Here is a 71,090-nt window from a genome sequence, read left to right as displayed (position 1 = left end):
GTCGGGCCTCCTCCGCCACCGCGGCCGCTGCAGCAGACGCCCGGCTCGCCCAGCCGCCAGGAGTAAAGGGGCGGAGCGCGCCGGCGGTGGCGGGGGGGGTCGCGGGCGGGCGGGGATGGGGCGGGGCCTCTCCGGGAGGCCTAGGCGGGGAGCCGGGCTGCCGGGCCGGCTGAGGGAGGAGAGGGGGTGGGGAAGCGGCGGGACAGGGCGACTCCCCTCGGCCCCCGCCCCGCGCGCTCCTTCGCCGCGCCCCGGCCCCGCCCCCGCCGGCGCGTCTCCAGCCAACCAGAAGCTGACTGATCTGCATAACGCGGCGCGCCCCGCCCACGCCCCGCCCCGCTCTCGCGGTCAGAATGGTCTCTACGCCGCCACGACGTGGCGGGAAGGAAAAGGCGCCAAAATGGAGGGGGAGGGGCGCGGGGCGTGAGGGGAGGCGGGAGCTGGGTGTCGAGCCGCGAGGGAGGAAGGATGGGGAGGGGCGTATCGATTCAAACCCAAACAATAACAAAGCCATCAAAGGCCGCCGGAGGCCGGCTCTGCGGCTCTCTGTTTCTCGGAGGTTTTTGGGTCAAGGGCTCGAGCTGGAGCATAACAAGTTGCGCGGGGACGACGGGCGTCGGTGTGTCAGGCGGGGAGGCCGGCGCGCCGGGGAGTGAGGGACTGTGTGTGTGTGTGGGGGGGGGGGCGGGGTGCCGACGAGGGTGGTCCTCCTGTGTGACTCAGACCCGAGACCTCCAAGTCGGCTTGGGCGGCTTCACGAGGCGCTGTGGGCTCGGGTTGGGTCCTCGGGGGTTGTGTGTTGGGGGCGCGTGGGGGGCGAAGGAGCTGCAAAGATGTGAGTCACGGCGGTTTCACCGAGGGAGTGGAGGTGTCACAGGCCTGGAATAAAACCGGGGGAGAGCTCGGCTTATTCGGGGGAGGGGTCCAGATCGCGGTTGTTCCAGCTGGTGGAAAAAAAATCAGCCCCCAGATTCTCGAGCCGGCGTTTATTTTAAAAACGCAGACAAGTACCAGTGAATCCTGATTCCTGAGAAGTGATGTGTGTTAGCGTGCCCGGCAAAGAGGAATCACGAAACAAATGTTGGTATTATGATGCCAGATGCTGTCTCAGCCCCTCCTGTGAGGGCGGGAGAAAGAGGAAAATTCCTCGCCGAAAACGAGGGTGGGAGGGCGCGCTTGATTTAATCAGAGTTTTCGCGTTGTGTTCACCTTTTCATCAGCCTGTTATTACCAGTCTGGCAATACTAGCAATTATTGGCTGCACCGAGTCTTGTCTCAAAGGAAATCCCCCCACTCGCTGCCCCACCGTGGAAATAACGCGGAAAACTGGCCAAATCCACTTTCAGCCTTTGTCCTTTTAAACTTCACGTAGAGTTGATAACGACGTGTGAAATGAGTCCATTAAAATTCTGTATAATCCATACATCGAATCGTCGGTGGCCTAAGTCATCGAAAGCTAACTGCATCCCGTTTTAATATTTTTCAAGTGCCTGTCACTTAAAGGAGAAATGGAAGTTCGAGGATCTTAGCTGTAGCGGCAGTCACTGGTGAATTTAGGTGTTTCGTTAAAAGTTTTCGCCGGCGCTTGTTTTAGAAAGATGTGCCCCGATGATAGTTCAGCTTTTACAAATCTATCTTATAAAATATTCCATTCTCCTTTTGTTTGTGTTCTGTGGCCTAACTCTTATGGTTGGTGACTAGGAGAAAACCCAAGAGAACAAGAATTGCTCCCTTTTGTTCAGACAGGAAAATGAAACATAAATAGGATGACACAGGGTCATACAACAATGACCCAAATGCAACTTGGGAGTGTTCAAAGATTGCCTTTCATCAGGGTCTACGACTGTCCTTGGTACTAAGACATCCAGTGTAAATGTAAGTGACCCAGCTCTTCCAATCCCCTTTACCCTGTTCTCCTTTTTCGAGCCCTACAGGACAACCCCGACATGCTCCCACTCACCCAGCACTTGCCAGACTTTCTGCCTTTCCAGAGGCGTCCAACCTATTTCCGAGGGCATCCTAGGGACGCCCTCACCTCTTCACTTTTATTTAAAGCCTTTCCAGCCTCCAGGACACCAGACTGTTAAACAACGCCAAGCATTCTTCACTGTCCACTCCACTCATCTGACAATCATGTGTTTGGCTTTTTATTTTTTTAGATCTCCTTGTTGATTAACTCCTCAATTAGTTAGTTATACCTTGTTTCCCTATTCTTTGAACATTATATATATTTATATATTTTTAAAGTATTTTATTATTTTTTTAATGGTTATTTATTATTTATTTTTGAGAGGGAGACAGAGTGTGAGAGGGGAAGGGGCAGAGAGAGAGAGGGAGACACAGAATCTGAAGCAGACTCTAGGCTCTGAGGTGTCAGCACAGAGCCCGATGCCGGGCTTGAACTCCTGAACTGCGAGATCGTGACCTGAGCCAAAGATGGATGCTCAATGCACTGAGCCACCCAGGCGCCCCAAACGTGTATGTTTTTGTTGTGCAACATCTGTTGGACAACATGTGTCGTTGAGGAGAAGGAGAAGACCAAAATGAGTCTCAACAAAAAGGTCATGAGAAAAGTCAACTGATACTAAATTTAAGGGAATTAAGCGGGCTTGGGTAAAATAAAGGGAAGGTGAGGAGCAAGGGGCTTAAAAATATGGGATTTGGCACCTACTAGTTATGTGACATTCGTCACGTTACTTAACCTTTCTAAGCTTTAGACTCTGGATGGAGATAATAATAGCACCTACCTCATAGGGCTGTTGTAAGGCGCAAATAAAATTCTACATGTAAAGCACGTAACCTAGCACAGAGTAAACTTCTAATAAATGTTAGCCGTGATGACAATAATGACGATTGTGATTATGACAATAATGATCTTGGAATGGTCTTGAACCTTGGAGGTTCCAAAGGTGAAATACTAGATACATCTGATTGTAATCATCCAGGGACAGAATGTGATTCAAAATAATTGTATACATTAAATCAAGTTCAACCTTTTTCACTTTCTCTAGATCTTTGCAGGGCTAAATATTTAATTAGGTAGAGCTAAAGTGATTAACATTTAATATGCTGCTTCGTATGGTGGCTGCTTCACAGCTGGAAGTTACAAAACATGGACCTTGCTTGGCAAAGAGCTTTTATTTACTTAAAACTGCTTTTAAAGATAATTATTAAACATTCAAGTATGTATTGCATTAAAAGTTACTCTTCCAGGGAGGGTAGGGAACTTGATGTGTTTATTCATCAAAATGTAGTTTTAATAATAAAAACAATCGCGGTCTGTGCTGTTTCAAAGAATCTAACAAAGAATCAGAAAAATCGTGCTAATAATTAAATAACAAGAGCTTTTGGAAAGATAAAGGCCATAATTATGCTTACAATTCTCTGTAAAGGGAAGAATTTGTTAATGTTAATTTGAACAATAGCCGCATTAATTCTTTGGTAGTTTCCATATTCCACCTGATACAGAGTTAATCAAGTCATTGTCAAAAGGAATGACTTTAAAAAAAAAAAAAAAAAAAAGGAATTACTTAAGCAATTTCTGTAATACCAGAAGCTTAGAAGTAAGTTTGAAAGGGATGCCTGTACACTTTTTTAAAGTACCTCTGAGTCTAGTTGATGCACTCATATAATAAGTAGGTCTGTATAGCATTTTGTCTATAAGCTATTTGCAATTAATCGGGTGGAAATCATTGGGATCTATTTCTTTCCTAAAAAAAGAATTACTGTATTTTTTTTTAATTGAAGTTTGGTTGGCACACAATGTTACATCAGTTTCAGGTGTACGAATTACTGTATTTTTTAAATGTTTAATGGTGAAACACCACTATCTTTTATTTTACTCTTCCTTGTTTGGGGAAATAAAAAGAAAGGAGAAAATTTGGAGAACGCCAACCACCTCAACAATTTAAAAATAACTCCAATCGCCTCAACAGTTGTAAGATTATTTAGAAAAATCTAAATTTCACATATATTTCCTATGTATGGAATATATGTAAAAATCCACTACAAACTAAGTCATGGAACCGTAAATTTTAAAAGATTGAAGCAAAGCCTCTTTTTTAAGTTGTCATAATCATGATAGTAGTGGACAGCTAAGACATCCACAGTGTCCCAAATTCAGAAAGCTCAGGGAATCTATGTTGTCAAGCTAGAACTGGTTCTTGTCCTTGATAAGATGTGACATTTGTTTCAAGTGTATAAATCACTTGGTTTTCAGTTTCCTCAGCAAAGTTGGAGAAAGAAAGTGTTTTTATTATCTGGCGAAGTAATGTAAGTTCATTACCAATTCATCTTTTTTTTTAAGAAATTAAAAATAACCTATGGGAATGCAAGCTGGTGCAGCCACTCTGGAAAACAGTATGGAGGTTTCTCCAAAAACTAAAAATAGAACTACCCTATGACCCAGCAATTGCATTACTAGGCATTTATCCAAGGGATACAGGTGTGCTGTTTCGAAGAGACACATGCACCCCCATGTTTATAGCAGCACTATCAACAATAGCCAAAGTATGGAAAGAGCCCAAATGTCCATCAATGGATGAATGAATGAATAAAGAAGATGTGGTATATGTATACACATATATATGTGTATATATGTGTATATATATGTGCATATACACACACACACACACACAATGGAGTATTACTCGGCAATCAAAAAGAATGAAATCTTGCCATTTGCAACTACATGGATGGAACTGGAGGGTATTATGCTAACTGAAATTAGTCAGAGAAAGACAAAAATCATGTGACTTCACTCATATGAGGACTTTAAGAGACGAAACAGATGAACATAAGGGAAGGGAAACAAAAATAATATAAAAACAGGGAGGGGGACAAAGCATAAGAGACTCATAAATACGCAGAACAAACTCAGGGTTGCTGGAGGGGTGGTGGGAGGGGGGATGGGCTAAATGGGTAAGGGGCACTAAGGAATCTACTGAAATCATTGTTGCACTAGATGTTAACTAATTTGGAAGTGAATTTTATTTATTTATTTTTTTTTAAATTTTTTTTAACATTTATTTATTTTTGAGACAGAGAGAGACAGAACATGAATGGGGGAGGGTCAGAGAGAGGGGGACACAGAATCTGAAACAGGCTCCAGGCTCCGAGCTGTCAGCACAGAGCCCGACGCGGGGCTCGAACCCACGGACCTCGAGATCATGACCCGAGCCGAAGACGGCCGCTTAACCTACTGAGCCACCCAGGCGCCCTGGAAGTAAATTTTAAAAAATAAAAAATTAAATTAAAAAAGAAAGGAAAAAAAACCCTCTCAATCAGTACCATGCTAATAAAGGAGATATAATTTGTTCACACACACACACACACGCACAAAGAAATAAAAATAACCTAGATTTATTTTTGGAATTTTACACATTCAGCACTGAAAATTTGAGCAAAAATAGTCAATATTTATTGAAGGCACTGTATACAAAGATTTTACAGTTCCTGAGTATTTATTGGATAGGTTAAAAACAAAAAAGAGTAGTTAAGAATATAAAGGCTACAGAGAGCTTGGAGACTGTTATAAGATACCTTATTAGACTATGAAAATATATGCCTCAGATGAAAAAGACCAGGCACATGAATAAAAACCCTGCATGTCTAACTGATAAAGAAAAGGGGCCCAGGCACCTGGGTGGCTTAGTCAGTTAAACATCTGAGTCTCGGTTTCCGCTCAGGACATGATCTCACAGTTTGTGAGTTCAAGCCCCGAGTCGGGCTCCACACCGATAGTGCAGAGACTGCTTAGGGTACTCTCTCTCCCTCTCTCTCCCTGCCCCTCCCTCTCTCACTCTCATTCTCTCTCAAGAATAAATAAATAAATTTTAAAAATAGGGGCACCTGGGTGGCTCAGTCGGTTAAGCTTCCAACTTCAGCTCAGGTCATGATCTCACAGGTGGTGAGTTCGAGCCCCGTGTGGGGCTCTGTGCTGACAGCTCAGACCCTGGAACCTGCTTCTGATTCTGTGTCTCTTTCTCTCTCTGCCTCTTTCGCTCACACTCTTTCGCTCACTCTCTGTCTCTCAAAAATAAATAAAATTTTTAAAAACTATTTTAATAAATAAAATACATTTTAAAAAGAAAAAAGAAAAGGGGCCATCGTGTATGTGTGTGTGTGTGTACAAGGGAGAGAGAGAGAGAGGAAGCAGGCATGAGAGAGAGAGAATGTCATACATTTGGAAGTTGGTGAGGGGATTGTCTGCCATGTTTTAAAAAGTATAGAACTGTTGGGCACCTGGGTGGCTCGGTCCATTAAGCATCCGACTCTTGATTGTGGCTCAGGTCATGATCTCACTGTTCATGGGTTTGAGCCCTGCATAGGGTTCTGCATTGACAGCGCTGAGCAAGCTTGGGATTCTCTCTCACTCTCGCTCTGCCCCTCTCTTGCTCACTTCCTCTTTCTCAAAAACAAATAAATAAACATTAAAAACATAAAATAAAATTGCTGATGTGAAACTTGGAAAAGCCACAGAAAGCATCTAGGTAAGTGAAAAAGAAAATTTCTCAAAAATATTTCATAAGGTATCTTGCTAAGGCACTTAAACAGATGCTACTGAAAAACGTGTTTATTGTATATATCTCATTTGTCATTTAATAGTAAGCAGCTTTACCTTTCTGTACGTGTTTCATCTCTACAACTAGATTATAAACATACTAAGGGCAGAAATCATCCTTTCATTGAACATAAAGGCTAAGTGCTAAAAATGGGTCTGGTGAAAGGGGCAAAAGACATTGTAATAGCAGCCAACATTAGCTGAGCATCAAAAATGTCCTAGGCATATTTCTAAGCACTTTATGTGGATCCTCATATAAATCTTAGGGTTTGGGGGCAGTTTTACTGCCTTCACTGGTTTCCAGATAAACAGAAACTGAGAGAAGTAATTTGCCCAAGCCTATATGGAAGAGCTATCTGCTACCCACCATGACATTCCACTTTTCCAAGGAACACAAGATGAGTTTAAGGGATCTGGCGAGTATTCTATGACTAAGTTCTGAGGATATCATCCACAAGGGCAGGGTTCAGAGGAGGCCGAAGTCAAGAAAGTCTCCATGAGGATGTAGAAACTTAATGTGGATTTTTTTTACGAAGTTTTTTTTTTTTTAATGTTATTTATTTTTGAGAGAGAGAGAGAGGGGGCGGGCAGAGAGAGAGGGAGAGAGAGGATCCAAAGCAGGCTTTCTCTGCTCTACCCTGACAGCAGAGAGCCCAATGCAGGGCTGGAACTCACAAAATGTGAGATCATGACCTGAACCAAAGTCGGACCCTTAACCACCTAAGCCATCCAGGTGTCCCTGAGCTTAATGTGGATCTTAAAGGATACGTAAGATATAAATAGGTAGAAAGGAGAAAGGGAATGGGCTGAGTAACATCAGGAATTGAAGCAAAAGTTGCTTTGTATTATGTTCTTTGCATTCCCTATAACATGAGAAATGAATGAGTAAAAGTTTCTTTAAATAAATCAAAAGCAGAGAGCCAGAGGAAGAAATCAGTAGGACCTCCTGATGTCATGATGCAAAAGGTGAAAGATAAAAAAAGATGGAGACTTTATTTCAGTCTTTATTGAAGAACAAACTAGGAAGATTCTCTATTCAAATAATCTCTTAAAGCTTAAGGTCTAAGAATAATAGTTTACTCTGTGGTTAACACAGAGAGTGTTCAAGATCCAAATGTCAAAGACGATATGCATTAACATGATTGGATAAAATCCACTCGATAATTTGGAGAAACATTTTCTTTTATATATGTGTATACACACACACACACACATATATTTTTACATTTAGTTATTTTTGAGAGACAGAGAAGGACAGAGCACAAGTGGGGGAGGGGCGGAGAGAGAAGGAGACACAGAATCTGAAGCAGGCTCCAGGCTCCGAGCTGTCAACACAGAGACCAACGCGGGACTCGAACTCACAAACCATGAGATCATGACCTGATCCGAAGTCGGACGCTTAACCGACTGAGCCACCCAGGTGCCCCTGGAGAAACATTTTCAACACATACATCCTATTTTCCATCTCTGTTTTAGTGCTCTTTTTCAGTCTGGGTGCTGCTAAAACAAACATAGACAGGTCCCCACAGCCAGAAGTAAAACAACCGTACTACAAACACGGAGTCATTTTTTACAGCCTTCAATGTATCACTTTGTCAAAGATTCTTTTTAACGTACAGTCTTGCTCACTCTAGGGTGAGCTGTGTTGTCCTCTTTATAGAAGTGATGTTACTTTCCCCTGGATAGGTTAAGCTCACTTCTGTGTTCAGTGATGCTACTTTATTAGATACCCACTCACTAAATGAGAATCAAACTTCTCATTGGCAGTCATTAGCGCTGTCTCCCTGTCATTCTTATGAAGGGGAGGTATACTGGCAAATAGCCAGTCCTCTTGGGTAGGGCTATAAAGGCAACACAGATTGCATACTTTGCCCAAATTACACACACATCACCAATTTCAGTCTACCGTGTCTGACCAACTCAGGTCCGTTTGGACTTCTTGTGGTTTTTCCTGATCATTCCAGGAAGTAGTTTGGAAACTCACAGCAATGATTTGTGCCGGTGATCTGACACACTCATATTCTTCTACCTGAGCGTTGGTTGTTTTCACGGCATCATCTTTAAGAGCAGCGAGCATTGAGCGTCTGTGGTGAAAGAACCCATGTTTCCCCAATGGAACCATAAGCTCTTCATGTGCAGAGACTATATTGTAAAAATTTTAAGACCACATAGCTCCCTTTGGGAGATACTAAACAGATAATTTTTTTTAATGTTTATTTATTTCTGAGACAGAGAGAGACAGAGCATGAGTGGGGGAGGGGCAGAGAGAGAGGGGGGACACAGAATCCGAAGCAGGCTTCAGGCTCTGAGCCGTCAGCACAGAGCCCCACGCGGGGCTCGAACTCACAGACTGCGAGATCATGACCTGAGCCGAAGCCGGACGCTCAACCGACTGAGCCACCCAGGCGCCCCCAAACAGATAATTTTTTAAAAAACTAAATTGAGGGGAGCCTGGGTGGCTCAATCGGTTAAGCATCCGACTTAGGCTCAGGTTATGATCTTGCGGTTCAGCACAGGCCCCGCGTCGGGCTCTGTGCTGACAGCTGGAAGCCTGGAGCCTGCTTCAGATTCTGTCTCTCTCCTTCTCTCTCTGGCCCTTCCCCACTCATGCTCTGTCTCTCTCTCTCAAAAATAAACATTAAAAAATTTTTAAAAAAAACAAAACAAAACAAAACCCAAATTGAAAGGTGCCTGGGTGGCTCAGTTAGTTAAGCATCTGATTCTTGATTTTGGCTCAGGTCATGATCTCATGGTTCATGGGATTGAGCCCCATGTTGGGCTCAGTGCTGACAGCAAGGAACCTGTTTGGGATTCTCTCTCCCTTTCTCTGCCCTTCCCCCACTTGCCCTAGTGCTCCCTCCCTCTCTCTCAAAATAAAAAAGCAAACATTAACAAATAATAAAATAAGGGGCACCTGGGTGGCTCAGTTGGTTAAGCGTCCAACATTGGCTCAGGTCATGATCTCTCAGTTTGTGGGTTTGGGCCCCGTGTCGGGCTCTGTGCTGACAGCTCAGAGCCTGGAACCTGTTTCGGATTCTGTGTCTCCCTCTCTCTCTGCCCCTCCCCTGTTCATGCTCTGTCTCCCTCTCTCTCAAAAATAAATAAACACTAAAAAAAAATTTTTTTTAAATAATAAATTGAATGAAACCCTAAAGAGAGCACATAAGACCCTGTGAATTTCCCCTGCCTTAACCTTTGCCCCTGCCACTATTTACTATGTGTTATAATGAAAAGACAGGTGACTGCTCTTTGGAGAATATGGACTTCAGAGAAAATTTTTGCCTTTCTCAGAAAAGCACCTTTATAAATTAAGATTGCCATATTCCCAAACCAAAGTCTTAGAGAAATACTTATAGTCAAATTTATAGAGATAACATCTAATATTAATTGACAATTTACTATGTGCTAAGCACTATTCTAATTAATCACTTCATATACCTAATATATGGTACTCATATAGTATATATATAATAGATATTCATGTGGCACATATATTTATACTTTTCCTTTAATCCTCTATTATTTTTTAAAAAAAAATTTTAATGTTTATTTATTCTTGAGAGAGAAAGAATGAGAGAGAGAGAGAGAGACAGAGACAGAGACAGAGCATGAGCAGGGGAGGGGCAGGGTGAGAGAGGGAGACACAGAATCTGAAGCAGGCTCCAGGCTCTGAGCTGTCAGCACAGAGCCCATTGCAGGGGTCAAACTCACAAACCATGCAATCATGTGACCTGAGTAGAAGTTGGACGCTTAACCAATTGAGCCATGCAGGCGCCCCCTCTTTATTATTATTATACCTAGGAAGTTAAATAACTTGTCCAAAGTCCACAGGTGAGAGAGGCACGAGCCATGATTCATGGAACATAAACTGATTAAGAGAATAAACAATGTTTCAGGTAGCTCTTTTTGTTGTCGTTGTTGTTGTCTTTGTTATTGTTGTTATTGTTTCGGGAGTAGAATTTAGTGATTCATCACTTACATATAACACCCAGTGCTCATCCCAACAAGTCCCCTCCTTAAGGCCCATCATCCATTTAGCCCATCCCCCCACCCAACACCCCACCAGCAGCCCTCAGTTTGTTCTCTGTATCTAAGAGTCTCTTGTGGTTTACCTCCCCCTCTCTCTTTTTATCTTATTTTTCCTTCCCTTCCCCTATGTTCATCTATTTTGTTTCTTAAATTCCACATATGAATAAAATTATAGGATATTTGTCTTTCTCTCACTGACTTATTTCACTTAGCATAATATGGAATTCTAGTTCCATCCACATTGTTGCAACTGGTAAGATTTCATTCTTTTTGATCACCGAGTAATAATATTCCATTGTATATATAAACGACATCTTCTTTATCCTTTTGTCAGTTGATGGACAATTGGGTCTTTCCATACTTTGTCCATTGTCAATAGTGCTGCTATAAATATTGGGTTGCATGTGCCCCTTCAAGTAAGCATTTTTGTATCCTTTGGATAAATACCTAGTAGTGCAATTGCTGGGTCATAGAGTAGTTCTATTTTTAATTTTCTGAGGAACCTCCATACTGTTTTCCAGAGTGACTGCACCAGTTTCCATTCCCATGGGGTAGTTCTTTGTGTGTTAGAGGTGATACCCAGAGCACAGAGTGCCATGAGCCAGATTAAATAAAATCAGGAAGCAAGGTAATGAATGGAAAGACAATGGGATCCATGGGTAATTTCCTTCAATATTGTGCCCAAGAGAAATGAATGGGGATTGAAACAATGTTGAAAGTTAACCGTGTGCGTGAGTGGTGGCCAAGAGGAACGGCTGCTGAAAACCAGAGCTCCTGGCCGCTAAGCTTGTGTGGTAAGGGTTAGCCTGAGGGTAAGGGGAAGCTATAATCTTTACAACAGTGAGGCAAGAACCTCTTGTGTCTTGCATCGGTCTTGAGTGATTCAGTCAATTGGTCAAATATTTCCTGAAGAGCTACTAGGTTCAAGGTACTGTGTTAAGTACTACCGAGATGCATGGAGACAAAGGATATGGTCCTAGTTCTGTTTAAGGATATTTGTTTCCTGTTAAAGCAAGATATAGAATCATGAAGATTGAGCTGTTGGGAAACTTAAAAATCTTCCCAACTAATCCTTCTAGTTCTACAGATGACCAGAACCAAACCTCAGAGACAGGGACTTTGCGAAAGTTCCCATAGCATTTTCGGAGCAAAGATAGAGCCCAGACTGGGTTGCTACCCCAAGCATTTTCTATTTTCTTATATAGATATAATTAGTAATAAAAGGTAGTATTTACCAAGCAGCTAATTACTGGTATAGACAATGCGTTGCTTCTTACCATAATATGTTTCCAAGGTCAAGGTCTAAAAGCTAAAACTTTTTCTGGGTAATTTTCAGGTGCAAAGGGACTTTCCCAGTTGTCTCCTCAGCTGTTTTAGCATGAAAACAGAAAATGGCCCCTCTTCTGTGCTCCCTGAACACCTGTGCCACCTCAATCATACACGTCACATGTGATCTTGATATGTCTAGCTCCGTAGTTCTGAAAGTATGTGGTCTCTCCAAACCAGCAGCACCTGGAAACTTGGTAGAAATGCAAATTCTTGGGCCCACTCCAGACCCACTGAATCAGAAACCCTAGGGGCGGGGTCCAGTGATCTGTTTTTTTAAAGTCTTGAAAAAATTTTGTTTTAATGTTTATTTATTTTTGAGAGAGAGAGAGAAAGCCTGCGTGTGAGCATGCATTAGTGAGGGAGGGGGGGTGGGGAACAGAGGACCCGAAGCGGGTTCTGCACTGACAGCAGTGAGCCTGATGTGGGGCTTGAACTCACAAACCACAAGCTCATGACCTGAATCAAAGTCAGATGGTCAACCGATTGAGCCACCCAGGTGACCCAAGCCTTTTTTTTTTTTAAGTTTATTTATTTATTTTTGAGGGGGGGGGGCACAAGCAGGTGAAGGGCAGAGAGAAGGAGAGATAGAATCCCAAGCAGGTTCTGTGCCATCAGCGCAGAGCCCAATGTAGGCCTTGAACTCACGAACCGTGAGATCACGACCTGAGCAGAGATTAAGAGTCTGACTTTTAACCAACTGAGCTGCCCAGGTACCCCCAGTGATCTGTATTTTAACAAGCCCTCCTAGTGACTCAGTTGGTCAAGCGTCTGACTTTGGCTCAGGTCATGATCTCACAGTTCGTGGATTCCAGCCCTGCATTGGGATCTTTGCTGACAGCTCAGAGTCTGGAGCCCACTTCTGATTCTGTGTCTCCCTCTCTCTGTCCCTCCCCTACTCGCACTCTTTCTCTCAAAAATAAATAAAACATTAAACAAACCAAAACAAAACAAAACCCTCTGGTTTCTCTGAATGGCTCTCCAGAGAGATTGTAAGCTCCTTGAAGGCAGGCACCATGTCCTCCACAGTTTTTGTTTTCTTAGCTTAGTAACAATTTTTGAGCACAGCACATGTGGCTCAGTTGGTTAAGCGTCCAACTTCGGCTCAGGTCATGATCTCGCGGTCTGTGAGTTCCAGCCCCGCATTGGACTCTGTGCTGACAGCTCAGAGCCTGGAGCCTGTTTCAGATGCTGTGTCTCCCTCTCTCTCTGACCCTCCCCCGTTCATGTTCTGTCTCTCTCTGTCTCAAAAATAAATAAACGTTAAAAAATTTTTTTTTTCTGAAACAACTATAAGAGTGAACGTGCTAAGGTAAGATAAAAAGCATGATAAGGATAACTATTATCCAACTCTCTTCATGTAACGATTAGCACCTTTAGTTTCACCTTATGTTATGGGCTAAATTGTGTTTCCTCCACTTCAAAATTCATATGTTGAGCTCCTAACCTCCCAGCACCTCAGAATGTGTATTTGGAGATAGGACCTTCCAAGAGGTAATGAAGGTAAAATGAGGTCATATAGGTGAGCCCTAATCCAACAGGATTCGTGTCCTTATAAGAAGAGGAGATAGGGACATAGGCATAGAAGGAAGACCACACGAAGACAAAGAAGGGAAGAGTGCCATCTACAAGCCAAAAAGTGAGGCTTCAGGGGCACCTGTGTGAGTCAGTTATGTGTCAACTCTTGATTTCAGCTCAGCTCAAGATCTCACGGTCATGGGATTGAGACCCTCAACGCTCTAGGATTCATTCTCTCTCTCTCTCTCTCCCTCTCTCTCTCTCTCCCCCCTACCCCTCACCCCCAAAAGAGAGAGAGAGAGAGAGAGAGAGACTTCAGAAGAAACCAACCCTGTCAACACCTTGATCTCTGACTTCTAGTCTCCAGAATTGTGAGAAAAAGAAATTTTTGTTGCTTAAACCACCAGATTATGGTACTTTGTTATGACGACCTTAGACAACTAATTCACTTTTTTTAAAATTTATTTTTCAATTGAACTCTACCCCCAACATGGGGCTTGAACTCAAAACCCCAAGATCAAGAGTTACATGCTCTATTGATTGGATTGAGCCAGCCAGTTGCCTCTGAACTAATATGCTTTGTAAAAAATTTACAAAATTACTGGCTCTGAAATCCAGGAATTCTCATCCAAGCCTCTGACAAGACAATCTTATTTTTAGATGACTCTATAACCATCTTTGGATGTTAACCATTAAAGTGTTTGTTTAAGAAATTACTCTTTCATGCTCAATATGAGCACAGATTTTGGAGTCAGGCAGAGATAGGTTTCAATCCTGACTCAGCCACTTAGAAGTTATGTAATCTTATCCTCTAAAGACTCAGTTTCCTTGTCTGTAATTTGGGGCTAATAATAGCTCCGACCTAGACATAACTCAATAATTGGCAAGTATATCGTAGGCACTCAGTTTATGGTGACTTAGAAATGATAATTAACCAAATTATTCACATTGGCCCCTGAGAGATAGAATTGCAACAAAAATTTTACCGTAATGCTTGAATCAGTTTAACAAACATAGTACGGTGGTGCCTTTTGAAAAGACTGTATAAAATGACAGATTAAGATTTTTCAAGAGAGGGGCTCCTGGGTGGCTCAGTCAGTCAAGCGTCTGACTTCGGCTCAGGTCATGATCTCACGGTTCATGATTTTCGAGCCCCGCATCAGGCTCTGTGCTGACAGCTCAGAACCTGGAGCCTGATTCGGATTCTGTGCCTCCTTCTCTCTCTGCCCCTCCCCCACTCGCGCTCTGTCTCTGTCTCTCTCAAAAATAAATAAACATTAAAAACAATTAAAAAAAAGATTTCTCAAGAGAAACAACTTGAAGAGTCATGAGGAATAAAAGAATAAGAATGCCTGGAATGTGGTAGAAAGAGGCAACACCCAAGAATAGTTAAATTGTCTGAAATTGATGAGTAATTAGACTGCATGAAGATAGAGATCGCTGATTTTGTTTTGCGTCCCCAGTGCCTACTATGGCACTGGCATCTACTATAAACTCAACAACTTTTGGTTGAATGAATGAAGGAATGAATGGCCTTCTGCAAGGACGATTATATAGATTATACAAAGACATTTCAGCCCAGGTACACGTACACAGAACTGACAATTCCTAGCTTTTTGGCATCGTGCAATCAAAGTTTTAATATTAATTTCGTTATTATTTTTTATTTTAGAGAGAGAGGGAGAGAGAGAGAGATTGAGAACCTTAAGCAGGCTCCACGCTCATCACAGAGCTCCACACGGGGCTTGATCCCACAATCCATGAATCATGACCTGAGCTGAAATCAAGAGTCGGCTGCTCCACCGACTGAGCCCGCCAGGCTCCCCAAAGACATTTTCAAAAAATGACACTTCTTTTGGGGTGCCTGGCGGGCTCAGTCGGTGGAGCACATGACTCTTGACTCAGGGTCCTAAGTTCAAGCCCCCATGTTGGATGTAGAGATTACTTAAAAATAAAATCTTTGGGGCGCCTGGGTGGCGCAGTCGGTTAAGCGTCCGACTTCGGCCAGGTCACGATCTCGCGGTCCGTGAGTTCGAGCCCCGCGTCGGGCTCTGGGCTGATGGCTCGGAGCCTGGAGCCTGCTTCCGATTCTGTGTCTCCCTCTCTCTCTGCCCCTCCCCCGTTCGTGCTCTGTCTCTCTCTGTCCCAAAAATAAATAAACGTTGAAAAAAAAAATTAAAAAAATAAATAAATAAAATCTTTTAAAAACATAAAAAATAGCGTGCTTGGGTGGCTCAGCTGGTTAAGCGTCTGACTTCGGCTCAGGTCACGATCTCACCGTTTGTGAGATGGAGCCCCGTGTCGGGCTCTGTGCTGACAGCTCAGAGCCTGGAGCCTGCTTCAGATTCTGGGTCTCCTTCTCTCTCTGCCCCTCCCCTGCTTGCATTCTGCCTCTCTCAAAAAGAAACATTAAAAACATATTTTTTAAAAACATAAAACATAAAAAATAAAAATGTCGGGACACCTGGGTGGTTCAGCTGGTTAAGCATCTGACTCTTGATTTTGGCTCAGGTCATGATCTCACAGTTCGTGAGTTCAAGCCCCAGGTCAAGCTCCTCTTCGGGCTCTGCGCTGACAGTCCCTCTCTCTCTGTTCCTCCTCCACTTGTGCTCAATCTCTCTGTCTCCCCAAAATAAATAAATAAGCTTAAAAAAAAACTTTTTAAATGTCTTCAATTGAAGTTTTATTCAAAATAGAGAGACAGTGTTCGGAGCCTCTCCAACCCCGATCTGTACTTCACCTCTCCTGCCTTTCATCTCAGCCCTCCCTTGCTGCCCCCGAACTGTTCTGACCATCCTCACAGCCCCCCATCTGAATGGCCCGGCGCCCCATACTTCTGACCCTTTGGGACCAGCTTCCCTCTTTGAAACTTAACTAGTCTTGCACCTGCTTATCTTTGGGATCCTCAACCAACTAACCTGATAACTTCATTTAAACTGAGGTGCTAATGAATGATAGTGGCTGAATGTGAGTCTACTCCTGGATAACAATTGATTTCAGCAGCACCTTATTCTGAAGAGTAAGTCATACGTTTCAGGCATGTGTCCCAGCCATCGGGGGAAGATATTTTAAGCAGGGGGATTTCCTCAAACCCCTCAAATTACACCATGTAGACAGCTGCCTATCCCACATGATCTGGCCAACTCCTTGGCATCCAACTATCAGCACTCAGGGGACACTAAGAGGAAACAGGTCTGTTCCTCTTAACAGAGCTTGGAAGCAGTGACTGGACTATTTATGTCACTTAAAGGAAAAGGGCATTTACTCTGGAACCGACCCAGAAAGCACACATTCTGTGGGCTTAGAGGTAAACTTCTCTACCTAATCTCTGGGGATGGCTGAATGTCTAGTGCCTAGATTCACCAAAATGAGTGAGCTGGGTCATGCAAACACTGAGAAAGGACTGGTAATAGACAGTTAAGTTTCACAGGTAAAAAGATCCTAGACATTGATCAGAATTTATGTGAGCTCATCTATAAAGAACATTGAGCCTAATAATAAAAATAGTTGCCTTTTATCAGGTGTTAACTATATTCACTGTACTTGCACACTTTAAAAGATCTAACCCTCTGGTATTGAGGAAAACAGCGGTCATTATCCCCATTTCAGATAAGGAAACCGAGGCAAAGATAGGCTAACAACTACCCCACAGTCCAATGGGAAATGAGATCAGAAGCCAAGTCTTTGAACTCCCAAGTTCATGGTTGGAAAAGAAATTTAACAGCCTTTCATGTTTCTGAGTCAAGAATCTTTTTTTTTTCTTTTTTTTTTTTCAACGTTTATTTATTTTTGGGACAGAGAGAGACAGAGCATGAACGGGGGAGGGGCAGAGAGAGAGGGAGACACAGAATCGGAAACAGGCTCCAGGCTCTGAGCCATCAGCCCAGAGCCTGACGCGGGGCTCGAACTCCCGGACCGTGAGATCGTGACCTGGCTGAAGTCGGACGCTTAACCGACTGCGCCACCCAGGCGCCCCAAGAATCTTTTTTTTTTAATGTTTATTTATTTATTTCTGAGACAGAGAGAGACAGAGCATGAGTGGGGAGAGGGGCAGAGAGAGACACACACACACACACACACACACACACACACACACACACAGAATCTGAAGCAGGCTCCAGGCTCTGAGCTGTCTGCAGAGAGCCCGACGCGGGGCTTGAACTCACAAACTGCGAGACCGTGACCTGAGCTGAAGCCTTTCTACGTGCCAAGAACAGTGCTAAGTGCCTTATAAACACTTTCCCCACTCCCGACCCAAGCACTCCATGAGACAGGTCCTGTCATTACCCCAGTCTTACAGATGAGGAAACTAAGAACCAACTATTCTGAGGTCTTCTTCTCATAATTGCGTGTCTTTTTTTTTTCCCTATGATGTGAGGAGACAGTAAGGGCAGGATAGAACTTGCTGTCCCCAGAGTGAGACTTGCCTTTTCCCATCTCTCTTTGCTTACACACCACCTCTCTCCATTTGGGCTCGTTTCTTCGCAAACATTTAATAAACACCTCTCACATAGTCAAACACTTAATCTACAGTGACTGGAGTTAGGACATAGTGTGCAAAGAAAGTTATGATACCCTCTAAATCCGATCTCCAGGGTCAAGGATCTTCAGAGAGGAGGTAGCACCTGATGTGGGTTTTGAAACATAAATAGGAAGACAGGAATCAACCAGTCAAAGGACAGGATAGGGAAATTCAAATTTCAGCAAGAAGGAACAGCATGTGTCAACACCTAGAGTCACGAATTTGCATGAGAGGAAAAAACCCCACCGTATCCCTGTAAGTAGGGTCCAAAATTTTACAAGCCTAAAACAGAGGTAAAGGTTGCATTACAAGGTTAAAGAAAAATGGTTATTTTTCAGTTGGATCTGTGCTGTCACAAAAAGCGCACAAAGTAAGGGTGGTGAAACTCATTGTGTACACGACCGATTGCTGATTGAAGCGAAGTACAAAGGGTCCTGAGACAGTCATTTCCAGTCACCCCCTAAAACGCTCCACCCAGGGGCGCTTGGCGGCTCAGTCGGTTAAGCGTCCGACTTCAGCTCAGGTCATGATCTCGCGGTTCATGGGTTCGAGCCCCGCATCGGGCTCTGTGCTGATGGCTCAGAGCCTGGAGCCTGCTTCGGATCCTGGGTCTCCCTCTCTCTCTGCCCCTCCCCCATCCGCACTCTGTCTCTCAAGAATAAAGACATGTTAGAAATAAAAAATAAAATGAAACACTCCACCCAAAGAGCTCTTTGGTCTGCCCCCAATTTTTACAAAGCAGTAGAGTGCTTGGGAGAGGGTTAATTGTCTCATCTGACATTCAAATCATCACAGGCTTTTGACACCCAACAGAGGTCTCCAACTCATGACCCCAAGAGCAAGAGTGGTGTGATCTTCTGCCTGAGCCAGCTGGGTGCCCCACATTATCACAAACTTCTACCTTGCTGCAGAGTATGGCCCCTGGGATGTAACAGAAGTAGAAGCAAATCCAATTGTACAGGTAACCACAGGGGATCACAGGGTTGTGTGTGCTGTTCTGTATGAATTTTATCTGAAGGGTGATTGAAAGCCATAGAAGGATTTTGAACAGACCCAGCTCAAGTGCCTCCTTCTGTAAAAGCATTACCTGGCCACCACGCTTGGTGGGGAATTCCTTTAACCCATGTGGTTTGTAGCATTTGGTCTCCTCTCCCCTTAGGGGCAACACCCTGTATTATATTTTTGTTACATGTTATCCATACATATAATATGTGCTCCAAATATATTTGTTGTTGAAGGAAAGAAGTGAAAGCAGAGGAATCCTTTGGGTTTTTCTGATTGCACAGTTCAGTCCATCGGAATCCACTTCACAATGTGGACGAACTATTGAAGTTGTATACAGAGACAAAAGAAAACATTTAATGTGTTTATAAATATGAATGTGAATTATACACCCATATGTATTCAAGTGAAGCCTTTACTTTTTTATTTGCTCAATTGTATTGAATCCCAAAATGCTTGGGACCATCGGACACAAAGCGAGTATATATGCCATCAGTATAATGTTAATCATGGATGGAATTGATTGATCAAGTTAGTCTATTTTGTAAAATAAGTGAACGGGCTAAGATAGTTTACTAGGGCTAATTCCACTGTCAAAATCCCAGTTACATACAGGCCTTACACTTGCAAGTCTATGTATCTCACTGGAGGAAGGGAGCTTAGATTCTACAGAAAGCAAACCAGATGGCAGAAAGACCCCCGCTCCCCTTCAGGCCACTGCTCCTCCAAGTATGAGCTCTGAGCCTCCAACAGCAGCACCCGGAGAAGTGTTCAGAAATGCGGAAATGCAAATAATCAGGCCCCACCCCAGCAAAGCCAACGGAATCAGAGATTCTGGTGGGGGTGGTGGGCAGGCCTGGCAATCAGTTTGAAAAGCCCTCCAGGTGATTCTGATGCAGGAAGCTCAAGTTTCTCAGACCCGCTGCTTCGAGTTAGTTACTCTGGCTGGCTGCCCTCTGCGAGGAAAGGTGGAGATGGGGAGTGCGGGAACCTACTCCCGGCTCTTCAGGGATCCTTATTATCTATTGGTTTGCTTTGCCATTACCCTAATACAGATGGAACGTAAGACCCATTAGACAAAACATGAACCAGACCTGTTCCACAGAACTGTGATGTCAGTTTTCCTTGGCTTTGCCTTTGGTCATTAAAAAAAAAAAAAAAAAAAAAAAAAAAGTATTGCTTCATGAACCACACTGGACTCTGAACTTTTCCCTTTTCTAGTAAAAGTACAAATTTCAGCTGCAGTTCTGGACCAACAACATCTTTCTACAGAAGTTGCTGTCTTCTAAGCTTTGCAGAGTTCCAGAGATAAGATAAATAATTTACCAAATGTAGGTTTCTGATTACTCACTCTATTAGCATTTAGAGCAGAGAGCTCCGGCCCCTGGGGAGTTTGATTCGTTCAGATGCAGCCCATCTGCTTTTGTTTTTTTGTGGGGTGTTTTTTTTGGGGGGGGGAGGGGGTGGGGTTGTCTGGAAAAGCCAGGGAGCTCCCAGCATCCCACACATACTTTAGGGATGAACTGCCTAAATCTTAAGGGTTTTACTGGAAATTCTGGGGAATGCTATTTTCTTATTTAAAAAAAAAAAAAAAAAAACAGCTGCTAAGACTCGTTCTTCCTCCCTGTACCCTCTTTTTTTTTATGCTGAGTAAAAACAAAACTCCACAATTCATTCTCATTTATTATACGAAATAAGATAGCTGAAAGGGTATTTTCAATCTTGTGCAATTTATTTATCCTAAATTTATGCTGCGCACTACAAGAGTAATTTCAGGGAATTTTATAGAGGGGGCGGCAGTAGAGTTTCTCCTAAATCAAGTGACTGTTTGGGGGGTTGACGGTGGGGGGGAAGGAACAGCCTGTTACAACAAAGTATCATTCCTCACTCACATAATTTCTATAGTATAGCAGCAATATCAGTAGCGATAGATGTAATAGGTTTGCACCTGTAGTTATTCCGTGGTCTCTTTCCGATATGGTAAATACACATCATTATTATTTTATACAATTTTTAAGAATAAGCTAGGGTACAGAAGAAACAGCCAAAATTGCTGATTCCGTGGATCGTCTATTGCAAAAGCAGAGGAAAAATTTGAGGCAAACCCAAGAAGCAATGTGTTGGATATGTAACACATGCTCTTTGGGTTCCCTTCAGGATAACTGGATCAGCTTTGAAGCTACTTCATCCCTTTGAAAAGTACTGCAGTGTGTGTCGGGACGGTATCGCATAGTGGTGAGAGGGTCTTATTCTGGTAATCTCTGACAACTAGAAATTGCATTTGGTCTCCCATGGAAGATTGTATTTTCTAGGACTGTCTTAATACAAAATCAAGGCTGCATTATCCTGCTTCCTCTGGTGAACACCCAGTGTTTAAGTAAAGCAATGACATGATGACATCTTACCGCAAACCTATTGTTTTTTTGTTTGTTGTTAAAAGTTTATTTACTTATTTTGAGAGGGAGAGAGAGGCAGCGGGAGAAGGAGAGGGGCAGGGAGAGAGGGAGAGAGAGAATCCCCAGCAGGCTCCGCACCACCGGCTCAGAACCCAACACAGGGCTCCAACCCACGGAACAGTCAGATCATGACCTGAGTTGAAACGGAGTCAGACGCTTAACCCACTGAGCCACCCAGGTGCCCCAAACCTGACTATGGTTGTCCTGTCAGTGATTTAATAAAAAGTTGATTGTCTCCCGATACCAAGTGGTACTGAAAATCCTTTGCCTGGAAATGGAAATCGTGGGGTTGGTTTGGGGAGTGCGCCTAGCAGAGCAATTAGCTCTGGAACAAAAACAATACATTACATCGGGGATACCCCTAGAAGGTAAAGTAAGGACACAAAAGGAATTCCTTGTGCTTCACAGCTCTGGGTTGGAAGCAATTAAAAAGTGAAAGGTGTAAAAATGGTACTCGCTACCTATTTTGTGTTTCTCTGGGAGATTAACCTACTTTCTTGGCTCATTTTCTTCTTCCTACGTCAATTGGTGTAAAAGCTGCGGTGGCCGGCAGCCTCAGACGACTCTATCTGCATCTATCGGTATAGTTCAGGGTCTCTCCAGGACACACAGAATAATTTACCTCTGTTTCCTTTGCTTTCTCCCCACAGCAGGTGAAACGGCTGTCCCAAGCTTAGACACATTCTCCCTTGTCATGAGAATGTGCCAAGCCAAGGATGGTGAGTTAATAGTTGGAGCGTGTCCTCCTCCTCTCTTTTCCTGTCTAATGACATATCCAAGAGGCTGGAGCAGTAAATCTGAGAAAAGCAGGATGTAAGTACACACACACACACACACACACACACACTCGCGAGGAGAACTCGGACCCGGCCACTTGCTCTGCACTTCAGCTTGCCGTATGCTGCATTTCAGAAGGTTTCATGGGGCTCCTGCAACATTTTTTTGGTTGGTTGGATGGCTGAATGAAACACAACCTTCCCTGCAGACATCAAAGCATGTCTCCAGCATAGCAAACTCTCCATCCAGCCTTTCGTCTCTCCGGCTACATTCCAATTTAACCGGGGCTGCCTTGCATGATAATCAGGCCTAATTACCGCTTTATCCCTTGATTGTTGTGCTGAGTTTTGGAACTGCAGAGTTCTTTTCTCAGTTGGGTCCTGCCTCTTCCCGCACTCTCCCTCCTATTATTTAGCATACCCATCCGAGAGTTCTCAGATTTAGCCTTCGTAATTAGCAAACAGTCGAAAAGGGCAAGATTGTGCCTTTGGGATCTCATCGCTGTGTCCACTTAGTAAACCTGAATTCCTTTCACCACTGTGGGAAGACCTCGCCGTGTACAGGATATTCTGAATACCTCAGGAACTTTAAGAGATTTATTACCAGGTTAAAGAGTAAAACAGGCCCTGAGATGATATCCTCATTCCCCAGAGCTATTTTCCTACCTTTGCTCTTACCGCGCACACACACAAACACAAAACCACTTACAAAATGTTGAAACCAAAAGGAAAGAGATGTAAACAAGGACTTTTGGAAACTCTCCACCAGTTATTTCCCTTGGTAAGATGCATTGTGATGCCTTAATTTCTCTAACTGAGGAAGACATCACAGGCAAAAACATTGAAAAAAATGGGGGATCGGATAATCCCGTTTACCTCCATCTGAAACCATCCAGGTAGATGATAATTTAGGTTTTACTTGGAAATTCTTTTTTTTTTTTTAATTTTTTAACATTTATTTATTTTTGAGACAGAGAGAGAGAGCATGAACAGGGGAGGGTCAGAGGAAGAGGGAGACATAGAATCCGAAACAGGCTCCAGGCTCTGAGCTGTCAGCACAGAGCCTGATGCGGGGCTCAAACCCACAGACCGCGAGATCATGACCTGAGCCGAAGCCGGACGCTTAACCGACTGAGCCACCCAGGTGCCCCGGAAGTTCTTTTTAATGTACTATTGTACACATTATCTGAGTGCTTGTATGTGCCCCGCACAGTGGCAGATACTGGGGACTCCAAGACAGTATGACATAACTCTTGCCCTCAAGAACAAGCTGAGGTTTAAAAGACTGCAAGCATGGGGCGCCTGGGTGGCTCAGTCGGTTAAGCGGCCGACTTCGGCTCAGGTCATGATCTCACGGTCCGTGAGTTCGAGCCCCGCGTTGGGCTCTGTGCTGACAGCTTGGAGCCTGGAGCCTGTTTCGGATTCTGTGTCTCCCTCTCTCTGACCCTCCCGCGTTCATGCCCTGTCTCTCTCTGTCTCAAAAATAAATAAACGTTAAAAAATAAATAAAAATAAATAAATAAAAGACTGCAAGCAGGGGCACCTGGCTGGCTTAGCAGGTAGAGTATATGACTCTTGACCTTGAGGTCAGGGTCGTGAGTTTGAGTCCCATGTTGGGCATAGAGTTTATTTAAAAGCAAACAAATAAATAAATAGACAAGCAAACAAACTGAGATGACTGGGAAGGTCGAGATGCAAACAAACATTCTTCAAAAATACTATCCGAGTGAAACAAAATTGACCTTGAGTTGATGATTTTGAAACATGATGGCTCATTATTACTATTTTGGCTATGTTTTGTGTTTGAAATTTTCCATAATAAGAAGTTGAAGAGGGGCGCCTGGGTGGCTCAGTCGATTAAGCATCCGACTCCTGATATTGGCTTAGGTCATGATCTCACGGTTCGTGGGGTCAAGCCCTGCATCGTGCTCTTGTGCTGATGGCACAGAGCCTGCTTAGGATTCTCTCTCGCCTCTCTCCCTGCCCTTCCTTCACTTGCCATCCATCCTTCTCTCTCTCTCTTTCCCTCTCTCAAAATAAATAAACATTAAAAAAAAATTTTTTTTTTTAAGTTGAAGAAACGAATGTGATCTGGGAACCATAATCTGTAGAACCACCTGGAGGAAACTGGCTGAAATGCAGATTCTCTAGCCCCGCCCCATTCCTAGTCACTGTTTCTTGATGGGGTTCAGGAATCTGCATTTTGAACAAACTCCTCATGCAAATCGGATGCCTACTGAAACTTGAGTTCCTTGGCAGGGGAGACAGCAAGAGGAGGCGTAAGAAAGAAGAAAAACCATTTAGCAGAGAAGAAAAACTTCCCTGGAAACCACTTAATGAGTCTGGACAATTTCAGAACTAGAAAGAGGACCTTAGAGATCCTGAGTCTAGGCCAGAGCATCTCAAATTGTCACGTGCCTGGGAATCACCTGGGGATCTCGTTCAAACGAAGTAGGTTGGGGTGGGACCTGAGAGTCTGCATTTCTAGCCAGCTCCCAGGTGCAGCCTTGGATTAGTACTTCACAGATAAGGAAACCGAGACTCAGTAATACTTGCTCCTAGCTGCAGGCATCAGGCGCATCCCTTTGTGCTGCTGTTGTCTAAGGAAGCCGAGCCCGTGTAGGAGCCCGTTACCAGCTGGATACCGGCAGCACGCTGCCTTATTTCAGGACTGCAAACGTGGGCCAGTGCTGGAGCTGAGCTACAGTACAGATTTCTCCTCGGCACCATAGGGGTGATCTGAGGAGCCGCCATGTGGCTGTTCTGCCACAGTCTGTTGTTAGGTCTTATCATCATTACTGCAACTCCCAGGTCAGACTCTTGAATTCTCCTTGCGATTCCATGAGACTCCTTGGGTAATAATTAGATCTACTAGAATGCATGACCCAACACCTGGGCCTAGATTTTAACATAGTTTCGGTGCAATGCTAGTGCATTGAGCGAGTTAGCTATCCTGAGTCGCAAAGACAATGTGGTTTAGAATCTATTAAATATACTCCGTTGTATCAGGACTGGGGAGCATTCTCTGACCCAGGAATCCTGTTTCACACCGTGGCTGGTAAACTGAGAAACCTGATTATCCCAGACCTGGTACAGATTCAAATATCTTTCCCACCCTCCCTGAAGGACGGGTAAGATAGTTTATCATCCTTGAGGAAAAGAGATGCTTGGGGGGTACTTCCTAACCTTTGAGGTTGAGGTCAGAGAGGCTGTCCCTGCCCTCTGTTTCCCTGTCTGTGACAACTGAGGACAGGGCCGCTAAAGAACGGAGCTGAGGGCATGTTTTATAATCACTGATTTCTGGGTAAGGAAGAACTAGCATAGGATATTTGGACTCAAGAAATTCCTTAACAAAAATGTTACCAGAACCTCCCTCCCCAGACAGACACACACACACACACACACACACACACACACACACACACCCATTCTCTGCCTATCCCCTCAAATAAAGAGTCTTTTCCTCTGGCCTCCAAACAATTTCTGTTGGAAGGAAATGTGTCTGGGTTAGAACAGTCTGTGATCTTTCTCAAAGACAGGAGCCTGTCCTCTTGAAACATCACATGTAACATTTGTATCTTTTCCCCCTGGTCCAATGACACATTTTCCCTAAGCCTTCTTATCTAGAAATGCCGAGGGGACAGATGAATGGTAGGCACCAGTCCTGACAGTCCCAATCAGAGCGAAGTTTGAAAGCTTCCCTTAGGATCAGAGTCCAGGGAAAAGTTAATTTTTGGTTCCAGGCATGTGGACTTAGGTTTTTGTGGGGGTGAAGAGTGAGGGCTTGGAATGAATAAACTCTTGGAGGGGGAGGGGCGGTGCTGGGGCCCTGGGGTGGGGAGGGGAGCGGGGCCTCCCTGGAGCCCCTAGCCTTTAGTAATCTGCTTTGTGAATGGAGCTAAAGGGGGAGGGGGATGGACATACTTGGAATTCCTTTATCTGGGTGGGCTCCTTCTCTAAGGACTTTCAGGATGTGGGAAATGGGAGATCAAAGAGGCTGCATTTCCAGCCTATCAGGTTACAGGGTGTTAAATGGAGAGGGAAAGAAGTGGGGGGGGTGGAGAGGGGGCCTGGGGAAGGCCGCTTCCAGGGGGGCCAGGGAAACCCAGTTTGGGAACTGGCTGGGGCGAGTGAGAAAGAAAGAGAGCCGGGGCGTGCTGAACACGTTTCACATCACCTCAGAGCTGTGGAATTTCCTCTCTTCTGGGGGGGAGGCCTGTGAAGATGCAGTTGGTTTAAGGTTAGTCGGTGATGCATAATAGCCCAGAGGCGTCTGATTGAGGGTGTTACTAAGTGACCGGTGTTTACAAGCAGAGATTCGGTGGTGGGGAAGGGAGGTGGGAGCCGAGGCCATCTTCGGTCTGGGTCGGTAAGCAAATGCTGTGTGACCTGAGAGGGGAGTCCATGTATGGGGTTTTTATTTGCGTCTAACCCCGGTGGTATGCGGAGCCTGGACTGCGGGCTCCGGAGGGGGGCAAGAGGAATGGGAAGGTCGTTAGAAAAGGCGGGAGAACCTCCTACGTGGGTGAGGGATCCGGGGCCCTGCGGCCACGAGCCGGGCTCTGCTTTGGGTCTCGGGCGTCCCCGGGGCGGTCCCTTGCAGCTGGGTTTCTGGGCTAGTCTAGCCACGTGCTCCACGCCACCCAGCTGTCGCTGCCTCGCTTTCCGAGGCCTTACCTCCCAAGAGTTGGGCTTATTTCTTAAATCCTCCCCAGGCTGGTGTCCCTCCTTGTTGAAAGAGAGCACCCACCCCAAACCCTCCACCCCAGTGTGAAAGTGTGCAAGGCAGGGTACGTGGTTACCGAGGCCAGGGACACCTCTTTCAGGGAAGAATGGAGACAGTGGAGGACCGTCGGATCAAGTGCTAGTCGAGACAGGCAGGAAGGACAAGGGGGTGGGAACCCGGAAGCAAGCAATTTGGAAAGCGCGTTTAGAGAAAAAGAGTATTTATGAAAGCCTGCTACCAACCTTAATCAGGCAACGTATTGTTCTGATAATACGACGAGTAGAAAGTTATTAGATGGCCTATAAATCATCCCGTACTACAGATGACAAAAATATTGCATGTTTGGGAAGAATTAGAATATAATAAAATACACTTGTCACAAAGCAAGCTTCATTTAATCTTTTTTTTCTCTTGTTTCAGAAAGCTGTTTAGGATTTTGCAGCCTACTGGGGTCACCGTTTTCAGACATCTATTAGTGCCATATTGTAGTCGCAGGAGAGGCTCAGTTAATAAAGATTTCTGGTTGATAGACTGCTAAGAGCAAGCAGGCTTGGGCACTATCTTTTTTGAATTGCTACTGAGCTAAAGAACACTACACTCAGTCCATTTTTTTAATCATTTTACAAACCGAACACACATTCTCCCTCTTTTCCAAATACCTCCCCCAACAGTTTTGGAAAATAAATATGGTGTTTCTTCCTCTGTGTTACCTGCTCTCTGTAGCCTTGACCCTTGCCAGACCAAACTGAGCTTCCCTAATCTATACTGTTCCTTTTGTTTTTTTTTAAGAATTAAAAAAATTTTTCTTTAATGTTTTATTTACTTTTGAGAGAGAGACAGAGCACGAGTGGGGGAGGGGCAGGGAGAGAGGAAGACGCAGAATCCGAAAATGGCTCTAGGCCCTGAGCTGTCTGCACAGAGCCTGACGTGGAGCTCGAACTCACAAACCGTGAGATCGTGACCTGAGCCGAACTCACACGCTTAACCGACTGAGCCAGCTAGGTGCCCCAAGATTGCATTTTTAAGTAATCTCTGCACCCAGCGTGGGGCCAGAACTCACAACCCCGAGAACAAGAGTCGCACGCTCCACTGACTGAGCCAGCCAGGCGTCCCTCTGCTATTCCTTCCTGACACTCACAGTGATTCCCCAAGTTTGACTTTTTTTTTTTTTTTCTAAGGTTTGTGACATTTGGGAATAGGAACTACTATTTGAACTGGCCCTTCTGGATTTCTTAGTGGCTTCCAAAGAACAGGTAAGGGAGGGGCACCTGGGTGGCTCAGTCGGTTAAGCAGCCGACTTCGGCTCAGGTCACGATCTCGCGGTCCGTGAGTTCGAGCCCCACGTCGGGCTCTGTGCTGACAGCTCGGAGCCTGGAGCCTGTTTCAGATTCTGTGTCTCCCTCTCTCTGACCCTCCCCCATTCATGCTTTGTCTCTCTCTGTCTCAAAAATAAATAAACGTTAAAAAAAATTAAAAAAAAAAAAAAAAGAACAGGTAAGGGAGATAAATCAAGCGATATTTCCTTTGTGCCCAAGTAAAATAAGCCAACAGCATGTTTTCTATTCTTAGTTGACATGAAAATTAATTTTTGAAAGTCCTATAGTCAGCTTAGTCCATCATAACCTGCTGTTGACCTTAGTGGAGGATCTAAGGACTCGAATGTTAAAATTAGAACTGACTTTGAGTACTGGCCCTATTTACCAGCTGCGCACCTTATTTTTATTTAACTAACACTTATACAGCATTTACCATGTGCCAAGCACTGTTCTAAGCGTTTTACAAATATTTGCTTGGCTAATCCTCATACGAGTGTTATTATTATGTAACGCTATTATGAAGTGGTGTTATTATTGTCCTTGCTTTACAGATGAGGAATCTGAGACAGGGAGATGTGAGGGAATTTGCCAACCGACGAACACGACTTTAAGCTTACTTCCCCAGCCCATCATCCCCTGTCAGGTGGGAGATGTGGCTCCGTTTCCACATCCGCTGCCACACAACCTTGGACAAGTCGCTTGGCAGTGCTGGGGGCAGGGGAAGCGTGTGAAACTGCCGCAGCAGGGAGGGCAGGGCGTTTACACGCGCACGAAAACCCAAAGAGCAAAGCCAGAGGGAAGGGAGATTTCGAGGGCTGCTCCTCCCACCCCCATCCCCGTGTGGAGCGGCATACCTTCTTATAATTCAATTCACAGCCTCAGTCCTGTACCATTTCCGTTTCCTTGAACTGCATCTAGACATGATTCTGGTCCCCTCCAGCTTCTGACCTCATTACTCATTCTGTTTACGGCTTGGCCTCACCCTTCAGACTGCCCTGATTTCCCAGATAGGAATTTGGCTGCCCTCATTGACTATGATTCAGATTTTTGCCCCGGCCACATTGCACTAATCCCTCCTGGGTGCACGGCCCTCTCGTCAGACCGACACTGGCACCCCCTTCTCCTTCCTTCCCCGAACCCCCTGTCATGGTAAGGGGGGAGGCCCTATGAATACATCTCACTCCGGAGAGTTAGGGCGGGGTTACAAAGAACACTGAATGAAATCTGGGGGGAAACCACGGAAGAACTTGAAGTTGGGGGGTTGGATAATGTGAGGAAGGAGGAAGATTCAGGCCCTGGAGGCAGGGGCCTCCGTGAATAAGGTACAAATGACAGACTAGGAAGGGCTGAGGTGAGGTGCCCAGTGGAAACCACAAGGGAGAAGCATGTGTGGGAGACAGAAGAAAAATCTCACGACACTTGGTCATTGCCCGGATTTGAAGGGCAAGAGGCCGTGGCGGGTCACACACGGTGACTCTCCGAGGTTTCACAGCTAAAGCCTCTGGGAAGCTGCTAGGGTAGTTGTGAGAAAGTGGAAGGGGCTTAGAGTAGTGCCTGGTAATTGGGTATAGGCTTAAGAAATGTTTACAGAATGTGATATATTTATGTCGACTCTCTCTCGGGCTTGTCATTAAAATACTAATACCCCATGGAAATCTAAAACAAAGAGCCTTGAACACCTTTGTCTTAAGGGTAAGAGGAAGGACCGTGGGAAGAGGCTGCCAGGGCTCCCCTGTTTGGGTCACTGTGAGAGCATACAGAGAGAGAACGAGGAACCCAGAAGAGAAGCCTCATCTAGTATATCCCTGTGCCAGGAGAAGTGAAGGATGGGAGAGGCCAGGGAGGAAGGAGAGGCAGGGTTGGCCACAGAGTGGTTAGAAGGAGGCGGCCTTCAGTCAGTCGCTGACACAGAAGTCTGAGTGTGGGGGGCACCGAGGGTGCCGGGGAGGGAGAACCGCAGTCGGCGCTGGGCGAGCACGTGAGCCACTCTGAGCAGGCGGTGGTTGTTTTCATTGTCTTGCCCGGTGTGTTCTTTACATTTGAAGTAGAGAGCCAGCCTGTTGTCCCTTCCAATTCTAGAGAAGTCCACTGCTCCCTTATGACTCAGTAATAAGTTAGCCTCCTCCTCCTCCCTGATGCCCCTTCACTTTCCACCTATTGTCTCCTTGTGGTCGGCCCACTTAGTCCTCTCTTCTGCCCGTCAAAGCTTATCATCTGTCTCTTCTCCTGGAAACGTAGGCCGCAACTGAAAACAGTTTTCCCGAAGAGGCAAAACTCTAAACACTACCCGTTTTTTTTTTTTTCCTGTGCCCATGTTTGAACCATATACATGTTTTTTAATTTATTATTTATTTTTTCGTAGTTTTACTTTTTTTTTAACCCAGATGCCTTTTTTAAAGTTTTTGTTTATTTACTTTTGAGAGAGAGCGTGCACACACAAACAGGCAGGGGAGAGGCAGCGAGAGGGAGTGAGAGAGAACCCCAAGCAGGCTCAGCGCCGTCAGCACAGAGCCCTACGCAGGGCTCCATCCCACGAACCGTGAGATCATGGCCTGAGCCGAAACCAAGAGTCTGATGTTCAACTGACTGAGCCACCTAGGCGCCCCAAATATGTATTTTTTTTTTACGTGTCCCATTTTTAACTCTGTATTATGGTTTGTAGGGGTCCAAGGACTGTGTCAGGCTTTGAGAAGGTGTTAATACATCAGGCCTTCCCTACAGATCACAGTTTGATTGATGGACAGGTCAGTCCCAGCAGCCGCCATTTATTTTTCCGGTGCTAGGTGCTGTGTGAATTGCTTAATATTTGTTCTCACTGAATCTTCGCAGCGACCCTGTCAGTTACATACGCTTATCCCCATTGGATGAGGAAACGGAGACTCAGGGATTAAGTAACTTGTCCAGTTACTGCTGTGTGTTGGTTCCAAGCTGACGTTTATTGAGCACTTACAACATGCCAGGCCCCAGACCAGAGCTCCACGTTGAATTCTCAAGAAAATACTATGAGCTAAGTATTCTTATTTTCCAGGTCAGGAAGCAGGCTCAGAGAGGTTAAATAAGTTGCAAATATACCACTCCTGGGAGGCTGGGGAAGCAGCCTGCCATCCTAAGCAGTGGGACTCCTCCTCTTTGCTCTTTGAACCCTGCATTTAGTCATTAAAATACCAAAAGAGGTTCTGTGTGATCTGGTTTTACTCTTGAAGCCATCCCAGGGAAGGACCCTCGGGACAGCACTGTTTCAAGGAAGGGTCCGAGGTGTGCCCTGACTGCAGAAGAGAGCGGTGGCAGGCAAGGGCCGGGAGGGTGAACTGGTTCATGTCTGCAAAGGGCAGGAGCAGCTAAGCCTCGGGAGGACTGCCTCTGTGCGCGCCCTGGAAATGCAAACAGCTCTCGGCTTGGCTTCCCCCGCTGGCCCAGCCTGGGAGGCTGGCGGGAAGCCTGCTGGCAGGGAAGCCCCATCTGAGGGAGCAGCCACAGGACCCTGGCGCAGTGGCTTCCCCCTCTCTGACCTTTAGCTCGAGCTGATGAATTGGCAGCAACTGTGTGACATCAGGGAGGCATTTTCTTTTTTTGTGAGCTCAGAGCTTCCACGTAAAAATCCCTCAGTCACAAGACGGAGGCTGCAGAAGCCCAGGCACACTTGTGGCCGCAACAGGTGATGGGCACCTGCTCCAAGCCCTCCAGAAGTCTGCGTAATCCCCGGGATTCCGGGCAGCCTTGGGGACGGCCATGTAAGGGTGATCGCTGGCCTTATTTATCCCCGCTGCGCCGCCAGCTCTTAGCCCTGCAGGGGCAGGATCTCAGGGGCTGGGCACACTGGGCGGGCGCCCAGGGGCCATCAGCCTCCAGCACTTTCTTCTATGTGACCACTCTCTTCTTGTCCTCACCCTCGGTGAAAACTAGCACTCGGTTAAAATTAAGGGAGCTCAAAAGGTATCCAAACATGTCTTTGCTTGACTTTGTGTGTGAGCTGGGTGTGTGTTTGGGGGAGGGGGGCGCTCAGGGAGTGAGGAATCTAATGCCTAAACTTGAGAGTGGTAGAAAGAACCATTATTTTAATACAGCAAAAGTCACTTGGAGGGAACTTAGATCTCTAAATACTCCAGACCCCTCATTTTACAGAGCCTCCATTTACTGCAGGCTCAGAAAGGGACCTGCCCAAAGACCTCACAGCACATGGGTGGCATAGGTAGGACCAGAATGATGACCTTGGGCCTTGGTTCCCTCACTGATAGAATGGTGTGGCGGGATTTAATGATGTCCAAGATTTCCTTCAAGATCTTAAAATGTAAGGGGCGCCTGGGGGGCTCAGCTAATTAAGCGTCTGACTTGATTTCGGCTTAGGTCATGACCTCGTGGTTCATGAGATTGAGCCCCGCATCGGGCTCTGCAGTGGCAGCGTGGAGCCCACTTGGGATTCTCGCTCTCCCTCTCTCTCTGCCCCTCCCCCACCCTCTCGCGCCCGCACATACACACTCTCTTTCTCTCAAAATAAAGAAACATTAAAAAAAAAAAAGAACGTAAGATGTAAAATCATAACTGAGCGGCTCTCTGAGGCTCCCTGAGGGACCCTAGTGAATCCAGCAGAGCAGGGCCCAGGACAAGACAGGATACATGGCTAGGTAGATGGGGGCCATTAGATGACCAGGTAACTTCCAGACTTCGGGATAGATGATTGCATTACCTTTGATACCCACCTGTTCACTTCAGTCCCTTCCCCCGCCCTTGTCCCGGACACTAACATTTACCCTAGAGCAGCCATTTCCCCTTTCCCTTCCCTTCCCACCCACACGTGTACACGTTCCCTAATTTCTGCTTGTTTACTGGACCTCTGTCACTCCAGCTTATATGCCTAGCTTTCCACTACCTTTTAATTTTTTTTAAGTTTATTTATTTATTTATTTTTTTTTCAACGTTTATTTTTATTTTTGGGACAGAGAGAGACAGAGCATGAACGGGGGAGGGGCAGAGAGAGAGGGAGACACAGAATCGGAAACAGGCTCCAGGCTCTGAGCCATCAGCCCAGAGCCTGACGCGGGGCTTGAACTCACGGACCGCGAGATCGTGACCTGGCTGAAGTCGGACGCTTAACCGACTGCGCCACCCAGGCGCCCCGAGTTTATTTATTTTTGAGACAGAGAGAGACAGCATGAGCAGGGTAGGGGCAGAGAGAGAGGGAGACACAGAATCCGAAGCGGGCCCCAGGCTCCGTGCTGTCAGCACAGAGCCTGACTCGGGGCTCGAACTCACGAGCCATGAGATCATGACCTGAGCTGAAGTCGGACACTCAACCGGCTGAGCCACCCAGGCGCCCCTCCACTACCTTTTATTAAGGAGTCACTCACTGCGTGATATATCACTCACTGTCACATTTAATCCTCCTACCTTTGTCCTCTGATTTAGGTGATCATCCCTGTTAGGTAGATGAAAAAAGCCAAGGCTCAGAAATGTCCATACCTGCATATTCCCATAGTTTATAAGGGGTACATTCCTACAGTGACTGAAATCTAACTGGAGACCAGGCTTCATTTCTTATATCACCTTAGTATCACCGCCCTGCATTACGTCTCCAGCAGGCCTGAAGCTGTGGCTGTCGCCCATTAAGTTCACTTGGACGTAAGAGGTGCCAAAGAGATGGAGATCACTGGCTTTATCCCTGTGAGGACCCAATATCTTTGTCCTACTCCAAGACCACAGACTCTACGTACCCTCGAATTTGATGAAATCGTCTGTGTCTTTCATGACTACTGGACAAAAGTAGAAAGTAATCAGTTATCGTTTTGTTCCTCTGAGCTTCCTAGGAGCTAAAGAGAATGCAAGCCCACCAAACTGTCAGTGTTGATAAAGTACGTTACGCAGATCGATTTGCACACATTTCCTAAAGCAGCAGTTTGGGCACTGTCCTGTAACTGAATTCTGTAGTTTGGGGAGTAAACTATCTTTTGGCCACCCTGAGTCATGCTCCCTGTGGCATCTCCAGCTGGTCAGCAGGTCACACAAGGTGGGTGGAGGCCACAGCTGAAAATGTAATAATACCCTGGTAGGTTCCAGGGAGCCTCTGGGAGTAGCGACTCTCTCAAACAGGTGTCGGCGAGGGTCTGACGATGGAGAGGCTGGGGGTGGGGGGGTGGGGCGGGATCTGGCATGAAACCATGCAGGTACGGCCATTCCTTTGTTCATTCTTTGCTCATTCCTTCCAAAGGTACTTACTGAACACCCATATGGGCGAGTTAGATCTGGGATTGTGTTGGACACTGAGAATTCCAAAGCTAATAATGGGGTTAGAAGTTAATATTCTAACTCTGGAGAGCAACGTAGAAGCAAGCCATTCTACAATGTGAGACATGCCATCAGAGAGCTATGGTCCCTTAGTGGAAGGAAGAATTCGTTCTGCTGGGCTGGGTAGGTGTCCTTTGAACCAGAGATAGGAGGAGGGGAGAGTACATTCCAAACCCAGAGAAGAGCTGGGGCAAAGGTACAAAGCCTGAGTGAGCACAGCCTGATCAGGGAACTTGGAGTCCAGAACGTTCCACAGAAAGCAGTCTTTTTTTTTTTTTTTTTTTTTTTTAATGCAAAGAAGAACTTTGGCAGGTGTCAGTCTATATCATCATCATCATCACCATCAGACCTAACATTTATAGAACTGTGCCAGGCAGTCTAAGTGTTTTACTCACATCTCGTGTTTTAAGTACAACAACCCTAAGAGGTAGGTCTTAACACCTTTTATAGGTGAGAAAACTGAGGCCTAGGGAGCCGGGAAGATACTACCCCAGGTTAAAGAGCACCTGTGCTGTTCTTTTCCCAATTGCTTCTTTCTCCTTTTCTTTGCAGATTTTTGTTTTGGAGGCATGAGCCTTTTTCTCACGTGTGTGTTTGTACGTTCGTGTTCAGGCCTCCTCCTGTCTGACGGGGCACTCTGGGAGGTCACCCATTTGGCCTTGGCCTTTACCTCCCCACAGTGTTCCAGCAAGTGATCGTGTGTGTGAATTGAACCAAGCCTGAAGTTCCGTTTATTGTTTTTTTTTTTTTTCCATGAGAAAATTAACCCCAAAGAAGAACTGAAACATACCGAGAAGACTTTATCGAACACACTGTTGCTGCCCAAGGCATTTGCCCTGAGATCATGCTCACAAAGATGGGAATATTACTGGAAAGTGGTCCTTTAAATATGTGTGTGGTGGGGGTGTCATGGGGGGAGTGTGTGTGTTACAAATTGAAAGTTAAGTAGGCTCCGATTTTGGAGAGCTTTAGATGCCGTCTGGAGCTTAAACTTGGTTTTAGGTGATACGCAAGAAAAAGAGAAGGGAGAGTGTCTTCTGCCGGGACTCTAGGCTAGCACATACCTTTTCACGTTGCGCCTTGGTGAGCAGCGAAAGTTTTTGAGGGCACAGATCCACGCAGTTGAAGAGGAGTCTGTTGGATGCAGGATTGGTCGGAAGGGAAAGGGCTTGAGAAGTTTCCGGTTTACAAGTCATGAACAAGTCTAGGGGTGCAGGGTGGGGAGTTAGGGCCTGAATTCCGGTGACGCTTGATGATCGTGGAAAGGGGATGTTGTAAAAGGACGCTAACACATGGTAAATGTATTTTTATATATAAACCCTGGCTCATCAGTTTTCCAAATTGGATTTGGGGGGGATTCGGTTTTTGTTTTTTTGTTTTTTTTTTTACCGTAGACCCCACTTGTATCCTTATGATACATTCTTTTTTGCAGATCTTTCCTTTGAGTCCAGGCTGTCACTTGTTGCCTGTACCTGAATGAAACGCAAACACGGGTGTATAAAGGCTTGAATCTGCCTCTAAACTTAGCCCCCCGCTGACTTGGAAAGAATCTAAACTTGGCAAAATGCCTTCCTCTCTCTTCAAGTAGCAGGTCTAAAAAGTAGCTCTCTAACCCCCCCCCCCCCACCCCCCTAACTAATGAACTATATCTAATAGCCTCTCTTTACAGAGTCCTTTGAGAAAGAGATGGCGTTTGTTTTTGACCTCATTATCCATTTCAGCCTGTCCTTGATGAAAATAATCGCCCCTTAGGCAGGTACATTCCTCACATTCCTTTCTCCGCTAGCTGCTAAGACGTTGTTAACCCCAGCGACCATGGGAAAAGGCTGCCGTCTGCTTCAGAGAGTCTAAAGGGAGTGGGCACAAGATAACAAGAGGTGAAGAGGTCAGAGTGGAAGTCTCTTTCATCTTTTCAGGCTGTTTCCAACCCAGACAAAGGATTCTGTCCAGGGGTGCAAGGCCCACGCGGCTTTATTTTATGGTCTGGCCCTGAAAGGGGGTTGGGAGGGCCCTGGCGTATCTGGATATTGTTTTGGAGGCGAAGGCCTGGCTCCCGGGAAGTCCTCGACTCCTGGGGGAATGCTAAGTGGAAGGAAGAGCAAGCCGCCCCTGCTTCGGCGGAAGAGACCACCCAGCTACTCAAAGGGGAGTGTGAAGGGCTTGAATGGAATGAGCTGTCCTGCAGGATTTATCATTCAGACAGTGAGATTAAGGGTGTGAGGCTGTTTAGCGGCTTCAAGTCGGAGTAGCTCCAGGATTTGCAGAAGAGAAGGGGGAGGGGAGAATTGAGGGGGGAGTGGGGAGGGGCGGCATGGAGATGAATGGAGAGGTAAGGACAGTTTGGAAACGGGGTTTACGGGGAGTGGAATCCAAACTCCCAGCTCGCCGTGAACCTGCCTTATGACTTTGAACAAGTCCTTTCTCTCTTTTGTACAATGAAGCGATTGGAAGGATACAAGAAGGTGCCTCAAGAGGCTGCCTGCTCCGCTCACCCCCCCCCCCCATATGCTTTTCTTCAACTCGCTTCGTTGATTGTGTTTTATTAGAAAAGTAGCGTGGCCACATTATCAACGATTGAAAGTCAACAACCCTCCATTTTACCAAAATCCCAGTCCAATCCTTAGTGCCTTCGTACAAGAACGACTGCCTTTTGGGTAGACTTCCCTTCGGGCTCTTTTCATATGTATGTATAGTCTTTAAAATTTTTTTTTACTTTTATTTATGTATTTTTAAAGACTTATTTATTTAAGTTTATTCATTTCTGAGAGACAGAGACAGTATGAGCAGGGGAGGGGCAGAGAGAGAGAGAGGTAGACACAGAATCCAAAGCAGGCTCCAGGCTCCAAGCTGTCAGCACAGAGCCCGACGCGGGGCTCGAACCCACAAACCGTGAGATCATGACCTGAGCTGAAGTCGGACGCTCAACCGACTGAGCCACCCAGGTGCCCCCTACAACATTTTTTCAGTGTTTATTTATTTATTTTGAGAAAGAGAGGGAGGGAGAGCAAGTGGGGGAGGGGCAGAGAAAGAATCTCAAGCACGGATTGGAGCTTGGAGCTCAACACGGGGCTCGATCTCACCACGCCTGAGATCATGACCTGAGCTGAAATCAAGAGTCAGGTGCTTAACCAACTAAGTCCCCCAGGCGACCCTCGTCCGCACACACAGTTTTAACATCTCTGTACTGTACCTACAATTCAGCCTTGTGGATTGTTTTCCCTCCCCGGTAAATTCATGGTGCTGGGTGTCTTCTGTTTGCTCCTACAGGTTTTCTCACCAACTGCCTTCACCCTGCTCTGCACTCCGCAGGCTGCCATGTGCTCCTTTGCCTCCTTGGCTTCCGGTTGGGTTTGAGAGATATTTCTACCCCACCTCCCTCCCTTCCAGGTCACTGCAGACTAGCTGAGTCCCTCCCTTAAAGGCAGCAGGTCCTGGCTGGTGACCCTCTAGGCCTTCCTCCATGTAGTTCTCTCTCCATGTTCCGATAGGGCCCCACTTACCCCTTCAGGCCCAGCCTGCAAGTGGAAACAGCCCTCCTCTCTGTTGCTTTTCCAAATGCTGCTCACACCGTTGCAAACAGTTCCTTTATTAAACTCTCTTCAAAGTTCCCAATTTTGATTGTGCCATCTGTTTCCTGCTGGGACCCTGATGGTCCCAGAATGTATATCGTTAGTATTTTCCAGATTACTACACACAACCTAAGCGCACGGTGGTTGCAAAGCACAGTGTTGAACACACGCATACAGTGTATACAAATGCCGTCGTGCGCCTAGCCATTCCCTAATCCGTCCACATATACTCTGCTTCCTGTTTTTTGGTGTGTGTTTGTTTTTGGTTTTGGGTTTTGGGTTTTTTGGGTTTTTTTGTTTTTTGTTTTTTTCCCCCAGTATCAAAACCTCCGTGAAGTCCTCCCCCCTGCCCGCCCCAAACGAGACATTGTGGTTTCATCGCAGGCACTTCCTTTCCTTTCTGGGCTAAAGCTCAAGGCACCCATGCTACTGATCCTTTCAAGTTTGTTTTCAATTGCGGCCTTTGGCTGCCCTCAGGGAACTTACCAGTTGGTAGCGCAAAATTGAGAAATGTGATGCTAGAGGAATAGCTGAGCCAAATGATGTGACACAGGTAGACGTTCTGGGGTTGAGGAGGGATGGAGATGAGAGTTCTTGGTAAAGGCCTCCTGGCTGGCTGGGCTGTTTCAGGACAGGGCTTTCTAATTATGACCCAGGTTCCTTTATCCGAATCCAGAAGTGGGCCCTCATCTGACTTTTTGATTCGTGTATCAAGTAAAAATGCCAGGTGTTTACTTTCAACTAGAAAAATGTCTGTCGGGTGGACGTGAATCTTTGCGTCAATATGCCTGGTGCGTCATGTGCTATAAGCAGAAGCCAAGTGGTAACTGGAGTAGCGTTTGGGGAGTACGGGTTTATTGCAAGGAGGGGTCAGATGACTTGAAAGCTTAAGGGCATTAGGCTGGGTACCCAGGCTCACCCACCTCCACGGTAGGGATGACCTTGCCCGTGGGACCTTAATATTCCCAGTCTGTTGGCCAAGACCCCCTTCTCTCTGCCCAGATAGTGTTCCGATATGCATGGTCAGCTTGAGCCTTTGTAACTCTTCCTTTTCCTTGCCTTTGACCCTCCCTTTCACAGATGCTTTACAATTGCATTCTGCACAGGAATCACCTGGGAATCTTGTTAAATACAGATTGGGATTCAGTAGGTTTGGGGTGGGGCCTGAGAACTTGCAGTTTTAATGTATGCCGAAATTCCTTCAATCTAGTACGACCTCGTCTCCTGGAGCCACTGAGCCCTTTAAGAGAATGCCTTTCTTGGGGGTCCTGGCTGAGTCAGTTGGTGCAGCGTGTGACTCTTGATCTCGGAATGGTGAGTTCGAGCCCCACGATGGGTGTACAGATTACTTAAAAATAATCTCTTAAAACCAAATGGATGTCTTATCTCTGCTCTAGTTGTGATAATAGTCATTTCTTTTTTTTTTTTAATTTTTTTTTTAACGTTTATTTATTTTTGAGACAGAGAGAGACACAGAGCGTGAACAGGGGAGGGGCAGAGAGAGAGGGAGACACAGAATCGGAAACAGGCTCCAGGCTCTGAGCTGTCAGCACAGAGCCCGACGCGGGGCTCGAACTCACAGACTGTGAGATCATGACCTGAGCCGAAGTCGGACGCTTAACCAACCGAGCCACCCAGGCGCCCCGATAATAGTCATTTCTAATTTAATATTCGGATGGGCAGTCCCAGTACCTGGTAGGGGGGTGGAACAGTGGTGGTGGCTTCCTAAAGCGGCAAGGGGAGATCTCTGAGGAGGTGGGACCTTCCTCACCTGGGGGCTGAAGGACTGGCTCAGATATTCTTTCCTGCTATTCTCTGTTGCCTGGGAGCTGTAGACCAACCACTCACCCATCCTTTACTTTACCTAAAGCCGGAAAACCTCATCACCTGAGGTCTTTGCTTCTTCTGTTTGTGAAGTGACTTAGCTTGAACCTTCAAAGACAGTCTCCTCATAATTTTAAATGAAGAATTGAACAGAATAGGATGGGGAGTTAATCATAAGCATGTTACTCACACCACTTTACCTTCTAAAAACACTTGACAGTTTACAGATCATTTAGATATCCACAATCTTTGGATCCTTACAATGCTGGCAGGTGGGGCAGGCATTATCCCTATTTACTAGATAAAAGGAGTCTCACAGAAGGCAAATGACATATCCAGTCTCAACCAGCTACTGGATGGTGGAACTTGGGTTCAACTTGTAAATGCCTTCTTAGCTCCGGGGCACCTGGGTGGCTCAGTCGACTTTGGCTCAGGTCATTATCTCACGGTTCTTGAGTTTGAGGCACGCATCAGGCTCTGTGCTGTCAGCACGGAGCCTGCTTGGGATTCTCTGTCTCCCTCTTGCCCCTTCCCTGCCCTTTCAAAAATAAATAAATAAATAAACATTTTATTTATTTATTTTTATCTTTCTTAATGTTTATTTATTTTTGAGAGAGAGAGAGAGAGAGAGAGAGAGAGAGCAGGGGAGGGGCAGAGAGAGAGGGAGACACAGAATCCAAAGCAGGCTCCAGGCTCCGAGCTGTCAGCACAGAGCCTGATGCGAGGCTCGAACTCACAAAGTGCGATATCACGACCTGAGCCGAAGTCAGATGCTTAACCGACTGAGCCACCCAGATATCCCCTAATAAACATTTTTTTTTAATATTAAAAAAAATAAACACCCTCTTAGCCTAGATTGCACGTCTTCTTGATTTTCTATGTAAAAAGAATTGCAGTGCGCCTGGGTGGCTCAGTTGGTTAAGCATCTGACTTCGGCTCCGGTTGTGATCTCATAGTTCGTGGGTTCGAGCCCCACGTCAGGTTCTGTGCTCACAGCTCGGAGCCTGGAGCCTGCTTCGGATTCTGTGTCTCTCTTTCTCTGCGTCTCTCCTGCTTGTGCTAGTTCTCTCTCTCTCTCTCTCTCTCTCTCATAAATAAATAAAATATTAAAAAATAAAATACAAAGAATTGTAACAATTGCTTCCTCTCCCCCAGCTTTCTATGATTTGACCCTGCCCATTCTCACTGTCACGGTCCCTACCCAGGCTGCCATCATCACACACTGGAATTATCACCAGAGCAGTCAGTCTAGATTATTAAGACTAGAACAAATGCTCATGGAGCCCTACTATGTGCCAGGCCCTGTGCCAAGCTCTGAGGGTAGGGATGACTTTGTCCTGACCTTCCAGGAGACACAGAGACCTGAAACAGGTCACTGCAACAGGACGAGGAAAGAGCAGTGATGCAAGATGTACAGGCACCTGCGACAGGGCTAGGTGATGGAAGGCTGTTCCTTCCCATCGGTCTTCTGGATGTCAGGTTTTCTTCATCACAGGCACCGAGTGCTGTGTGTTCCCTGGTCAAGATCCTCTAGTGACGTCACAGTGCCAAGACTCCAACATGTGCCACGTCCTCCATTATCTGCCCCTGAATCTTAACTTTCCTTACTACAGCCCTCTAAACTGGTCACAACTTTATTCCTGATTGGTCCAGACACGTATTCTTATGATTCTGGTCAAAGAGTCATAGTGATAACCTTAATACTACTAATTGCTTGTCTGTGTCTCTCTACTAAGCACTTTTTTTATGTTATTTCATGCAGTGCTCCCATCTCAATGGGGGTAGGTATCATCTTCCTCATGAAAGAACCTTGGTTCAGAGAGGTTAAGTAACTTGCCCAAGTCACACAGCTAGAACATAGCTGAGTAGAACTAATCGCCTAGGTCAAACCCAAAGTCATCCCACACTTGCCATCCCACTCTGCTGAAATGAGGGCAGAGAATGCTGTGAATTAGGGATAGTAATTTTTTTTCATGTTTAATGTTTATTTTTGAGAGAGAGAGAGAGAGACAGAGTGAGGGTAGGGAAAAGGCAGAAAGAGGGAGACAGAATCCAAAGCAGGCTCCAGGCTCTGAGCTGTAAGCACAGAGCCCCACACAGGACTCAAACTCACCAACTGTGAGATCATGACCTGAGCCGAAGTCTGATGCTTAACTGAAGGAGCCACCCAGGCACCTTGGAATGAGTAATTTTGTCTCCTTACTTCTGCTGCTACCCAACCTGAAATACGCACTTTCTGCTTCAGGGATCTCAATGTTGCACTTCTCAAAACACCCCAGAGACTTTCCTCACCTTGAATTCCCTGCATTGTTGCTTGCTGTCTTTATACTGTATGATCTTGGATTACTTAAGCTTCCAATGCCCTGGCATTGTTCTCTAGTGATTTTGTGGAGGTACATTTGAGCCTGACTACAAACTGCTATTCAGACTGGCTAGAGGGCCAACATCCATAATAATAACTAACAAGTAATGTTGCTGAAAATGGAGACAAAGTATTCCGAACTTGCAAGGTGTCAAGAAAGCCTTGCAAAAAAACAAAACCAAAAACAAAAAAGGTGAGCAGTATAATTAGCACGGTCATATCTCTGGGCTACAGTTTTCTCATCTGTAAAGTGCGTGGACTTGAACTAGATGGTCTCTAGTCAACAAATATTTATCGTGTTCCCCCCAGGCACCAGGCACCGTTCTAGGTACTGGGGATGAAATAGACAAAAATTCTTGCTGTTATTCTAGTAAAAGGAGACAACAATAGACAAAGTAAATACGTAAATACATGAAGTATATATATTATGTCAGATAGTGATAAGGGTGAAGGAGAAATATAAAGCAGGGAGGGGGAAAGGAAATGCCCAGAAGGGACATTATCTGACTTGTATTTAAAAAGGCTCACTAGCTGGGGTGGAGAATAGACAGTAAGCGGATAAGCGAGTAATCAGGGAGACTGGTTAGCAGATAGTTGCTAGCAGTCCAGTCCGGGGCTGGTGGTGTGGCTTGGACAAGGAGCAGAGGTTAGAAGTGGTCAGAGTTTGGGGGCGCCCGGGTAGCTCGGTCGGTTAAACATCTGACTTCGGCTCAGGTCACGATCTCACAGTTCATGAGCTGGAGCCCCGCATCAGACTCTGTGCTGACGGCTCAGAGCCTGGAGCCTGCTTTGGATTCTGTTGTCTCCCTCTCTCTCTCTGCCCCTCCCCTGCTCATTCTCTCTCTGTGTGTCTCTCTCTCTCTGTCAGAAATAAGTAAACATTTAAATAAATAAGTAAATAAGTGAATAAATAAATAAGAAGTGGTCAGATTTTGAATATATTTTGAACGTAAAGCCAGCATAATTTACTGATGGATTGTATGTAGTGCTGACTCAAGCATGTCTCTAAGGTCTTTGCCTTGGAAGGAAGGAACATCTGTGAAAATAAGAGTTGCCATTAATGAAGATGGCGGAGACTACAACTGGAGCAGGTTTTGAGAAGACAATCAAGTGCAAGTATGGAGTAAGCAGTGGAGACATGAGTCTGGAGTTTAAGGGGGAGGTCCAGGCTAGAGAGATAAAGGTGAGGGCCGTCTAGGTATAGATGATGTATCAGACACTTCCTTAAATTCTCTCGGCCTTATCTTCTTCTCCCAGCTTGATGTCGTGCAGTTGGTATTGGCCAGATTTGCAATGGGTACAAACTGACCGTGCCTCACCCCTGCCTCTCTGTGTATTTCTTGCTTCCAGTACAAAGTTGGCTGTAGGACAATCATGGAAACTCACTCAGCACCGCCATATTATGTATCACTCAGGGAGTTGAGTTGATGGGGGAGTTGACACTCATGGGGCCGCCCTTAACCAATGTTGAAGAGAAGCTGGTGGATAAATGTGGATCCCTTTTTATCCCTTAACAGCCAGTTCTGAATCTCCTTAGAAGGTTGTGTGGAGAAAAGCGTCAGTATCCCATAGTGGTTGTCACTCATTAGTGCTCAATAATGCACTTGAATTGGTTTATCCTTTCTTCTCTGTTTCTGTCACCCTGTCCCTCATTTCTGCTCTCTGGAATTTCATTCCCATATAAACTACCTGCATGCAAACCTTTTATGAAGGTTCTGCTTCTAGAGGAACCTAGGCTAAGCCCCATGGCATTTAACACGAGACTGAATGAGATCACCAAATGGATTGGTGAAGATTGGGTACAGATACAAGGATTGAGCCCCAGGACCCTCCAACATGTAGAGGTGAAAGAGATGGAAAGAACCCGCCCTAAAGAATATTCAAGAAAATGCAGTGTCTCGGAAGCCGAGAGAAACAAGCGTTAAAGGGAGAAGAAGTGATCAGCTGATCCTCGGTGGGTCAAGTAAGATGAAGACTAACGATGACCTTTAGGATTAACCACAAGGGCGGGGGTGGGGAGGATTGCTGACCTTAACAAAGAGCAGTTTGGGTAGAGGTGTGCAGTGATCGAAATGAGTTTGAGAGGGGTGCCTGGGTGGCTCGGTCAGTTAGCTGCCAACTCTTGGTTTTGGCTCAGGTCATGATCTCACCGTTTGGGAGTTCGAGTGCGGAGCCTGCTTGGGATTCTCTCTCTCTCTCTGCCCTTCCCTGCTCATGCTCTCTGTCTGTCAAAATAAATAAACTTAAGAAAAAAGAAAAAAAAAATGAGTTTGAGAGAGGTAAGCTAGAGGGGAAGTAGAGTCAGAAGAAACTCTTTTTCTCTTTTTTTAATGCGTATTTATTTATTTTGAGAGAGAGTGTGCGTGTGTGGGAGAGCAGAGGAGGGGCAGAAAGGAGAGCGAGAATTCCAAGCAGGCTCTGCACTATCAACGTGATGGTGCAGGGGCTCGAACCCATGACCCAAGAGCTGGATGCTCAACCAACTGAATCACCCAGGCGTCCCGGGAGAGACTCTTTTCCAGATGGGTGGAATTGTAGCATGTTTAAATACATTTATATGCTGTGGTGAATGATTTAGCAAACAGGGAAATACCGATGATACAGGAGAGAGGAGAGAGCTTTGCTGGAGGGAGGGGATGGGAGCTAGAGGCCAGGGAAGGTGTCTGCCTTAGATAGGCGCCAGACAGTTTATCCCCAAACTAGCAGGAGAAGCAGAGTATGCGGGTGAATTCTCACATTCCACGACTCATGGGGCGCTTGAGTCGCAAGATGTCAATCACTTGGGCCTGTGCCATCCACCGCACTCCTTCATTTAAAGTGAGACCAGGGGCGCCTGGGTGGCGCAGTCGGTTAAGCGGCTGACTTCAGCCAGGTCACGATCTCGCGGTCCGGGAGTTCGAGCCCCGCGTCGGGCTCTGTGCTGACAGTTCAGAGCCTGGAGCCTGTTTCTGATTCTGTGTCTCCCTCTCTCTCTGCCCCTCCCCCGTTCATGCTCTGTCTCTCTCTGTCCCAAAAATAAATAAACGTTGAAAAAATAAATAAATAAATAAAGTGAGACCAGAGAGAAGTGACCTGCCCAAGGACACACCATTGATGAGAAGCAGATCTGCAGTTAGAATCCAGGCTTCCCCTGCCCTGCCCAGCACCCGAGGGCTCTCCCCTTGGGGACAATCCTGACCTTACTCAGCTATCCACCCCTCCTGTGCTCCTAGTCTAGCGGACTCCAGAAAGGACAGCAGAACAGGGAAATGGAGACATGGGCAAGCTTCAGAATAGAACCACCAAATCACCAGGCGAGTTAACTTGAAGGTCTGCCGGTGAGTTTTGGTGAGTTTCCTAAATACCCAGGGGTATTTAGGAATCAATGTAATCACCGTAAGGAAAGCTGTAAACGGGCAAACTGGGTTGAGCAAAATGCAGAAGGAGGATATTATAAACCCAAGTGCAGACCGAAGGGCACAAATCCTCCTGGAACCTAAATTCCTGGTTTCAAATACTGTCAGGCCTGGTTTTCCTGATTTGAGGTTTGGAAACATGGTCCCTCTAAGCTTAGAGTTGAAGTGGGTGGGCAGTGAGTGTCTGGGGTGGGGGGAGGGGGGTGTCACAGAGAGGCACAAACCGTGGGGAAGAGCCACACACACACACAGCTTTGCCTTGACCTCCAGGAAGCTTGCAAAAACCCCTGCATTCTCTCTCAAACATTCTCCGTGCTTTTCTGTGACGTCCTGTGTCAGGTATGCAGGGCAGGGGAGTGGAGGGATATACAAAACAGGTAAACTGAAAGAGGTCCTGTCCTCAAATTTTTACGGTCTTTTTTTTTTTTTTTTAATATTTACTTTTGAGAGAGAGCGCGCGAGTGAGCGGGGGAGGGGCAGAGAGAGAGGGAGACAGAGGATCCAAAGCAGGCTCCAGGCTCTGAGCTGTCAGCACGGAGCCCGATGCGGGGCTCAAACTCACGAACCACGGGATCATGACCTGAGCCGAAGTCAGACGCTTAACCGACTGAGCCACCCAGGCGCCCCCAAAGTTTTACAGTCTTACAAGAAGAAGCTATTTGCTCATTTGACTAATTTTGGTCTCTTGTTTCTCAGTTATTTCAGGCCTGGACAGAAGGAAGCGTGCAGTTTACGGGGAGACTGTGTCTCTAGTCACTATAAAGGTAGTTCCCTAACTATGGATTCAAAAATATAAATTAGAAACTGCTCTTGGGTACGAATTCCTCCCGTGTGAGCTTGTTGAGTGCGATCCACTTATCTCCAGGGCCGATGGCCAGTTAAATCCTGCCCAAGTAGCAGAAAGCCTGTTTGTTTTACGACAAACAGGAAAAGGGGGCCCTCGCTGAAATTCGGGCCTCGGCTAGAACCTGAAGCCAGTGCTGTGCTGATTGTTTGGGGAATACTTAAGCTGGGACAGTTTGTGACGCCTCTCTTCCCCCTTTCCACCAGAACAGCATTTGACGAGGTGCGCAGGCCCAGGATCTGACCCCCAGTCGGGTGCTGAGGGTGGGCCGGGGATTTGAAGAGCTGGAATGTCACCGTGTGATAACCCAGGAATGCGTCTCTGACAAAATCATCCTGATGTCTTCATTTCTGTCGCCCTTTGCAGCTGTTTCAAAACACTCGCAGTATCAGTGATTTCATGGAATCCTCACCTCCTTCTCGTGAGGTAGGCGGAGCAGGGTTTATTATCACCGTGGTACAGCTGGAGACACTGAGGGTCCGAGGGGCCCATGTGACTCAGCCCAGGTCACGGGACTAAGAAGCAGCTGAGCTGGAACTCAGGCTGGGTCTCCTGACGGTGAGTTGGATGCCCAGGTGACCGGGAGCCTCCACGGCCACTCGGTGCTCAGATGAGGGTGTGGCCTTCCTGCCTGTGACTCCCAGGACCGCCTGGCTTTGGGTCCTGGCTCTGCCCATACCAGCTGTCTGGCCTTGGACAGGTTGGTTAAGGGTCTCAGTGCCTCTTTCCTCATCTGTAAAATGAGCAAAATAATAGTACCCGAATCCCCAGAAGGTGTTTTGAGGAGTAAATGAGATATCATAGAGAAGGCAAAACATATCTGTCCTGGTGCAAGACATCTATACATGTTACATCCCCTCCCCGCCTCAGAAAGCCTTTTCCTTAAGGCACAACCCAAAAGACTTGTTTAAGAATTCTGCAGGGGCACCTGGGTGGCTTAGTTACGCATCTGACTCTTGGTTACGGCTCAGGTCATGATCTCACAGTTCGTGAGTTTGAGCCCCGTGTCGGGCCCTGAGCTGACATTGCGGAGCCTGCTTGGGATTCTCTACCCCTCTCCTCCTCGCTCTCTATCCCTTTCTCTCTCAAAATAAATACATAAACATGGGGCGCCTGGGTGGCGCAGTCGGTTAAGCGTCCGACTTCAGCCAGGTCACGATCTCGCGGTCCGTGAGTTCGAGCCCCGCGTCGGGCTCTGGGCTGATGGCTCAGAGCCTGGAGCCTGTTTCCGATTCTGTGTCTCCCTCTCTCTCTGCCCCTCCCCCGTTCATGCTCTGTCTCTCTCTGTCCCAAAAATAAATAAACGTTGAAAAAAAAAATTAAAAAAATAAATAAATACATAAACATTAAAAAAAAAAAAAAGAATCCTGCAGAAGCTTTCCTGCTTTCCTACCTTTCCTCACCCACCCTGCCCTCTCTCTGTGATAATGCTACCCTGTGTTACTGCTTTTTACTTTTCATAGTGCTTTCCTAGCCACACCTCTTGAGATTTTCCTGACAACCCCGTAAGGTCATAGAACCCAAAAGTCTTCTTCACTCTCTTCTTAGAAATGAGGGAAAACCAAGGCAAGAGAGGCGACTGCCCTAAGGCAATGCCTCTGATGGCCGCAGAGCTGGGACTCCGGCCCCCTTGGAGTTTCGACTCTTGGTTACTGGAAATCGTTAATTGTCTGGGTTTCCTTTTTTGCCTTTGGAAGTGGCAGCTAAGGGACCTCACTGAATCTCTGTGAGCTCAGGATTACCTTTCAGACTGAAAACAACCCAGAGCAGAGCAATTGGCTTGCAGCTAACAGACGCCCTCCAGCCCACGCAACCTCCCTGCACATCCTTGGGCCTGGGGGGGTTGGAGAGGCAAACCCGGGTAAGGGATGAATTCCAGCAGACTCCCTACAAGTGGGTGACAGTTGAAAAGGTCAAAAGGGTGCTGCTCCCTCCTGATATTCCATCATTAGCTCTGCTGCTTGATATCTGAAAACACCTTGGACAAATCAAGGTTCACCTCAATTTCCTCACCTAAAACGGGATGACTGGATTAGATAATGTCTCCGCTGCCTTCCTGATAACCCAAAAGGGACTTGCTTAAGGACAACAGTAAAACATTACAGGCAACTAAAAAAAAAAAAAAAACAAAACAACAACCTCTTTTGGGGCGCCTGGATGGCTCAGTTGGTTAAACGACTGACTTCTGCTCAGGTCATGATCTCCCGGTTTATGAGTTCAAGCCCTGCGTCAGGCTCTGTGCTGACAGCTCAGATCCTGGAGCCTGCTTCAGATTCTTTGTTTCCCTCTTTTTCTGCCTATCCCCTGCTCGTGTGCTCTCTCTATCAAAAATAAATAGTAAAATAAAATAAGCCCTTTTTTTTTAAAGATAATTTATTTATTTTTAAAAGAAAGAGAGCACGGGGGAGGTCAGAGAGAGGGAGAGAGAGAGAATCCGAAGCAGGCTCTGCAATGCCAGCACAAAGCCCAATGTGGGGCTTGAACCCACCAACCACGAGATCGTGACCTGAGCCGAAATCCTACACTCAACTGATTGAGCCACCCAGACACCCCCCCAAAAAACTTTTTTATTATGAAAAATTTCAAACCAAATTTAATGTCAACAAAACTCCCACTTATGCTTTACCTATCATTTACATTCTTTCTTGTTTCTTCTGTACCTCCAGCCCCTCCCACTTGGTTATTTTGTATAGTTGCGTGGCTAGTTTGTATAGCTCTTGTGAAATTTACAAACATTGAAACACAGAAATATTTAAAAAAGTTTTTAAAAATTTTTTTTTTATTTTTGAGAGAGAAAGAGAGACAGGGTGTGAGCGGGGGAGGAGCAGAGACAGAGGGAAACCCAGAACTAGAAGCAGGCTCCAGGCTCCGTGCTGTCAACACAGAGCCTGATGAGGTGCTCAAACCTACGAACTGTGAGATTATGACCTGAGCCCGAAGTTGGACACTTAACTTAGCCACCCCCTCGTTTTGTTTTTGTTTTTTTTTTAAAGCTTATTTATTTTTGAGAGAGAGAGAGAGAGAGAGAGAGAGTGCAAGTAGGGGAAGGGCAGAGAGAGAGGAAGAGAGAGAATCCCAACCAGGCTCCACACTATCAGTGCAGAGCCGGATTTGGGGCTCGATTGTGAGATCATGACCTGAGCTGAAATAAAGAATCAGACGTTTAAACTACTGAGCCCCAAATGCAGAAATCTTAACCATGTAATACTGACAAATAGATTTGCCCATGTAAACTATATCTCTTTCACAATATAGAATATTTACACCTTTCTAGAAAGTTCTCTCCTGTCCATCACGGTCAAATGGATAACTGAACTTATCAAACAATTAAATTAAACATCAGTGTGAGCTTAGCACACTGAGGGGTTAGCACACGCTCTCTTCACGCTGGCTAGGTCAGAGTCAGGTCTGCTGTCTTAAGCTATTTTTCTCCTTCCAGCTTCTGTCCACTCCTGCCATCCTGTGGGTCCCTAGAGGTGATGGTCTTCTGCATGTTCTCTGTGTACACTTATTCTATTACCCCGGCTGCAAATTCTTAGAAGCTTTCTTTTGGGACACCTGGCTGGCTCGGCTGGTAGAGCTTGCGACTCTTGATCTCGGGATCATGAGTTCGAGACCCATGTTGGGTGCAGAGATTACTAAAGATATAGACTTAAAAAAAAAAAAAAAAGCATTTCTCTTTTGTTTTTTCCTAAACACTTATTCTCCATGTTTTTTCTTTTGTTTTCCTCTTTTTCTTTTCTTTTCTTTTTTTAGTATGTATTAATTTTGGGGAGAACACAAGAGGGGGAGGGGCAGAGAGCGGATGTGAAGCAGGCTCCGCACTGACAGGCTGACAGCAGAGATCCCGATGTGGGGCTCGAATATATGAACCGCGAGATCATGAACTGAACCAAGGTCGGACCCTTAACTGAGCCATCTAAGTGCTCCCTTCTGTTTTTCTTTCCTACGACTGTTTCTCATAATGCTGTTTCTCTCCTTTAGAGTGCTCTCACTCTTCTGAGTTCAGCCCATCTTCTCTGAGTTCACTGCCCTTTGTTTTGGACTGTTTATATCCTGGACATTAGGCACTGAGCTGTAACCCTAGGGCCCCCCTCCCCCATACTAAGGCCAGGCACTTAGTCCACATGAGGAGGAGAGGGAACGAATGCAAAGGACAAGCTCTAGAAACACCTGCAGTCCACTAAGGAACCCCAACCTGTCAGCTTTGTCATTTCTGGACCACATCTTTCTCTCTGCATTGAGCAAGAAGCTATTTATCTGCCCCTCTGGAAGCCCCAGCATTTCAAGGGAAGGAGGCTGATTTACTGGCAAAATGTGACCCAGAGGACCATTCTCCCCCACCCCCACCCCCACCCTCCATCATTTAAAAAAAAAAAAAACAAAAAAAAAAACAGAGCAAGCTGGGCTATCAGGGATACTTCCTGTTTTCCTCTCTTGAAAGCATCCTGGATAGATGAAACAGGGATCCAAGGGACTGTCTGCCTCTGGGGCTTCGGGACTGGCAGAATGGCTTTTAACCCTCTGCTGTCTCCAGCGCCTGAGTGCCGTAGGTAGTTTATGTGTTCTGTTTCCTGGGTAGATTTAACTTCTTGAGGGCAGGGGCCTTGCATTCATGCTTTCGTCAAACATTACTGTACTCTACTAAATGCCAGCCTTTGTTTGAGGATCTGGGGATACAGGGATGAATATATGACACAGTCCCTGGCCTCATTCATCAAACAGCAATGACTACAAGTGCTGACAAGATTAAGCACTTTCTCTGTGTCATGCATTCGCTACATGCTTTTCATGCATTCAGTCCTCAACGAGCTTATGGGGCATTATTATGCCCATTTTACAGATAAGGAAAGCAAGACTTATGAAAGTTAAATATGCTGTCACAGGCACATGAGTAGCAGATGCCAAGGCTGGGGTTAGAGTCCAGCGGTCCGACAGCTCAGTCCACCTTCTTCGCTGCTATGCTAGCCTGCCCTCTGCAGAAACTACCTCCGTGTGTTAAACGTGGTAATGACTCACTGCAAGTAATTTTTACAAACGCAGTTTATTGCTTGGGCTTGGTCAGGGTATCTTCCGATGACCAGGTTTGTTTGCAATCCACTTACTGCACTGTATCAGACTAGATTGGACGTGAGGTGGTTTGCAGCCCCTGAAGACTGGAAAGCAAGGCTGAGAAACTAAGAGGTCATGTTTGGCCCCCGTTTGGAAGATAAAGACTGTTTCAGGCTCTTTCATTCCCCTGCCATTTCTGGAACAGTTCTGATTCCCCCTACCTTTTTCTTTTCTTTATTATTATTAAAAAAAAATTTTTTTTGTGGGGTGGGGGGAAGAATATTTTTGAAAAAAAAACTTGATGGGAAGTTGATACATTATAACAGCAACGAAGTGAACTGTATACACCGAGGAATTATTCTACGCCTTTGCTTATATCATCGCTTACATCCTCGCAACAATAGTTGGTTTTGTTTTTCCATTTCTGGGGAGGACCCGAGGCGCGGACTGGTTTAGTTTGGCATACCCCAGATCACACAGCTAGACAGAACCAGGTTTTTGATCCTAGGTTTGCCCAACTCCAAAACCTACATTTTAATCATGCTGTCTCCCTGATGCTGGAACTTGGCAGAGGGAGGAAGGAACTCCCTTCCTGCTGACCTTCCTGACACAGTTAAGTGGCGGGTGAGGATACCCAGTAACCTTGAGATCTGTTGGTTAGGGATACTGGCACAAAAGGATCTTAAGGTGCTTCTGAGCTGCAATTTTATCTCTTTAAGACCCAGGGCTCCCATGCCAAGGCTGTTCCGTGATCCTCGGAGATTTCAGGGGTGGGGAAACTGGATGGAACGCGCTGACATACAACAAGCAAAAAAAGACCTCAGCATTTTTGCCTCGCCTCGGTGGCTCCTGCCTTTTTTTTTTTTTTTCTCTCCCTCTCTCATTTATTTATTACTATGCTATTCCCTGGCCCTGCTGCTGTGTCAATACTGATAAAAGCAAATCTCCCCACAAACAGGTGCAGCCAGAGCTGCCCCTTGGACAGCTGCCAGGGAATGTGATCGCTCAGCTGAGGTGACCTGCCCCTGCCCAACCCCCTTCTCGGGTTCCAGCCCAGGGCATGTGTCCTTGGGCGGTTAATGTCCGCGTGTTCAGAGCCTGGTATCTCAGCTGGCATGACAGACTCAAGATGGCAGAGGTAGTTGCGGAGGGGTGGGCGTGTGCAGGACAGAGGGGGGCCTCCGGGAGTTACTTATTTTCCCTTTCGGTTTCTTCGGAAATTACATGGACAATACTATGTCACCAAGTCCCTCCTGCAAGCATTTGAAAATACTTCCTAAGAATATCACCCCCTGATTTTTCTAGATAAATATTTTTTCCAGGCCCACCCGTTTCCAGCTTCACATATACACTTGCAATTTAACGACCCAAAAGACATTATCTGGGCACCTCCTAGGGCTCAGTGGAGGGTTCACCTACAGAAACATTTTGTGAGGCAACCCTGTTACCCAGGATGCATTTTGATGCTGCCAAGCCCTGTGACTTTGACTCCGGTGTGTAAAAGATTATATTCCATCCCCCCTCCCCCGCCCCCGTGTCTGTGTTTTGTCCCCAAGCATCATTTCCCCACTTCCCTAGGGCACCAGCCTTTCCGGAAATGCCCCAGCTCAGCAAGCGGCCTCCACCTCCCCGGGAAGTGAGAGGGGACCGTGTGGCGGTGACAGCACAGGGCGGGCCTGGGGCCGGGCCGGGCCGGGCCGAGGGCAGGGGCCGGAGCCGGAGCCGGAGCCGGAGCCGGAGCCGGAGCGGGAGCCTCCCGCCCCGCTGAGCGGCCGCAGAGCAGCGCGCGGCTCCGGGAGGGGAGGACGTTGCTATGCAAATGCGCCGCGGCCTGCGGGCCCCCTTTACCCAGGGGCCCTCCGGTTGCCAAAACAGACCATTCCCCAGAACAGTCGCCTAGAAACGGGCGCTGTCATAGCAGCCTCTCAGCAGCGGCGAGCCAGCCGCGCTGCCAGGAGGAGCTGGGTCAGGGTGTTCAGACCTCCTCAGCACCCCCTCCCCACCCCGTCTCCACCTCAGGGAGGGGAGTGGTGGCTTGGGCCCCTCCTTGGAGCAAGGGAGGGCACTAATTGGATTGGAACACTCCAGAAACACATCAGCTGCTCCTCCCTGGGGGAAAGGAGTGTGAGGGGGAGGCTTCAGACTGTCTTTGTGATGGGTCTCAGCCTCACCCTCCCTGCAGCCTCGCCCTGATTTGGTCCTCACCAGCCTCTGCCCACCCGGAACCTCCCTCAGGGCACCACAGCGGGCTCGGGGTGGAGGGGAGGGGGCAGACAACAACCAGATAACCCCGCAAAGAAATTCAGCCATAAAGAGGGGTACGCGATGCGACAGCAATTGCAGATACAGGGTCTGACCTGCTTTGAGGGGCTTAGGGAAGAATGCAGGTTTGCTATGACTCCCAAGCCGGTGCCCTGGCCACTACCTCCCCCAGCCCTTCCCCTTCTCAGCAGGCTCCTCTCACTCGGCCTGTGGGGCCTGGCCATCCCCCCAGGCCCTGGGAGCAGGGACGTTTTCCTACCTTATTTGGCAGCAAGAGAGCTTGTCATTTAAGTGCACGTATCTTGCCTCTTAACAATTACAGTATAAACTTCTAAAAGGCAGGACCCATATAATTCTGTGATGGCACACCTTGACCACGAAGAACACGACTGATTTGAACAGATCCGCTTGAAACTGGTGCCAGTGATGTTTATCACCCTGGGAGGCCTCTAATGTTGCCTTTGCAGCAACTGTTTTAGAGCGGCCCTCAGAGACTACTTAAAACCTCATGAAACTCTGGGATTGGGGACGGGAGAAGATTCAGTGTCAGCCTGAGTGACATTAAGCCAACAGGTGGGCTACAGAGAAAGTGACTCCTCAGGATACAGCATTCCCTGGGGTCTAGATGCTGCACGCCATGGCCAGAGCACGAGCCTGACGGCTGGGGGCATCTTTGTACTAACGTGCTGGGCGAGAGACCTTCCTTCATAATCCACGGACGGCCTTGGGAGTTGTACGGATTCTATAAACATGAAGTCTTCGTTCAATCTTGTTTAGTGAGGCAGCATGTAAACGTGTAATCTCTCCCTTCTCTTTCTCCTTTCCTTCCTCCTGCATTGAGTGCCTACTCTGTGCCAGGCACTGGAGATTCAGAGAATAATTAAATTGATATCATTCTATATTTGTAAGGAGAAAAATAATGCATAGTGCAGGCGACATTTGCCCTGCATTAAGGTCACCAGTATGTATCTTTTGATTAACTTTCTTGTGTTTGTGGGTTTTCCCTAGATCATAAATCTCACTTCTCTCGAGGCCAGAAATTTACTTTCCCAGACTCCTTTGCAACTAAGGTGTAGGCATGTGACCTAGGTTCCACCAATCAGATGCATGCACATGAGGGTTTTGATTTGGAAGAGGGCAACAGGAAGCAGGTGTCCTGGGGAAGGGGCTTAGAGGAGGCATCTGGCCTTCGGAGCAACAGGAGGGATGGTCTGAGATCCAATTCCCACCATTGTTGAAGGGGGTGAGTTCAGGCAAGTTGCAGAATTTATGCTGATAGCTGCCTTGGTGGTTTGGCTAGAAAAGTACCCTGAGGTGGTTTGGGCATCATCCCTGCATTCTGAGCCTCTGTGCCTGTCTTCCCTTTTGGATTCTGTGAGCTACTGAATGTTTTTTAATAAGTTCCTTTTCTGTTAGGGGCACCTGGGTGGCGCAGTCGGTTAAGCGTCCGACTTCAGCCAGGTCACGATCTCGCGGTCCGTGAGTTCGAGCCCCGCGTCAGGCTCTGGGCTGATGGCTCGGAGCCTGGAGCCTGTTTCCGATTCTGTGTCTCCCTCTCTCTCTGCCCCTCCCCCGTTCATGCTCTGTCTCTCTCTGTCCCAAAAATAAATAAAAACGTAGAAAAAAAAATTTAATAAGTTCCTTTTCTGTTAGGGGCACCTGGGTGGCTCAGTCCGCTAAGCGTCCGACTCTCGATCTCAGCTCAGGTCATAATCTCACAGTCCTTGAGATCAAGCCCCACTGTCAGACTCTGTGTTGACAGGGCAAGCCTGCTTGGGATTCTCTCTCTGCGTCTGACTCTGCCTCTCCCTCCACCCCCACGCCACTTATGCTTTCTTTCTTAAAATAAACTGAAAAAGGGGCTCCTGGGTGGCTCAGTCGGTTAAGCGGCCAGCTTCAGCTCAGGTCATGATCTCGTGGTCTGTGAGTTGGAGCCCCGCGTTGGGCTCTGTGCTGACAGCTCAGAGCCTGGAGCCTGCTTCTGATTCTGTGTCTCCGTCTCTCTCTGCCCTTCCCCTGCTTGCTCTCTGTCTCTCTCTCTCTCTCTCAAAAATAATAAGCATTAAAAAAAAAAAAAAAAACCATAAAAGCAGCACCTGGGTGGCTCATTCGGTTAAATGTCCGACTTCAACCCAGGCCATGATCTCAAGGTTTGTGAGTTCGAGCCCCACATCAGGCTCCGTGCTGACAGCTCAGAGCCTGGAGCCTGTTTCAGATTCTGTGTCTCCCTCTCTCTCTGCCCCTCCCCCGCTCACACTCTGTCTCTCTCTCTCTCTCAAAAATAAACATTAGAAAAAATAATTTAAAAAAATAAAAGGGGCGCCTGGGTGGCGCAGTCGGTTAAGCGTCCGACTTCAGCCAGGTCACGATCTCGCGGTCCGTGAGTTCGAGCCCCGCGTCAGGCTCTGGGCTGATGGCTCGGAGCCTGGAGCCTGTTTCTGATTCTGTGTCTCCCTCTCTCTCTGCCCCTCCCCCGTTCATGCTCTGTCTCTCTCTGTCCCAAAAATAAATAAACGTTGAAAAAAAAATTTTTTTTTTTTAAATAAATAAATAAATAAAATAAAAATGAATAAAGTGAAAAACCAAATCATCATAAAAGAGATAAGTTCCTTTTCAGTTAGAGTGGATTCTGTCGTTTGCAACTAAGAACTCTGACACAGGTGGATGGATGAATGAATAGGTGGATGGATGGGTAGGTTGAAGGGTGGGTGGAAGAGAGGATAAAGGGTGGGTGGGCAGGCACCAAAATATGGAGTGATTTGGGGCGGTGGGACTTTAGGTTATTTTTTCTCTTTTCTCTGGATTTTCTTTTCCTTCTCCCTCCTCCTCCTCTTCCTCCTCCTTATTTCTTCTATGAAAGCATGTTACTTGCATAGTAATAAAAAAAGTTATCAGAAACCAGCATCTAGAAGAGTTCACACGACACAGGGAAGATTAAAAAAATGGAGGTTCTAAGCCAGTAAGAGCTCTGGAAGGGCTCTGGCTCTGGACTTCGATCCCACTGTCCTACCACGCGTGCCCTGACCCCCAGCAAGCCTTGAATTTCTCTCCCTCCTCCACACCCAAGGCTGTGCCCACCAATCAGAGGCATGCACTGGTTCATCCTGCTTTGTGACATTTTCCTGTTGTTACCCAACAGTCCTAGTTTACCTTGAGCAAGGATGACACACACACTTGTGACTCACCCCATATTGTTCTGCCCTCTCCCAGCTCTGGCCTTCCAGTGGCACTGACTATCCCTTGGCTGGCAAGTACAACAACCTTGTTCTACAGCTCTGTTTCACATGGCTTGTCCCATCACCCGCCATAGATTGTCAGTTCCATGGAGGCTGGGATTGCAACTTACGTGATGTTTGCAAACTCCCAAAGCTTGGTGGGAAGTAGGGTTTTAAGATACGCCTACAGAAGATGAGGATTGTATGGTTTCTTTTCACTTTGGTGACTGCCACAGTAAACTTATTTTATTAAGCAAACTCTCTGCCCAGCATGGGGCTTAAACTCACGACCCCGAGATCAAGAGTCCCATCCATGCTCTGCAGACTGAGCCAGCCTCGTTCCATAATGAAATTTTAAAGGTTTTGCAGTCAGGGCCCTTTTCCTGTCTCCTTCCCTCTCACCCACCCTTCTTTCTTTCTTTCTTTCCTTCCTTCCTTCCTTCCTCCCTCCCTCCCTCCCTTCTTCCCTCCCTTCCTTCCTTCCTTCCTTCCTTCCTTCCTTCCTTCCTTCCTTCCCTCCCTCTCTCCTTCACTTCCTTCCTTCCCTCCCTCCCTTGCTTCCTTCCCTCCTTCCCTTCCTTCCTTCCTTCCTTCCCTTCCTTACTTCCCTCCTTCCCTTCCTTCCCTCGTTTCCTTCCTTCCTTCCTCTTTCCCTCCTTCCCTTCCTTCCTTCCTTCCTTCCTTCCTTCATTTCCTTCCTTCCTTCCTTCCTTTCTTCCTTCCTTCCTTCCTTCCTTCCTTCATAAATGTCTCTGATGTGCCAGGTGTTTACTGTTTAATATCAAGAAACATATAAATAGGCAAATAAGTGGGGGAAAAAAGTGGCAGAAGAGCTTGGATGGCCAAGTGTGCAGGGGAGAGGAGTGATTAGTTGGGAATAGAAACCGCTTTTTTTATTTAAGTTTTTTTTTTTAATGTGTATTTATTTTGAGAGAGAGACAGAGAGCATGAGCAGGGGAGGGGCAGAGGGAGAGGGAGAGAGAATCCCAAGCAGGCTCCACACTGTCATTGCTAAGCGTGACACAGGGCTCAATCCCACGAACCGTGAGATCATGACCTGAGCCCAAATCAAGAGTCAGACACTCAACCAACTGAGCCACCCAGGGGCTCCGGAAAAGGCTTCTTCATAGGAATAATAGCAAGCGTTTATTCTAAGACGCCCTGTTCTCAGTATTTAACATATGCTCATGCGCCTCATCCTCGAAATAGCAACAGGGCAAGTACTATTGTTACTTCCGTCTTACAGGTGAGGAAACGGAAGCCCTGAGAAGTTTAATGTCGTACGGGATTGCTGTAGAGCTGGGACTTGCACCCGGGCCTCTGGGTGCTAACGTCAATGAGCTTCACTGTGGCGTTGTACTGCATGGAGAAGATCCTGGAAAGGTAAGGGATCATCAAGCATGGAGGCCGTCTACATAGTCGAGGGCACGGAGGGCCGCCTGTCTGTTCAGCTCGGATGTGGGTGCACAGGGGAGCGGGATGGTGCAGGGCGGGGGCACCCTCAGTAGCAAGTGAGAACCCACTATGACAGCCTTGGATGTTCTCTTTATTTCTCGAAAGGTAATTTCATTGCAAGTTCAAACCTCTTGCATGATCTCTCTTCTAGGCCATCCTCTCCATTTCTAGTCTGTTTCTTTAAAAAAAAATTTTTTTTTTAATGTTTATTTATTCTTGAGAGAGAGGCAGAGAGACAGAGCGTGAGCAGGGGAGGGGCAGAGAGAGAGAGGGAGACACAGAATCGGAAGCAGGCTCCAGGCTCCAACCTGTCAGCATAGAGCCCGACGCGGGGCTCGAACACACCAATTTTTTTTTTTTTTTTTTTTTAATGTTTCGTTTGCTTCTTTACCCCAACTGCTGTAGTGGCTCTTGGGCATCCAGAATCAACCTTTTCCTCCAAAAGAAATACACAAACACCCACGTGCCCTGTTGGCCTCTCCACTGACCTGTGGCCCTTATCACACCCCTTTGCTCCCAGCGCTCCCCCCAACACCACTTTCCACCAATCCCATTGAACTTTGGTGCTTCCCCCGCCCCACCCCCACCTCTCTCTGATAGAGAAAATGGACTTGGGAGACGTGTCCTCCTCTGAACTGCTCTGGCAGTGGGGTCTCAGCCAGTGGCTGCCTGCTCGTGGGCTGCAGGGTTATTGCAAGAAGTCTCTGTGTCTATTTGTACTCCAAATACTGTCTGCCGACTGTATAAGTAATGTCTGGGTAACTAACTGTGCTGCTGCTCTTTGGCGGTGCTGCTTCCCTGGTCGTTTTTCCACTGTGAATTTCCCTGGTTGACTAAAACCCTAAATAACAGCTCCATTCATTTGCAGGCTTGCAACAATTTCCAAAGCGGGGAAAGAGTCCTCCTGTTAGAGCAGGTTGGAAACCACTGAGCTGGGCTGTGGAGGCAGCATGTTATACCCCCTCAGCAGAGACAGAGTCATGAGACCTGAGGTCAGGTTCCAGCCCCTCCCCTGGCTGGTTGGATGATCTTGGGGGCCATACCATGTGACTTGGAGAGCTTTGGTTTCCTCACCCTGGAGCAGAGATCACGAAAATTATTTGGCTGGATTGTCAAGAAGATTAAATGAGATAGATAAAGGGCTTTGGAAGCCGTGAGGCTTTGTGGAAGTGGAAGGATTGTTGTGGTCATCTTCTTACTTGCACGATCAGCTTCTTAAGGGCAGGGGCAGTTCCCTCGGTGACGCCCCTCACCCCCATCACCTCTTGCGCTCACACGGGACTATGAGATGACCTCATAAAAACACCACCAAGTGACTAGCACAGCGGCTCAGCACACAGCAGGTGCTTAATAAATGGTAGCTGCTACGGATGCATGGGCATCTGGTTGAAATCTTCTCTCTGCCACTGCTGAGTTAGGGAGCGTGGCCGTGGGCAAGGTTAGCGCTGACATGCCCTAGTGTCCTCGTCTACCACATGGCTGAGAAGAGCAGCTAGTTCATGAAGTGGCTGTGACACAGGAGGAGTTGTGTGTATAACAGAGCCAGGCACAAATCAACCACTCTGTAGGCAGCAGCTGTTGTTATTATTACTTTTCTGAATTTTTTAAACATTTATTAATTTTTGAGAGAGACGGAGCGTGAGTGGGGGGAGGGGGAGGGGCAGAGAGAGAGGGAGACACAGAATCAGAAGCAGGCTCCAGGCTCTGAGCTGTCAGCACATGGGGCTTGAACCCATGAACCGTGAGATCCTGGCCTGAGCCGAAGTCAGACGCTTAACCGACTGAGCCACCCAGGCACCCCTGTTGTTATTTTACTATTATGCACTGAGCGATTCTTTTTTTTTTTTTTTTTAACGTTTATTTATTATTGAGAGACAGAGAGACACAGAGCATGAGCAGGGGAGGGGTAGAGAGAGGGGGAGACACAGAATCCGAAGCAGGCTCCGGGCTCGGAGCTGTCCGCACAGAGCCCAATGCAGGGCTTGAACTCACGAGCTGTGAGATCACGACTTGAGCCGAAGCCGGTCGCCTAACCAACTGAGCCACCCAGGCACCCCAGAGCGATTCTTTAAGAGGTGATGTGCAAAGGTCGCCAGACTGGAAAGGAGGCAGTGTAGCTCCTGGTCTTTGTTCAGAGTCATCAAGGCCTTCAAAGACAGCTAGATGCTCAGGCCAGCCTCTAAGGGTCAGCACAGATGACAGAGCCGTGAATATGCTCGTGTGCCATTTCTAGGTGTGGCCTAGATCCCCACAGCGGACATTGTTAGGTAAAGGGGTGCACCTTTAACATGTGGGTTAATACCACGATTGTCCAACATGCACATATTCCTGTTTGCATTCTTTCCTATCCGAGCAAAAGGGTCTGTCTCCCCACACCCCCACCCACCCACATTTCCAAGTTTTACTTTTATTCATTTTTTTTGACTAGGTAATATTTGCAGTCGGCACATAATTTTAAAAGGTGCAAAGGGGCGGGTTGCCTGGCTGGTTCAGTCAGTGGAGCGTGCATGCGACTCTTGATCTCGGGGTGGTGAGTTCAAGCCCCACGTTGTGGGTAGAGATTACTTTAAAAAAAAAAAAAAAGGTACCAAGAGGCATGCAGTGAGAAGTCTCCTCACCCCATCCCAACCAGCCAAGTTTCCTCCTCAGAAATGCAAACTTTGATCTCAGCCTACCTGGCAAGTAGAAAATGCTATCTGACTAAATGAATCTCACCATTCATTTACTTATTTTTAAAATGTTTATTTATTTTTGAGAGAGAGAGAGAGTGAATAGGGGAGGGGTAGGGAGAGAGAGACTAAGGATCTGAAGGGGACTCTGCCCTCAGAGCCCAAGGAAGGGCCTAAACTCAGGAATCATGACAGTATGATTTGAGCGAAGCTGGTTGCTTAACTGACTGAGCCACCTAGGGCCCTTTGAATCTCACTATTTATTTATTTATTTGTTTGTTTGTTTGTCTTTAATGTTTATTTTTGAGAGAGAGAGAGAGAAAGAGGCAGAGACAGAATCAGAAGCAGGCTCCAGGCTCTAAGCTGTCAGGACAGAGCCCAATGCAGGGCTCGAACCCAGGAACCATGAGACTATGACCTGAGCCAAAGTCGGACGCCCAACTGACTGAGCCACCCAGGCGTCCCTGAATCTCACCATTTAAAGAATATTTCGGGGCGCCCGGGTGGTTCAGTCGGTTAAAGCATCCGACTGTCATGCTTTCACAGTTGGTGGGTTCCAGTCCCACATCAGGCTCTGTGCTGACAATGCAGAGTCTGCTTCGGATCCTCTGTCCCCCTCTGTCTCTGCCCCTCCCCCGCTCATTCTTTTTCCTTCTCTCAAAAATAAATAAAACGTTAAAAAATAAGAAAGAATACTTTGCGTTTAAAAATCTTTCTAATTTATTTTATAACTGGAAGTTTGTACCTTTTAATCCCCTTCCCCTCTAACCTCTCCTCTGGCAACCACCGGTTTATTCTCTCTATTATTTTTATGTGAAAACAAACCAGAATATACTTTAGAGTAGAATGTTGCATCTGAATGAACTCTGAGATAAAACCAGAAACTTCAAAGAAGTTTTATGTTCAAGGGTGGGGTGGGGTGGAGACGTGCTTCTGGTTCCGCCTCCTACCTTCTCGTGGGGGGAAAAGGTTGACACAGCTCTGAATTTGTGTATAAAGCACAACCTTGACGATGCCTCTGCCCCTCTCGGTGATCCTGGGGTTTTTCCTCTTCCCCTGCCACCTGCATACAATCCTTCCCTTCCGCCCCTTCCCTGCCATGACTTGGCCACCACCTTGTTGCTTGACCTTCAGTGGGTCACCTCCACTCTGGGCTTTGGTTTCCCTCACTTGTAAAAAGGGGGATTGGACCAGGCGCATTCCAGGTGAAGCATTCCAGGACTAATCAACTAATTCACATTAAGGTGTAGATGACTGATAACAGCTGAATGTATTACCTGTCTGGTGGGTGGGAGTATTTTAAAAGATGCAGTTTCTCATCCTAAAAGAATGAACGTGCATGGTGCAATTTCAGGCAGGGTCACGGGTGGGTGGGGATGATATGGGGAGAGGGGGTGCCTCCCCTGACATTTCTCCAGTGATCACCGGGGTGAGGGGGGCACTGCTCCAGCCAGGGGTGGGGTCTGCCCCGCGGGAATGTGCCTGTTGGTTTCCCTCCAGAACTTACACCATCCTCCTCCCTCTCTGGCAATGGCAAGAGCAGGGTTTTGTCATACCGAAAACTGCCTCATCAGGGAAACCCATGTGTGTGGCCTAGGAAGCTACCCTGTCCCCTGGGGCAAGGGGTGCGGTGGGGGCGTTCGGCAGCCTGGCTTCCAGGTTCACGGGTCAGTTCTCATCCTGGGCAAGTGAAGAGGCCTCTGTTGGAGGGCGATCCGCTTTCTGCCAGAGCAGGTGGTCCCGCCACACCTGAATCCAAGACATCTGCGTTTCACCCAGGGAGAAAGGCTGTGTTGAATGCTGTCTGGTTTCATTTTCTGTAGGAGGTTTGATTTGGCTTCTGAATTTTCAGGGAGGGCATGAGAGAGAGTGTGGCCTGCAGCCACCATTAGTCCATCAGAAATAGGAATGTGACTCTTGATCTTGGGGTTTGTGAATTCGAGCCCCATGTTGGAGGTAGAGTTTATGAAAGAAAGAAGGAAGGAAGGAAGGAAGGAAGGAAGGAAGGAAGGAAGGAAGGAAGGAAGGAAGAAAGAAGAAAGGCATTTATTTTTCTGGTTGGTGCATCTCCTACAGCTCCCTCTGAGGCACCTGCTATCTGGGCCTCCCTTCAATGGAGGCAGTATGGGAGTGCGTCTGTGCTCCAGGCAAGAGAGTGGTGGGTAGGAATGGAGACCCGGGGTGATGGTCAGTGGTCCCTACTCTGGCAGCAATGGTAACTAAGGGGCTCAGACCAGCCCGAGGATCGACGTGCCTCTCTCTTCATGAGAATCGCCACCATCATATCCCTTCCTCTTCTCTAGAGCAGGACAGCTTCTCGAGACCTCTCAGTGCTTTGGCCATGAGCCTCAGCATGGAACACACAGAGCTCTAGACCCTCCCTGCTCAGAGTGTAGTCTGAGACCAGCAACATTAGCTCCATCCGGGAGCTGGTTAGAAATGCAGACTCTCGGAGGCGCCTCGGTGGCTCAGTCAGTTGGGCATCCAACTTCAGCTCGGGTCATCAACTGACGGTCTGTGATTTCAAGCCCCGCATCGGGCTCCGTGCTGACAGCTCAGAGCCTGGATGGAGCCTGCTTCAGATTCTGTGTCCCCCTCTCTCTCTGCCCCTCCCCCACTTATGCTCTGTGTCTCAAAAATAAAATAAAACATCTAAAAAAAAGAAAAAGAAAAAAAAAAAAGAAATGCAGACCTCAGTGCCCATCGTAGGCTACTGAATCAGAGTCTGAACTTTTACAAGATACCAAGCTGATTACATTAACAGACATTAATGTTTAAGAAAAATCGGTCTTGATGATGCATTCCTTGGGGAGAGAGGCAGAAAGAAATATAAGCTCCCCACGGCGGCCTCCTCGGAGAGGAAGACTTGCCCACAAGCCTCAATGGAGGGAAGTGAACGCAGAGGAAAAGGCTGAGGAAGGCACTCCAGGAAAACATGCTGAAATAGGCAGGTGCCTTTAACGTTTTTAGTTTAATTTTAATTTTATTTTTAATAGGCAATTCACTTACACCGTTAAGATTCTAAAGATGCAGAAAGGTATGTCAGACAGTTTCTTTCCCACACCTGTCTCCCAGCCACTTCCTGTCTCAAAAGCAACCTATGTTACTAGGCGAGAGGTATAAGATATGCAAATGAACCCTGTGTGTGTGTTCTTAACTCACCAAACCCCCTTTAAAAAATTCAGCTGCTAGTTTGCCATACACGGTGTCTAGACCTTGCTTTTTCCACTCAATAGCTCTTGGAGAGCATTCCCGTATCCTATGGAAAGAATGCTCCAGATTGCATTTCAGCTGAATGTTATTCCAAAACGGGGTTCGAGCTCACGAACCTCGAGATCATGACCCGAGCCGAAGTCAGATGCTTAACCGACTGAGCCACCCAGGCGGCCCCCTACTTAGGTATTCTCTCGGAGCCTCCGACAGGACTTCGGAGACCCAGGGTCACCCCCTCTGGGCAGTTCCACCTCCTTCTCCCTCCTATCACCCTTGCCCATAGCTTTGGCAGAACCCTAATCACATGATAGTATTTAGGCAAAGGCATGAGAACATCTGCTCTTGTGTCCTCTTGCCACGTCCCGTCACAGTGCATAGTAGGTACTCAGCCGACGTGAACAGTGTTGAATTGACCATCCCTGAGAGAGGAATTCTCCAAATACTGCTGCCTGATCCTTCTAAGGGCAGAGACCCCACTTCCCCAAACGCTCATTCTGCCTTTCAGAGCCTGTATCAAAAGGTTCTCAGCTGAAGCAAGGTCTGTTTGCCGGTGACTTTTCCCTCGGGTTCTAGTGCATCTTCTAAAACAACACAGAAATTTAGTCCCTTTTACAGATACTTAAGATACTCATCTGTCTCCAAACCAAATACTCCCAGCTCCCTGTGGGTCCTGGGTCCAGATCCTTCCCCTCCAACTTTTTCTTCCATATATTTTTTGGTTTGTAATATCGCCCCCCGCCCCTCTTTTTTTAAGTAAGCTCCACACCCACCTTGGGGCTCGAACTCACCACCCCAGGATCAAGTCTCATGCTCCACCGACTGAGCCAGCCAGGCGTCCCTGTAATATTACCCTTTTAAAAAGTGATGTCTGACCCCTACACACTTATTAGAATGGCCCAAATTAAAAGACAGGCCCTACCAGTACTGGCAAGGATGGGGAGCACCTGAAACTCTCCAGCTGGGTTTGCACTGGGAACATAAAATGGGACAGGTACTTTGGAAAAGAACTGGCAGGTTTTTAAAAAAGTGAAACATACAGGCTAGCCATTCAACTCCCAAGCTATTTACCCAGAATAAATTAAAGCATTTGTCCAGGGGCTCCTGGCTGGCTCCGTCCGTTAAGCGTCCGACTTCGGCTCAGGTCATGATCTCGAAGTTCACGAGTTCAAGCCCTGCATCGGGCTCTGTGCTGACAGCTCAGAGCCTGGAGCCTGCTTTGGAGTCTGTGTCTCCCTCTCTCTCTCTGCCCCTGCCCCACTCAAGCTCTGTCTGTCTGTCTCTCTCTCTCAAAAAATGAATAAACATAAAAAAAAAAAATTAAAACAGAAAAGCAAAAAACAAAGTGCACAAGGAAACTCTGTGGGATGATGCTTGTATAGGTTTATACATATGTCAAAACTTATCAAATTGTATACTTTATTTATTATTTTTATTTTTTAATTTTTAAAATTTATTTATTTTGAGAGAGAGAGATGGGAGAGGGGCAGAGAGAGACAGGGAGAGAGGATCCCAAGCAGGCCCTGTGCTGTCAGCGCAGAGCCCGACCTGGGGCTTGAACCCACGACCCATGGGATCGTGACCCGAGCCGACATCAAGAGTTGGTCGCTTAACCGACTGCGCCACCCAGGCGCCCCTATATTTATTTATCATTTTTTTTTAATTTTTTTTTTCAACGTTTATTTATTTTTGGGACAGAGAGAGACAGAGCATGAACGGGGGAGGGGCAGAGAGAGAGGGAGACACAGAATCGGAAACAGGCTCCAGGCTCTGAGCCATCAGCCCAGAGCCTGACGCGGGGCTCGAACTCACAGACCACGAGATCGTGACCTGGCTGAAGTCAGACGCTTAACTGACTGCGCCACCCAAGCGCCCCTTATTTATCATTTTTAAAGTAGGCTCCACACCCAATGTGGGGCTGGAACTCATGACCCTGAGATCAAGAGTCACATGCTCTACCGACCGAGCCAGCCAGGCGCCCCTCAAATTGTATATTTTAAACACACACGGTTTATTGTATGTCAACGATACCTCAAGAAAGCTGTTTAAAAAGCCTGCTATTTGGAACTGGTCCCACCTTCTCGATGTCACTGACTGGTGGGGTGCACAGAAGGGTGGCTGGCTTCCTCAATGTGGTCACTGTGCTTTGTGGTAGAGCCCGAGGTCATGTGAGCTTTTTCAGGAGTTATATTGCCGCTGTCTAAGTTCAGCAGCAATGCCAAGATTTTGACGTCATGAACATTAGAACCAGGTCTCCTCTAGCTTTACCATGCATCGTATCAAGGTCACTTACCCCTTTCGTGTTCATTTTGTTGGCGTAACCGAGTAGGAGACGGCAGAGTGTGGTGGAAAGGGTATGAACTCCGGGGTCAGGTTCTTTTGAATGGAAGCTCAGAGTGGGTAAGTGACTTAGCCCCTCTGAGTCTCACGTTCCTCATCTGTAAACAGGGTCACGATTTCTGATCTCACGGAGGGGCGACAATTAAATGATACAGAAAGGCACTTAGCACCGTGTGTGGTCTGTTGAGGTGTCCGATGAAGAGAAGCTAATTTTGTAGCTGTGTCACTCCTGCCTGTCACAATAGTTTAAATCTTGGTTATGTGTATGCCAGACTTCTCAGAACATAACACGCTCTCTGTATTTGATTAGCAGACCCGCACATCTTTATTGGAGCGTCTAATACAAACACCGAGATGAGCTGGTCAAAACCAACCCCATGGCGCACCACCGCCAAGTTTCCTCCAGCTTGATCTGCATTCCTTGGATTGAAAGTAATGAGTTTGGCCCTGCATTTAAAAAATTTATTTATTTATTTATGTTTTAATGTTTGTTTATTTTTGAGAGAGGCAGAGACAGAGCGTGAGTGAGGGAGGGGCAGAGAGAGAGAGGGAGACACAGAATCCGAAGCAGGCTCCGGGCTCCGAGCTGACAGCACAGAGCCCGACATGGGGCTCGAACTCACGAACCGTGAGATTGTGACCTGAGCCGAAGTCGAACGCTTAACCGACTAAGCCACCCAGGCGCCCCTGGTGACGTTTCTTTAAATAAAAAAACGTGGGGGTGCCCGGCTGGTGCAGTCAGTAAAACATGTACTTCTTGATCTCCAGGTAGTGAGTGCAAGCCCCACCTTGGGCTTGGAGCTAAGGATAAAAAAGAGAGAGAGAGAGAAAGGAAGAAAAGAAGAGGGGCGCCTGGGTGGCTCAGTCAGTTAAGTGTCCCACTCTTGGTTTCGGCTCAGGTCATGATCTCACTGTTCATGAGAGAGACTGAGCCCCAAGTCAGGCTCTGTGCTGACAACGTGGAGCCTGCTTAGGATTCTCTCTCTCCCTCTCTCTCTCTGCCCCTTCCCTGCTCTCAAATAAATAAATAAACTTTAAAAAATAAAAATAAAAAATAAAATACAACTGAATGCAACATCAGAGATATATTATATATATATATGTATATATGTGTGTGTGTGTGTGTGTATATATATATATATATATATATATATATATATATTTCAGTTCCTAAGTTGTACTTAGCCATAACCGGGGTGCTGTTTCAATAGCCACAGGTAGCTAGTGGCTATCGAATTGGAGAACGCAGATATAGAATGTTTCCATCAGCACAGGCTCTTGATTTGGACAGCGTGCTCTAGAAAGATTAGGGAAAAGCCCAAGTGGGTCAGTTTGTTTGTTTATATCCTGACTTGTTCCTGAAAGGATCAGAGGCTGCCGAGGACAGCCCGAGGCCATCAGAACGGTGCCCTCTGGCCGGAGATGGGAAGGTTGACATGTGGGCTGAGTCATGAGTGGAGTAGCAGAGAGAAGCCAGGCCCCAGTGGAGCACTGACCTCCCCCCAGTGGAGCACAGAAAGGAAGTGGGCGGGAAAGCGGAGGTGGGCATGTCATGGGAGCGAGGGTCAAAGGACAAGGCCATGAGCTGTCCGATGTTGAGCAACGAGCAAGCTTCGGGAAAGAAGCTTGCTCCTCTCAACAATATATGCTTATCTGACCTGTCTAATCAAGGAGTCCCCGGTGCCCTTCAGTTCTCAGAAACAAATTCCAAATTCCAGCTAATCAGATGCAATTAAGGGATATTGTTGGTCGGGCGCAAGTTCTGACTTGCAGCACTGTGGGTAGGATGCCAGGCCTGGGTCCGCGCTCACCACCCGCTGGCTGTTTTCAGCAGCCGTTGCTGGAGGCAGCAGGGCCTGGAAACATCCTCCCGGTGGCTGATGAGAGCGGAGAGGCTCTCACGCAAGGGAGCCAGGCCCCGAGTGGTTTCCTGCGGCACTTTTAAAGCGCAGATACACTCTGGGGATGGGTTCTTTTGGAGGGCAAATCAGAGTTTTTTTACCTGTTCACTAAATTTGACTTTTGCATTAAACTTGTTTCTTGGGATTAAAGATGAGCCAGACATATGTGACGATGACTTTAAGTTTTGTTGGGAAGTTCAAAAGCATCATAGGGTGGGATGGGGTGCCACGGGGAGCCGTTTATTGCTTAATTTGAGATAACAGATTCCCATAATCTTTATTTTTACTTTTGTTTTGAGGTGTAACCGACTAGAGCAAAGTGCAGTACACTTTAATGTACAGCTTGGTGAATTTTTACATACGTAGGTACCTGTGTAATCTCCACCCGGACCAGGATACAGGACATTTCCAGCACCCTGCAAGGTTCCCTCGTGCTCCCTCCTGGTCTATTCTCCTCCCCAGAGGTAATTGATATTCTGATTTCTACCACTGTCCGTTTGCTCTGCTGTTCTTGAACTTCATAGAAACAGGATCGTATCCTATCTGTGTCTGTGTCTGACTCCTTTTACTTGTAAGCCCACGACACTTTTTTAGGGAAAATTTTGTAAATACAGATCTATAATCCTTTACCTAAAACCATTGGGGCCAGATGGTTCAGAATTCAGAATTTTTCATGGTTTAGAAAGGTGTCGTGAGGGGCACCTGGGTGGCTCAATCGATGAAGCATCCGACTCTTGGTTTCAGCTCAGGTTGTGATCTCACGGCTTCATGGGTTCGAGCCCCACATCAGGCCCTGTGCTGGTAGTGCGGAGCCTGTTTGGGAATCTCTGTCTGCACCACTCACCACCCCCCCCCCCCGCCCCCACCCCGGCCCTGCGCCGTCTCTGTCTCTCTCAAAATAAACAAATACACTTAAAAAAAAAAAAAAAAAAAAGAAAGAAAGAAAGAAAGAAAGAAAGAAAGAAAGAAAGAAAAGTGCCATGATGGATTCCCTTAACACTGTATGTTACAAAATACCCCCAGCAGGGTGTGGGGCAGTACCTGGTAAACATATAAACAGTTCTGAGCAAAGTCCGCCAACATTCACACACTAAGTGGTGGAAAGAGAAGCCGTAAATGGCCTCACATCAGTGGAGGCTCGTTTTGCTGCCAAATGAGTTCACGTCAGGTCAGGCTTTGTAGTAAAACGACTTACGATAAAAATGGCTTTATCATACAGATTTCAGCAGTTTGGGGATTTTGAAACTGCGAGTAAGGGAGAGCGGACCTGTTAGTTCCCAGCAAGCCATCGGCCCTGTGGGAGGCAGACTTACTGGGTAGCGGGAGGATCCGGTGCTGATAGAAGGTTGCAGAAAGCAGCTGCCCCCACTGGACTGTGTTCACGCTGGGTCTGCCGGGACCATTTCTCTCGGTCAGGACGATCAGGCAGTCCACGCATCAACTGCTGACACAGAAGGCACACCTTTGCCAGGTGCCTGTGTCTTTGGGCATTCTTCTGGGATCCCAATCTTGGCTTAGATTTTCTTTTTCTTTTTCTTTTTTTTTTTGAGAAAGGGAGAGAGAGAGTGAGGGAGAGAATGAGTGGGGGAGGGGCAGAGAGAATTCTGAGCAGGCTCAGCGCTGTGTCAGGCTCCCCGCTGACGTAGCGCAGAGCCCAGCGTGGGGCTCAAACCCACGAACTGTGAGATCATGACCCGAGCCGAAAGCAAGAGTTGACGCTCGACCGACTGGGCCACCCAGGCGCCCCAAACATGGTCTTTCATGTGGCCAACAGTCCTACTGCTTGGAATGTTTCTGTATAACAAAGGAGGAGTATGAGGACGGTCATCGCAGAATTATTTGGAACAGCGATAAATTGAAGGGATATTGAGATAAACTGTTGTGTTCTCCGCAGCCCTATGAAGAATGTTGCAGAACAGCATTTCCGGTATGATGTTCCACGGACCCAAGCCTCAAGAAGATTCCTCAAGGGATTTCATAGTGAAATATGTTTAGGAAATGCCAGGCTCCTCTTGATGATTCACAATGTACATTAGTAAATTAAAGACTCTGAGAAATTCTCCAGGAAAGAAGCCCATTTCAGTTGGCATAAGTCAGTACATCCCAAACAGGTGGGGAAGGACTCTGCTCTCAATAGCAGAATGGCTCTGGGGTTCTGTGGGACCAGTTTGGGAAACACTGTGATAGCCGACTCACGAATAAAGAGCTGAGTGAAAAGCACAGGTTCTGAGAATCTCCGCAGCATGATGGAAACTAACCAACCAACCTATGTACATATTTGTATTTGGAAAAAAAAAAAAAAAAGTCTAGCAGGACACATTCCAGAACTTTAACGGTGGTTGGGGTGCTGGAATTATTAGGTGATTTTTATTTTTACCTTTTGTTTTCATCTTTTAGCTTATTTGGGTTTCTTTCTTTTTTTAATTAATTAATTAACTAATTAATTTAATTTATTTTTTTAATGTTTGTTTTTGAGAGAG

At 46.8% G+C, this 71,090-nt stretch overlaps 1 protein-coding gene and 1 long non-coding RNA gene across 4 annotated transcripts in view; one reads left to right on the top strand and one right to left on the bottom strand.

Moving 5' to 3' along the window:
* Positions 1 to 30, bottom strand: part of PIM1 (Pim-1 proto-oncogene, serine/threonine kinase) — a 5,386-nt gene extending 5,356 nt beyond the window's left edge. Inside the window, exon 1 of the mRNA XM_030315406.1 lies at positions 1 to 30. This exon is cut by the window's left edge and continues 430 nt beyond it. The gene's annotated coding sequence lies outside the window, so the exon portion shown is untranslated.
* A 46,910-nt stretch (positions 31 to 46,940) lies between these two features.
* LOC115513884 lies at positions 46,941 to 70,860 on the top strand. 3 transcript variants are annotated; one of them, XR_003968825.2, is made up of 6 exons: positions 52,595 to 52,696; positions 58,282 to 58,418; positions 59,359 to 59,482; positions 67,023 to 67,141; positions 68,977 to 69,074; positions 70,505 to 70,860. It is a non-coding gene; the product is annotated as an uncharacterized LOC115513884 (long non-coding RNA). The 3 variants fall into 3 exon arrangements; XR_003968826.1 differs by lacking the exons at positions 52,595 to 52,696; positions 67,023 to 67,141; positions 68,977 to 69,074; positions 70,505 to 70,860 and adding an exon at positions 46,941 to 47,064 and having other exon boundaries at positions 59,359 to 59,662; XR_003968824.2 differs by lacking the exons at positions 67,023 to 67,141; positions 68,977 to 69,074; positions 70,505 to 70,860 and having other exon boundaries at positions 59,359 to 59,662.
* The last annotated feature ends 230 nt before the right edge of the window (positions 70,861 to 71,090 follow it).

This window comes from Lynx canadensis, chromosome B2 (assembly GCF_007474595.2).
Source record: "Lynx canadensis isolate LIC74 chromosome B2, mLynCan4.pri.v2, whole genome shotgun sequence".
Classification (NCBI taxonomy): domain Eukaryota; kingdom Metazoa; phylum Chordata; class Mammalia; order Carnivora; family Felidae; genus Lynx; species Lynx canadensis.
Note: the sequence above shows the minus strand (reverse complement) of the source record. Positions and strands in the feature narration are given on the sequence as shown.